The sequence below is a fragment of the Bombyx mandarina genome, chromosome 18 (genome assembly GCF_030267445.1).
Source record: "Bombyx mandarina strain Sakado chromosome 18, ASM3026744v2".
Taxonomy (NCBI): domain Eukaryota; kingdom Metazoa; phylum Arthropoda; class Insecta; order Lepidoptera; family Bombycidae; genus Bombyx; species Bombyx mandarina.
The window spans coordinates 6184381-6246172 of NC_143224.1; the positions used below are offsets into that span (position 1 = coordinate 6184381).

The 61792-nt window shown below is 35.5% G+C and overlaps 2 protein-coding genes and 1 long non-coding RNA gene across 3 annotated transcripts; 1 reads left to right on the forward strand and 2 right to left on the reverse strand.

The window, feature by feature from the left end:
- Nucleotides 1-36092: 36092 nt before the first annotated feature.
- LOC114239437 (uncharacterized) lies at nucleotides 36093-37980 on the reverse strand. The gene is made up of 2 exons (XM_028169628.2): nucleotides 37352-37980; nucleotides 36093-37262 (listed from the first exon to the last, which is right to left on the reverse strand). The coding sequence occupies exons 1-2, from the start codon at nucleotides 37672-37674 to the stop codon at nucleotides 37202-37204; spliced, it is 384 nt and encodes a 127-aa protein (XP_028025429.1). The 5' UTR covers nucleotides 37675-37980; the 3' UTR covers nucleotides 36093-37201.
- A 575-nt stretch (nucleotides 37981-38555) lies between these two features.
- Nucleotides 38556-60735, reverse strand: Grip163 (gamma-tubulin complex component 6). Its single transcript, XM_089734619.1, has 16 exons — nucleotides 60109-60735; nucleotides 59640-59841; nucleotides 55563-55756; nucleotides 53459-53597; nucleotides 52571-52717; nucleotides 51853-52064; nucleotides 50757-50949; nucleotides 50425-50557; nucleotides 49487-49709; nucleotides 48266-48497; nucleotides 47550-47742; nucleotides 45526-46627; nucleotides 44642-45449; nucleotides 43291-43514; nucleotides 42150-42487; nucleotides 38556-41196 (listed from the first exon to the last, which is right to left on the reverse strand). Exons 1-16 carry the CDS (start codon nucleotides 60502-60504, stop codon nucleotides 40968-40970), a joined length of 4965 nt encoding a protein of 1654 aa, XP_089590745.1. The 5' UTR covers nucleotides 60505-60735; the 3' UTR covers nucleotides 38556-40967.
- LOC114245899 (uncharacterized) lies at nucleotides 56891-58451 on the forward strand. Its single transcript, XR_003624802.2, has 2 exons — nucleotides 56891-57062; nucleotides 57348-58451. It is a non-coding gene; the product is annotated as an uncharacterized LOC114245899 (long non-coding RNA).
- Nucleotides 60736-61792: the final 1057 nt, after the last annotated feature.

A 61792-nucleotide genomic window follows, 5' to 3' on the forward strand; every position in this document is an offset into this window, starting at 1 on the left:
ATTTGGAATCTGTCATTCTTATATGATTACTCATTGGGTTTTCTCATTTTGGCGCCAATACATTGTACAATATTTTGCGATATTAAAATGGAGTGGGGTGATAAGGAGAACCGAATCGCTGTGATTGCATTACATAAAATAGGTATGGAGCCAAATGCAATTTTTAAAACTCTCCATACGCTTGGTATTAGTAAAATGTTTGTGTACCGGGCTATTCTTAGGTGCAATGAGACCTCCTCTGCTTGTGATAGAAAAAGATCTGGCCGTCCACGTAGTATTCGTACGAAAAAGGTGGTCAAAGCCGTAAGGGAAAGAATTCGAAGAAATCCTGTCCGAAAGCAAAAGATTTTATCTCGGGAGATGAAGATAGCACCTAGAACCATGTCGCGTATTTTAAAAGATGACTTAGGACTTGCAGCCTATAAGAGACGTACTGGTCAGTTCTTAACTGATAATTTAAAAGAGAATAGGGTGGTAAAATCGAAACAACTACTGAAGCGGTACGCAAAGGGAGGTCATAGAAAATTTTTGTTTACGGATGAGAATTTTTTTACAATTGAGCAACATTTTAACAAACAAAATGACCGTATTTATGCTCAAAGCTCTAAGGAAGCTTCCCAATTAGTCGACAGAGTGCAACGTGGGCACTATCCGACTTCAGTGATGGTTTGCTGGGGTATTAGCTATGAAGGAGTGACTTAGCCATACTTTTGTGAAAACGGTATCAAAACATCGGCACAAGTGAATCAAGATACCATTCTTGGGAAGGTAGTGAAGCCCCTTAACAACACCATGTTCAATAATCAAGAATGGTCCTTCCAGCAAGACTCAGCGCCAGGTCATAAAGCTCGGTCTACGCAGTCTTGGTTGGAAACGAACGTTTCGGACTTCATCAGAGCTGAAGACTGGCCGTCATCTAGTCCCGATCTTAATCCGCTGGATTATGATTTATGGTCAGTGTTAGAGAGTACGGCTTGCTCTAAACGCAATGATAATTTGGAGTCCCTAAAACAATCCGTACGATTGGCAGTGAAAATTTTTCCCATGGAAAGTGTGCGTGCTTCTATTGATAACTGGCCTCAACGTTTAAAGGACTGTATTGCAACCAATGGAGACCACTTCGAATAAGCTTTTTATACTTTAAATTGTTTTATATTTATGTATTAAACTAACCACTGTAAAAGTAATAAATGTTAGTTGCAATAGATTTTTTTTTCCTTTGTCTCAGTATTTATGGCAAGACTAGGTAGTTACAACGGCTGCCCCACCCTTCGAACCGAAACGCATTACTGCTTCACGGCAGAAATAGGCAGGGTGGTGGTACCCATCCGCGCGGATTGACACAAGAGGTCCCTACCACCAGAAAATACATTATGTGGCATCACTACATAGTATAAAACAAAGTCGCTTTCTCTATCTCTATATCCCTATGTATGCTTAAATGTTTAAAACTACGCAACGGATTTTGATGCGGTTTTTTTAATAGATAGAGTGATTAAAGAGGAAGGTTAATATGTATGATAACATCCATTAAATAGTGGAGAAATCAATAATAAATTAGAGTTTCCGAAGCAAAGCGAGGGCGGGCCGCTAGTTGTAAATAATTATAATGAAATCGATAAAGGACACAACGGATACAGTTATTTTTCAACCATATTTTTCATCGATACAAAAGACGTAAAGATAAAATACAGGAAAACCTTATCACTTAGATACTTAGTAAGAAGAAAAATATCTGGAAAAAACCGGTTTACACTAAGCCATCAATCAAGTTCAAACAATCGATCCTAGTATTTTTTTATTATACAAAACTCCATCTTGCTTCAGAGTACTTACTACTTTAAAGCACTTACAGTATCAGATAATAAATTCTGACACGGAACAAATACTTTAGTTAAATGAAGCCGCAAATCGAATTATTAGCATTCGGAATAAACTTGTTAATTCCGTTGTTGATTATACAACAACTAGACCGGTGCGCTGGCACGTTCGCAGCACGTGGAAGGCAAGGTCACTGGAAGTTAACAAATTTTATAAGACCCACCGAACTTAAGACATCATTATATTTGTGGTATCTAATTACATAGGTTAAAGCTTTGGGATATGTTTTTATTATTATTTTTTTAATTTATAAAATACAGTACAAACGTCAATAATTTTGAATACGTTTTGAACTAAAGGTTAAGACGCCCGGTGTACTCGTAACTATCGAGCAATGCGACAATGCCGGTGATAAAATCCCGTAGACAGGTACCAACTTTACTAATAAAATATACACTTAATTCGTGTTCACGAATGACATCTACATTAAAAAAGTTATATCGTGTAATAAAAAATCAAACTCGCATTAATTGCTACACAATTGAGTTCTCGAACTCAAAGGCGGTATTCGCGTTGTATTCCCGATTCACTAGCGATGCTTTTAGGTACGTCAAGCATCGGTCACCATTCTCGTCGAATTCGTCTGCTGGCGACGAAGGGTTCGGCGAGAAATTGACCCATAGACACAGCCCACTCAATTTCTCGCCGAATCTTCTCAGTGGGTCGCGTTTCCTATCCGGTGGTAGATTCTGCGAAGCACTGCTCTTGCTAGGGCCAGTGTTAGCAACGTCATCAGGTTAGAGCCTCGTGAGCTCACCTACTCGCTCGGTTACGCTGGCCAAGCCTTTAAAAACGACTAGCTTAGGTAAGAAAAAAAAAAGTAATATGGGCTTCGGTAACCATTTTAAATAACGTAGGCCGTGAACTTAAACAAAAGGCTACGCAATTAAACAAAAAAGCATCATAGAAAAACAGTGACTTCGTTAAAAATTTGCATTTGAAAAATAATATTATTATCATCCGTCGTTACTTGTCGTTTCCTGATGACTTCATTGAACTGTGGCTGATTTTGACTGGGTAGTTTCGTAATCAACAAAACTTTTTTAGGTCATACCTATTGTTAGTTTCATTCAAACATCTGGTAATTCTGTAAACGAAACGACTTCGTACTATAAAACTTACGTGAAAATTTTGTGCTTTTGATATCCAAATATCAATTAACAAACTACTATTTCAATGGATTTCGCAAAAGAGGCCTACAGAAGTTAAAAATCTTTTTTGCCGTGCGATTGTATGTCATTTATCCAGTGACTAAGCCTCGAGCATGTCCGAGTTGTCGACACAAAAAAATACATCAAATTGATAATGCCTGCTGTACCTACCTAAGATTTGATAAGTAAATGTAACTCATAGTTATCGAAGATAAACTGTGGTTGGACGTGAGTCAGAATATAATCAGACCTGCAAATATTTAAACTGACGTGATTAATTACGGTAGGTCGTTAAGCCAACATGGGTAGGTGTAATCTATCGTTCAACCACCACTTTAATGTACTGGTCCCAAAACTGATGCGGACGGCGGGCGCACTGTCCTGTCCTCTATCCAAGTCTGCAGGAGGGAGCCACACCCGCGTTGCCACCAGTGCGGAGACTCGGACGACGACTCTCAGCACGCACTTGAAGTTTGCCCACGTTGGGAGCACCTGCGGCGAGATCTCGTCACGATGTTGGAGCGGAACCACTCCTTGCGGGCTGTCGTCGCCCGTGTGGTAGAGAACTGTAATTCGTGGGAGGCCATGGCTGGGTCTTGCGACTTGGTCATAGCACTCCGTGAGGCGGAGGAGCGTGAAAGGGGGTAGGATCCCCCTTCGGCTCCTCAATGCAGAAGGCGGGCTGGGCGACGCTGGGCTTCCGTAGGGGCCGGATCAAGTGCCGGATGCTGATGTATATGTGCCGTTCCGGAGTCAAGCGTGGAACAGCCGCTGTACAATACAAATGAGGCTTCGACCTTCTCAAGATGAGTGACGGCATTCACGTTATGATTTTTATCAGCTTTCGCTAACCACTACACACCAGGTGGGACATGAGTTACTTGCAATAAATACATATTTTCGCTTCGATTAGGGCATAGAGTATTGTCAGCTTACGACACCCTGTATATGATATTGTTTAAAAACTTGTATCAGCATTATATTCATGTCATTAGTCTTATTTAGATGTGCCGAACTTCATCGTTGAGATCGTTCCAAACGTTCGCAATAAAATTTGTGTAGGACTTAAAAATAAACTCGATCTTTGTTATCAACTAAAACAGCGCACAATAAACGACCGACTAATTTAATAAGACCTCAGAATATATTTTAGAAACACCAATGCAAAGCCCTCATTATTCTGGTAAAGATATTGTGACGTACATAACGATGGTCAGATTCTACAAGACTGAGCCAGTTTCAATGTTTTAAATTGACACTAAGGTTGTTACGCTTCCCCGTTTAGGTTGGTATCATAAAACAAAATGATTATTCAGTAGGGACAACTGGAGCACGATCTTGGCATGAAACTCTTCCGGCCACATTCCTGTAGTTTTGAAACGTGATAATTCGAGTTTTGCAAATAGAATCACCTAATATTATTATTACGAAAATCGTATTGGAATAACTAGATGATGAGTTTTTTTTTTATAACGCCATCTTGTTGTGTCTTTAAAGCGGTTAGTTGCCCTCAATTAAGAAAAATAGTACTATTATTCGCCAATAGATTTCGGGAAGAGTTGATTATTGAAAACACGAATTAAACAACATTTTCTGAAAATAAATCGTAGCTAGATCGATTTATCGCCCCCGAAAGCCCCTGTATACTAAATTTTATGGAAATCGTTGGAGCCGTTTCCGAGATTCAGATTATATACATATATATTAATATACAAGAATTGTTCGTTTAAAGGTATAAGATAATTTTCAGTTCTATTTTTAAACGTACCAGATGAATTTAATATATACATTATCACAGTACATATTATAGTTTAACTAACACCGTCGGTATGTTCTAGTACATTTGTGTTGCCCATCAAAATTAGATGGTAGAAACTTGATTTTATGGATCAGCCACTTATCGGGGCAGCCGTTGTAACTATACTGACTGAGGCCTTAGAACTTATATCTCAAGGTTGGTGGCGTATTTACGTTATAGATGTCTACGGGCTCCAGTAACCACCAGTAAAACTAGGTGGGCTGTGAGTCCGTCCACCCATCTAAGCAACAAAAATAAATAAATAAAAAGATTTTATGGAATTTTTATACCTCGAACGACTAAGTCATTTTAAAATATCTGGTCACACAGGTCACAGTGAAATATTAAAAGTGAATCGATAGACTGATAACCTTTAGTGGGTATGAATTATTTGAAGACTCCAAGCGGTTAATTGGGGCAAGGACTGTCATCGACACAGCGATGCAGGGCGGTCGATAGCGACAGTGGAAGGCTACAACGCTTCAAGGAAGGAAACTTAGTGTGATTTTTTATGCCTTCTATTTTCATTATTAAATTGATTCACTCTTTCGCATTATTGTGGAAAAGAATACGTTTTTTATTCTAATACTAGCTGACTCGGCAGACTTCGTAGTGCCTCAATGGATAAATACAAGAATTTCTATAAAATAAACTTAAAACAAAAAAAAAACAAAAACAAAATTGTTATTTTTATTTAATTCCAAGCAATTACATATTTATCTCCTTTTAAACCTTCTCTAGACTTCCACAAATAATTCAAGACCAAAATTAGCCAAATCCGTACAGCCGTTCTCGAGTTTTAGCGAGACTAACGAAGAGCAATTCATTTATGTATATATAGAAGATATATAGATAGCAAGCTACATACAGAGTTAAACAAAAATACTTTTACAAGAACCGTAAAAGTAATTACAATTATGTTTTTATATTGATAAGAAGAAGTTTTGTAATTACAGATAGATAAATATAAAAGGATGAGGTAATGTATTATTCTACGTAAGTATGCAGTTTCAAGTGTTGTGTCTTAAAATCTAAACAAGCGTAATATAACTAACTAGTTATGTTTCAATCTCACATTTATTCTATTTCAAATACTATTCCCGGCGAAATTAGATAGGCGATCGAGCTCACAAGTCTCCCAGTGTTGAATGCTTACTGGCGCTTATAGAAATACCGCCACTCACCATGAAACATGCGAAATGAAAATCTCGACCTCGATCTCGAGAAAGTATGGACACATAATTTTATTCAGGAATATTTCATTTAAAGAACGCCATAACTTTTCTCGTGATTTCTTTCTACAGCCATATCGAACAATAATGACCAACTTCAAAAGAACCCTGTCGATATTGCAGAATTATTATTACTGGCAAAACGGCATTTTGTGTAGTTGTGGGCGGACGGAAGTTTACGACGCCAAATATATTTTTACACGTGCCGAAATTTTTCATTATCAATCGGGCTTATTTTTAATTTTATGCCTCTATTTTTGATTAAAAATAATCTAATTTCTGAGAATTTATATATAGAACTAGCTGACCCGGCAGACTTCGTAGTTTTTGTAAACAACTTTGAGTTGAGATACCAACCAACCACTCCACTTGTGACCACTTAACAAGTACACCGTATGCTATCTATGTAACATATTCCCATCTGCATACATGGCAATAAAAAAGATGAAACAGAGTGGGAAATGAAAATATTAATATCAAAATTTAAACCTTTCAGCAAACAGGCTTTCACCGGTAGATTGATTATTTAAATGAGTACTAATTCTTTTAACTCATTATTTTATTGGACTCTATGTAGCCGATAGAACAAAACTACAGAATGTTAAATTACTACTATTCCATTAATTAAAAAAAATCTATCAACTAATGATTATAAATGATAGATACAGAGCCTTTCCTTTTATTACAACTATATTTCCTTTAAATAAATAATTTTGTTTGCATATAAAAAATATCTAGCCCGCTGACTTTGATTCTATACTTCTGAGGACCGTGGCTCTCTTTGCAACCGACGGCAGAGTTTATGTTTGAAGATTTATTTATAAATATATAGTATGTACAAAAAAGTTTTTAAAATAGCATTTCCTTAGATAATCTAATGAAATTAATTTGTAAGCAAATACAATCGTGTCCTCCACAGATTGATCCGGATACACGTTCGTGAACGTCTTGTCGGCGAAAACACTGAGACTATTTTCGTTAAGGCACAATCAAAATCCAGAATCAAAACAAAAGTACCTAAATGCTTCGAGAACAGTCTATTGTTATCACGACTGTATTCATGTTCCAATTGTTGGCTGTACTTATTTCAACACTTTTTCGTACCCGCGTTTTCGTATTTAGTTTTTTCTTTTAATAATCCACTCGTAAATAATTTTTATATTGTCCATGAAAGTTCACAAAGTCGGTTCGTACATTGTTCGTTTTAATTTACATTTTACTGAAAGTACGAGTATTTGCTAACTAAAATGTTTAGTTAAAAACAACGCTATTATTAATTTACATTTGTTTTTTTTTTCAAGTATTACAACAGCAATCATTACAAAATGTAGTGCACAGCGACGGACGGAAGGATGTTTTTTACATAAGAATTTTATGCACAAATTCCTAACCATTATATTCGTGTATCAATTAATTAATTTAAACCAAGAGTTTTAAATTTTAGTCAATATTATTGACTATTTTGGATTTTAGGATATTTTAATTTCATAGAATATTCTAGAAACGCTGGTTGGATGTGGTAAAGGTGGATATGGAGGAGAATAACCTCACCCAGAAGGATGCCGAAAACTGGGCAAAGTGGAGGAGATTAAGTAGGAAAGCGGACCCTGGCACTAGACCGAGAAGACGCTAAGAAAACGAAGAATGCTTAGGATTTTGTTTACGTTTTGCGATGTTTCGAGAATGTTCTTGGACTCGCCATATACATAATTCAATGACCACTTGTTAAACACGCAAATTCCTGCACTGGATTTACTTGCCAAGCTCCTAAGTGGAGACGATGATTCGACTTTTCGTTGGCCGACAGCAAAAATAACAAATACTCGGTTAAGAGTTACTAAAATGTGGGATGTTTATGTTATAGGTTGTCTGCGACCTTGTTAGGGTTGTCTAGTTTTCGTTGTCTTATGAGTAGGTAAACGTATGAATATATTTGTTCGAATTACGTTATATCGCCTATCCGAAGTCTGTCCTGATGGCTATACATCTATACCTAGTCAGGTCATAAATTCTGTCACATGTTTAATGTAAAATAATTGAAACAAGTTTATTCATTATGTAACCATTCATATACCAAAATGAATTTAACAAAACATAGATTCTTATGACACTAAAGTTTATTCAAAATGACCTCCGTGATTTTAAATACAGGCCTTCAATCTGCGCGGCCAGTCGTCTATCGCAGCACGAACGAGGTCCATGTCAATATCGGCGGCTTGAGTGACTCCAAATTGAGATGAGGCTTTGAGCACGCCTTTTCCTCCAAGTGTTGCCATATCTTGTAATCTAACGGATTCAAATCTGGACTGGAGGAGGGTCAGTCTTCGTGCCGGATGAAGTCGATTTCACGCGCCGCCAGCCAGTCTTGTGTGCTCTTCGCCCTATGAGCTGGCGCCGAATCTTGTTGGAATACCCAGTGCCTGTTATTGAACATGGTATGAGAAACAGGTTCCACAAGGTTCGTCAGGACTGTATTTTGATACACAACTGCATTCGTTTTTAAACCTTTCTCACAAAAATGTACCTCTGTTAAGCCCCAATAAGAAACTCCCAACCATACCATGAGCGAGGATGGAAAATGACCTCGTTGGACACGCGGAATACGGTTGCTCGCTTCTTCACTACTGTGTGCGTACACCTTATCATTTTGTTTGTTGTAGCTCTCTTCTACGGTAAAAATTTTTTCATCCGAAAAAAGAATTTCCCGATATTTTTTTCCCGCGTACCGCTTCAACAAAGCGCGGCATCTCTTCAGTCTCAGGTCCATTAAACGAGCATTCAAACGATGTCCTGTTTTTCTTCGATATGCCCGAAGCCCTAAGTCTTCATTTAACACCCTTTTCACCGTGGTTCTGCTTAACCCCATCTGAAGGGCCAACAGTTTCTGCTTACGTTTGGGATTTCTTTGAATTCACGCCTTCACAGCTTTTATCACTGCTGGAGTCCTAACAGACCGAGGCCACCACTTCTTGACCTGTCATCTACACTAGAGTCTTCATTGTATCGTTTGATGGTACGATAAACGAATCTTTTGGTTATATTCAAATTTTTCAGTATGTTAAAAATTTGAATTGGCGCGTAACTGCAACGATGCAACGCAATAACTGCAACACAGTCTTCTTTAAGCGTCCACACCATATTTAAAAATGAGTAAAATTCTAAAAGTATACATTTTTATTTTCATGAACAATTCGAAATTCGAATTCAATAAACTTTTTTTTTGGCCAGCATTCTAAAAGAAAAGTTTTTACCGTGTGACAATACTTATGACCTGACTAGTTATATTAATACGTGAAGCAAAAACGTTGTATCCCTTTTTACGAAAATTGCGCGGACGGAGGAGTATGAAATTTTCCACACTTATAGAGAATATAGAGAAGAAGTGCACAATGCTAATATTTTTTTAAAGTAATGCATAAAATATACATTAAATCAATAAAGAAAACATTACACACACTACATATCATGTATTTGACGCACACACGCATGCATACTATTTATTGTGAAACTTTTGTTCTTGACGTTTGTTGTCAAATTGAGAATAGATTAAATATTGTTTGTCTTTGTTAATATTTTTTATAGTGTAGTCTTGGCGAAATTTGTAATTATAGTGGGAGTATAAAATACAATCTTAATAGTGTACAAACTTACAATTCCAATTAATTATAGTCGAAAATTAATTGAAATTATAAGTTTGTACACTATTATGATTGTATTTTATACTTCTATAATCACAAATTTCGCCAAGGCTACACTATAAAAAAATATTAATAAAGACAAACAATATTTAATCTATTCTCAATTTGACCACAGACGTCAAGAACAAAAGCTTGACAATAAATAGTATGTATGCGTGTGTGCGTCAAATACATGGTATGTAGTGTGTGTAATGTTTTCTTTATTGATTTAATGTATATTTTATGCATTACTTTAAAAAAATATTAGCATTGTGCACTTCTTCTCTATATTCTCTATAAGTGTGGAAAATTTCATACTCCTCCGTCCGCGCAATTTTCGTAAAAAGGGATACAAAGTTTTTGCTTCACGTATTAATATATGTATAGATATGGCACATACACCAAAATAACATTTTTTACAATTTTTGTCTGTCTATCTGTTTGGTCTGGAACGGCTGGACCGATTTTGACGGGACTTTCACTGATAGGTAGCTGATGATATAAGGAGTAACTTAGGCTACTTTTTTTAGACTATCTTCGCCTCGCGGCTTCACCCGCGGTACGACAATAAACGTGGGTAACATCGCGGGACTCAGCTATCAATCAATAATAAAATATAATGTTTCCGAAGCGAAGCGAGGGTGGGTCGCTAGTTAGATATATATTTTAGCACTCTGCCTATAACTGTCGTGAGGCAATCATGCATACCGATTCTGGCGGTAGAATAGAAAATTTTCCAAAAAAATTAATATTCCACCGATTGAGGTTGGAAGCGATTTTGAGATAATAGAGCTAAAATGCCTGGCTCTTCATGCAGTCTAGCTAGTCAGTACAGTTGCTAAGGCCCTTAACTGTTCCGTAGTAAGGCGAAAGTACTAACATCGGACTCCTTCTATTATGAGACATGTGGTCTAGGTATTAATTGTTTAGGACAAACTTGTTATGTCTTATTAAAACTTATTATTAAAAATGAAACACTTGACTTCAGGGTCTGAATCAGGGGTCAAAGGAAACCACACCTACCCACATATTTGTAGATTGTTTATTAAATTTATTTTATTTAGACATGCCAAAAATTACTTTTACTTTTTATCTATACATCGATAAGTACATTTTTACAAATTCACATTTGATATGTAAAATTGATAACATACGCGTGATTATTATCTCTTCTTGGAAGATGTTTCGAGCAGCTTTATCTTAAAAGGAGTTAACATGTACAAAGTTCAGGTGTTTCCTACATACAAAGTGGGTAACAAAATATTGTAGCCAAGCCAAAGCTTTTCGATCCAATAACAAAGTCATCTCGCCAACAAAGAAATAAATACACTTTTATGAGTTTATGCGAAGGACACAAAACATTTCCTTGGCTACCTAAAAGGTTTAGCCTTGGCCGACTTTTCAAGGAGTAAATACAATGTTGTTGTGACGCATTTCACTATTCTTCTTTTTATGAAAAATGATAATATGGAGTGAAAAGAAATGAAGATGATTAATTTGAGACATTAATTAACTGGGATGAAATTAAATAAAATGAGATGACATGGGACGAAATATAATCTCAGTAAAATGGTGATCATTTTGTCATGGTGGTCAGTGGCGGACTTTTTGGAGGATCCCGAGAAGCTACGTCTAGCGGCTTTGTTTCATTTTCCGACTTTTGTGCACTTTCACAAATATTAAACAGTTAATAAACCACCGTTATTACACATTTAAACCTGAAGAAACACTAAATAGACAAAATAAAACAAATCACACAACTTCACTCCTCGCGTTCCCGCCAAAAAGTTCCATTTCACTAGAGTGCGCAAAATTATTGCCTACCTTTTTTTAAAACAATTTACATTGTACAGTAGCATTATTTCGTTGTGCATTTGAAGATATTAAATAGATGCCACCAACGTGCCTATTGCCACGAGGTAGGTAATTTATTATTTTTTACTTTCAGGGGGCTATTCTGGCTTCACCATGAATGGAGCGCGAACTGACATAACTTGCGAACTGACCTAGCAAGAGCAGTGCTTCGCTGAATCTACTGCCGGATCGGAATTGCCACGCGCTAATAAGATCCGACGAGAAACTCAGTGGGTTAAATTGCTTTTCGAACTCCTCCTCGCATCTGATGAGACGACCAGTTAAGCGTGAATCGATTTTTTTTTTTTTCCCTACCTATGCTGATAGCCTTGAGAGAGTAATTCAGCTTCACCCTAACGTGTGTAGGTGAGCTCACGGGGCTCAAATCGGAGTGTTGCTAACACTGACTCTAGCAAAAGCAGTGCTTCGCAGAATCTACCACCGGATCGGAAACGCGACCCACTGAGAAGATCCGGCGAGAAACTCAGTGGGCTGTATCTATGGGCTAATTCGCTCGTCAAGCCCTTCGTCGCATGCGACGGGTTCGACGAAAGTGAATCTATGATGCTATCTGTTTTAACGCGCAGTATAGCAGTCATTGCAATACAAAAGGCCTTTTGAAATCCGCAGTGGGATTCCCCTTGTGATTTTATGAGCTCAGGTACACAGAACACTAAAAAACAACCAAAAAAATTTGCGGGCATTCATTCACAATGACAACATTTAACATTAGAATTAACTTAAATAGAGGATAGTTACCTATACTGAAATCAAAAACCAATTTTGCAAAAAGGAGTAACTGTTTTTGCTTGCATATTCCGTTATATACTTCCGTTATATATCATGCTGGCGTTGAACCGAAATTATCAAAGAAGACCCCTAAATCTTATTATAAACAGCATTTACCTTGACCTGGTGGCCTGATTTGTCACCTTGTTTGGATCAATATACCTAACAAGGAGACTCAATGTAAAAGTTTTAATAATATTCCGTACATATAACTAAAATAATCAAACTATAATTGGATAAGTGGATAAATGTAGATTTTGTTTATAACAAGCGGAAGTATTTTCAGTAGGTGAAATTATAGAGACAAGTTTGGGCTTTTCATTTTTGACTATTTTCAAGTTACTATAGTTTATATACATTAATGTCATTTTATCAATTATTGATCTGAACACAAACTGATTGCTTCGTAATGAAACAAATGTGTATATTAACACTCTTAAAACCAAAATCGATTAAAATCAGACAGCTGTGCCAGCAGTATATGCTTGTATTATATACATATGTATATTAGAAATTCATCTTAAAATCCTGCTAGTTCTAATCTAATTATTATAATATGTATTGATTTTGCAATATTTAGTATTTTATTTTTGTATTAAGATGTATTTGATATATGAATATGTATTCGAAAAAGTACAAGGCCGGATCTTTTGCCGAATCTCCTAAGCGTTGAAACTGTACTAATCCGAATGTTTAGTAAAGTCATTACGACTCAAAAGCGCCTGTAAAAGCCTATTCGAATAAACGATTTGATTTATGTTATCGATTCTTTTAACTCGTTCTTTACAGTCTTTTCCAGTGGAACACCTATTGTAATTCTTAACTAACTTCTCGATGGAAGAAACTTGAAATTTAGAACATAACTTACAATCGAATGATGACAATCTTATGACATTCTTATGAATGATGACATTAAAACATTATAGAATTATTTATTTATCTAAACGTTAACAAAATACTCGTATACCATTATATCTGACAAATTAAATCATTATTTATTAACAAACCAAGTAGGTACCTCAATTTTTTTAACTTACAAATCAGCCTAGATAATCTAAAATGAAATTTAAGAAGGCTTCATTTTATTTTCGATTTTTGCTTTTTAAAAAAGAAAACTGCTAGGCTTTGCAAAGAAATTCATTGATTCGGAACTCTAAGCTATAATGATAACATTGATAAAAAAAATCGATAAATTCACACATGACACATGATTATCGTTGGCTTGCGTAATATTTCCGCAAATTGATATGAAACGATTAGCTGCGTTAAAACTTTAATATCAAATTAGGATACCTTAAATTCTTGGATCATAGATAAAACTCTATCGATAGTTAAATTTTTGTAGATATTAAGTGGGGTATTGATAATTTTATTGCGCAGTTCTCTAGAAATTTATTACATATTATAATTAAAACGTAAACGATCCCTGTTCCAGACAATAATTCCCTCTATGCTTTTGAAACCAGAATCACATACGTTACAAGAATAATTACGATCAGACCTGGAATACCAAAAATCTTTAACAAAGATCCTAGCCCATTAGCCACTAGGCCAACGAGTCGAGATTCAGTCATTCTTTTACAAAAAACCGTCCAAAACCTTAAATTCCTAGAGCCTCATAATAGGCACGGATTTACAAATTTTAAGTGTTGCTAACACTGGCTCTAGCAAGAGCAGTGCTTCGCAGAATCTACCGCCGGATCGGAAACATAACCCACTGAGAAGATCCAGCGAGAAACTTAGTGGGCTTTGTCTATGGGTTAATTTACTCGTCGAGCCCTTCGTCGCTAGCGACGGGTTCGACGAGGATGGTGACCGGTGCTTGAGGTACCTAAAAGCACCGTTAATGGATCGGGAGTATCCGTAATGACATGTTTGGGGACGACATTGACTGTTTACCATTCGATCAACAGGATGTATGTATCGTTGCCCCGATGCCTGAGTCGGATATTAAAGTCGCCGCATACGATAACCGTAGCTGCTCTTGTTCAAACTCTTATCATGTAAGCCAGCCCTATGAATACAAAATAACAATGACAAGTTTTCTTCGCTGATTCACGTTTTATAAATAGGTGAATTACAAAGATATAACTTCAGTGATTTATCTTAATAATCCTACCATTACTGACTTTACGTGTGTGTTCCTAAGAATAACACTATCATTTAGCAAACATTTATGTGAGGTAAAATTATGGCCGTCTACATATTTATGATGACCTTATTTGAGTTTGTAATCTTTTTACTCTGTTATCTTAAAACACAATAATGACTGCTCACTCACAACTCACTCATGTATGAGTCAAAGTTATGTATATTGTAATGCATTCGTATACTGTATTCCTAACATTAAAATAATTGTTAGATATTTTAAGCTGTCATTGTTTCTTCTAACACAGTTTTGACATAAATGACAATCATCAATGATTAATACAATATAATATAATACAAAAATCAATGATTAGGATGAGGGATAGGAAGGAGGAGGAATACATTTAAAAAATTGTTAAAATAGAAATTATATTTTCGGGAAATGATACCGAAAAAATAGAGTTAATTTCGAGAAATTAGCCTCGAGACTTTTGAGATTGTGGTAGAGAAATAATTAATTCGAAGATCTTCTTCGAGTCGAAGGAGAATGAACGACAAGCATAATTTATGTTGATTAAATTTACCAAATCATTAGTTAGCTATGACTTTTTTTTAATCCCCATCTAGACTCTAGCCACCTAGACTCTACAGACCAACATTATAATCATCAGTTTTCGTCCTTATAATGCTGCATGCGTCCTAAAAGAGCATATAATTGTCTATATAAATCGTTTGAACTTAAGGGATGAGAAACCCTTTATACAGTAAAAAAATAAATTCTATAAACGTGACATGTCAAGTATTATTTGACAATGATTTAAAACTTAAACTCTTTTACGTTTTAAAAAAATAGTATGTCTACATTATATTAATAACAAAATATTAACTTATAAATCCTATTTTCAGTATCGTTGCATTCTCTTTACCGACTATGTTTGTTCGACAGGTTCATTCCCGATCCTGCGGAAAGAATGGAAAGCAGTCGACGTCGCCCAAAACACGTCATCTCGGATCCACCCGATCCACTAACGGAGCTTCAAGCACCGGTCACCGTTCTCGTCGAACCCGTCGCGTGCGACGAAGGGCTCGACGAGTAAATTAACTCTCAGACACAGCCCACTGAGTTTCTCGCCGGATCTTCTCAGTGGGTCGCGTTTCCGATCCGGTGGTAGATTCTGCGAAGCACGGCTCTTGCTAGGGTTCGTTTTAGCAACGTCGTCAGATTTGAGCCCCGTGAGCTCACCTACTGGTTAAGGTTCCGCTGGAATAGCCTCTCTAGGCTACCAGCATAGGTAGGAAAAAAAAATCGACAGGTTATAGTTTTACAGAATTCCTCTTTCCAATTGACTGTTGTATTTCACGATGATAAACATTTATTTTCTGATATGGATATCGTCATATTTCATAGACTTTTATTATGAAACGCTATTACACGTTCAGTAAATAAATAGACACACACACACCTGTATTATGTCAATTTATGAGTTTATTAAATTATTTTTATTATGACATTTAATAACATTATAAATGACTACAGATTACCTAATCTTCTTATTATGTTATAAATTTTATAATGCTTCATAGAAATGTTCTTTGTTATTGGCCTAAATAGTTCAAAGTCTGTCTGTTGTTGATAGCTTACGTAATTTACGTCGACGAGTTGGAATTACATTGGAATTCCTTTAATTCTTAACAGATTTAATGAAAGCATTTAGGCAGTTTTGTTTTTTAATTTGTATGAAATTGTTATTAACTAAGTTAACAACTTCTAAAAAAACTAAATTGCGCAGCTATCTATGACAGAAGCTGTGAGGACGCTTTAGATTCGGTAAACCTAAGGTCCAACAGTTGTGAGCGAGTAACAAACTTGTTGATTCTTGTTTAATGAATTCCCGTGAATCTAATTCAATATTATTTTATTCTAGTACCAGACATAATGAAGAACAAAATAATTCAATAGGTTCTTCTTCTCAGTCGTTCACTCCTGGCGGAGTGGTCGTGGTTACGTAAGTCTTAATGTTTCGTTGCGGCTTTTGAGAGACTTCTCCATCTTTCTCTATTTGTGGCGGTACGTGTACACTCAGTAAGGGAACACTTCGTAGATAAATTAACCAAGTCTGTCCACCTTGTGGATGATCGGCCGCGAGAGCGTTGACCGTCTACTCTTCCTTGAACCACTAAACGTTCATAATAGGTACGTTTGAAGTAAAACTCGGATATCATTTTTCTTTGTCCTCTTCAAACTAACTATAATTGGTATAAATTAATTTGTACCGGTGTCACAAAATAGAAGAAGTTTGGCAAATATTGCACAAAAAATTGTTACGTGAAAATTTTGCGTATATGAGTCGTCGATTATCAAAGGTGGCAATCTGTGCATTTGGACAAAAAAAATTTATTGATATGTCAATTCAGATTGATTTGAATATAATCGTCTCCTTCAAAGAATACGGTTCAAAACCTGCATTAAATAAAGGTTAATAGTTAACCTGTTATTTATCTAAGATGTCGTTCCGAAGAGTTTTGTGACTGCCAATGGAATACAAAGTCAATAATTCGTTTTTCTGATTTACCAATCATTGTCCAAAAGTCAGATTGCCGGCTTTGATAATAGTCGACTCATATACAAGTTCAGAACTGTAACATTTATACGTAGTCTACAACATTTCAGATCAAAGAGAATCGAGAATGATTTTAGTTCAATTAAAACTCGTCGACTGTGTACGACGCGACGTGTGTATTTCCGAATTCAAGAACGTATCTGTAGCAATAGTGGATAGTGGCACTAACATCTATACTTATATATAAATCTACAGTGGTTTTTACGGATGTTCCGTTATAACTACTGAACCATGCATCCGATTGACTTGAAACTTGGTATCCATATAGAAAATACATGTACTTAATGGATAGGCTAATATTTATATGAGTGTTGGACTTCCTAATAGTAATGACAATAAGTAATAATGTCAACTTTAAATGCCCAGCGAAGCGGGCGAGTACGGCTAGTATTAACATAAACCAAGCAGCGACAGTGGCACTAACATACATATTAACATAAACCAATATTTTCCGCATTGAATGGGTAACGCTGCGCTGAGGCTATTTTGTATTCCGTTCTGGCTTCTGACATATTCAATCGTCAGATATCCCCAAACATTACTACGGAAAAGTTTTGGATTCGGATACATTAGCATTACACAACTGGAATAAGATTTTAACAAAATAACATTTTTCCATTAAGTTTTTGTTTTTGTACATAGATGTTAATTTTCTAAAACGGATCTTTAATTATCGCTTGACTAGGTGAACGACCACATGGCTCACCTGGTGTTAAGTGGTTACCGGAGTCAATAGACATAACAAAACAGATGCCGCCACCCAAATTCACACTTAAGGTTTTCATGTTTCAATTATTATTGTATAGTTATTACGCTAATTACATTTTTTTTATTGCTTATATGGATGGACGAGCTCACAGCCCACCTGGTGTTATACGGGTTTGATTTTTATAACACGATTTCTAGTTAGAAATATTGGTTACTGCCTTCGGGAATTGATAACCGGGATAAACGCCATGTGATCGGAGGGAAAATGCTGCACATTCTTTCTTCTCAGTCGGATACTCTTGGCGGAGTGGTCGTGGTTGCGCTGACGATATATATGCAGAAGCAACCATTAGGTCGCCTATGCACCCGAGGACCGTCCTTTAGGCAATGCGCTTCCAGTTATGGCGGTTTCAAGCGTTTCGAGTACATTCGACCATAGTAGACTCAGTTGCCTTCATTATTAGGTCAGTCCAGCGGCTTGGTGATCGGCGGCCTGATCTCCTGCCTTCCACCCGGCCTTAGACTACCAGTCTTCTCCATCGAGCCCTCTGTTTCTGGAGATTTGACCAAACATTTTCACACATTCCTAGGACTACACATGTAACCAATCAATCAGTTCTCAACGATTTTTCACGATTCTTCAACGATTCTCAACTCAAATTCAGTATAAAGTCTAGTCTTCCAAACATATGCCCGCAGATTGTATTTGGCCTATTTCGAAACAGCTCGTAATTCTGATGATAGGCAACCAAAAGCTAACCGTCACCGGAAAATAGAGGGCAGGATGCTGCTCCCAGCAGCGCTCTCGCTGGGGCGGTAATTGCTGAGAGTCGGAATCGATCGAGAAACATCATGCGGAATAAACTGATACCCTGATAGGTCTCGATCTCGCACTAAAATTTCTAATTTTTTCAACCCTGTCGGCGGCTTACCTTTTCTTTCAGAATAAATAGCTTGCCGAACACTCGTAAGCGCGTGGGAGCGTATAGGAAAGCGATTATCGCATTTTATTTTTTATTTCGGGCAGATTTAAACATTATCGTGTTTGTTTACGATTAATCAATTGAAAATTTTTAATATAATCTCCGAGGATATTATAGAGATCAAATTTAGGAAGCGACTATGCATCTATTTCAAAACAAACCCGCCAGTGTCTTTTAGCGACAACTATTACAAACATCAAAGGGGACTTTAAAAAGGAATTTCCAATTAGGTATATATGACGTTTACCAGGAATGATTGGTTAAGACTGGTTATGAATCCAACAATATAATGAATCATACGTAACGCAGTACACATGGAGGATCACGAGTGGAAAACTTAACCGCGAACCCTCCATTGATTAGTCATTTTGGTCTTGTTAAAATAAGTCACAATACCAGTGACATTGTCATGTCTCCACTGATTAATTTCAATCCAGCTCCTGTTGCCGCAAACTGCCGCACAAGGACGACATTTAAGGGTACACTTATATTCTTCTAGGATGAAACATAAATTAGAGCAATAAGGAACACCTTTAGGGTTTATAAATTAAACACCGATAAAGCCAAAGTTGACTGCACACAAGTGATGCTTATTTAAGATTTTTTCGAGAAAAAACTGGTCTAACAGTTCCTGTTGTAAGTTACACAATGTTTTAAACTGTAATATTTATTTATTTATTTGGGAAACAAACAGTACAATACAAACATATAATATTTAAAAAAAAATATAGCTAAAACAGTAACCAAATATGTTTCCACAATCAAAATCACATATAAGTAGAAAGTGAACAAGAAGAGAAATTTAGAAATTTAAATTACAAAAAAACAAAAGCAACACAATACGCACATATTATTTTATACATTAACTTACACTATAAAACTATAATACTTATCGGGCTAAATCACCTTATAAATATTATAAAATAGCTTTTCTATATGCTACAAGTGACAAGCAAAATATGTCAGCATTATAGAACTTAGCATCATACAACTACAATATCAAAGTAAGCTCGAAATAATGTTATAATATTTACCTCTTAAGAAAGCTGAAACTCATTTTAGTGCATAAACACTTACGTATCACCGCTAAATGATACGCTCAGTCACTTGTCACGAGACTAATTTATTTTCCGTTACCCACGATCTATTAGTGTTCTCACGCTGATTTGCTTTGTTCCATATAAAACGTGTTAACTAAATTATTTAGTATCTTATTTTTAATCTAATTGTATACCAACTGTATTGACGTGTTCAAAGTGACGGGTAAATCCGGGTAATGTTAAATATGTGACGTCAACAGGCCACTAAGTCTTTATAAATCCCAATTTATCACACTCGGGTATTACTTTGGTTTTAATATTTAATTTTACCGTGGAAGGACATACGAACTTGTGGGCCTATTTCTGCTGATAGAGTTATACAATGTGAATGCTACCTTGTACCTTGAGGCCTTAATTCGAAGTTCGCACATCATAAGGTCTAAATTTTTGACACTACAAATTAGATTCCTTCTCCGTCGTTTGACTGCAATAATTTTGTTATCTACAACTGTAAACATACATGACACTTATCTCAACTCTTGAAGTGGTTCAACAGACCACGACCTTTCTAAACATTGGCCATTCTAGAATATGCCATATTTATCGTGGCCAAGGAACGTGAGGATTTCCATGGTGTGTCAGTTAATCCCTGCTCATCGGAAAACAGATATTAAAAATTTTATTATGCATATTTTATTGATACAAAAGTATTGCAGTCTGTGCTATTTAAGTTATGTGCTGAAATAGAGTATACAAACCTGGTTCAAATTAGTATTTGCAATTAATTAGTACAAGACGTTAACATCTGCAATGAACTAGTGGAACAAATATTAATAGCTCCGGCATCGAAGTACTTAGTAGGTAGGTAGATATGAAGTATGCCATTCGTCCGAATGTTGGTAGCCTCCAAAACGTTAATTAGTTTATGCAGCGAAGCATTCGTTGCCGGAAATCTACTCGGTATTTATTCACAAAAACTACAGCTGAAAGGAAAATGTAAGAAAATGGAAACATTTCGGAAAATAACGAATGATAGAACGCGCGGTCGGGAAAAATCTGACCAGAACGCGCGGTCGGGAAAAATCTGACCAGATAAGCCTGGGGGGCTTGTCGAGTCCGTAAATATCTCAAAGGGAATACTGTCGAGGTCTACATGATTACTTCGCAACCAAAAAAGCAGACTGGTAAAAATACTCGATAAAGTAAGGTTTACAGGTTCAAGAGATAAAAAAATTGGCAATACAAACGCAGCTACAATTCTGTGCAACTCGTCGTTTTATAAGTTTTAATTAGCGTTTAATGCATAGTTATATAACAAAACCTAAAGAAAAAAAATCGGTTGTCTGTAAAGTCTGTTTACTGACGACAGTTGAACGTGACAACGTCATAAGAAAATACTGATGGAGTAGTTTCATTTTTCAAAAGAAAATTAAAATTTTATTTGTTTGATAGATATTTTGTATGGACAATAGACACCACATTCACTTTACACTGAACTTCATACTTGACGAAAACATGTAAATAAATGTATTATTGTATAGTAGCTGTCCACGCGGATGCATCGCTCACTCAAGTAGGAGAGAGACAGATGTCGAACGCTGCCGAACGCGGAGGCCGATTGTGCCTCTTTGTCGCTCGTAGTGCGCTCTCGCTTGCACTTCAAGCCTTAAATGGAACGCCTCAATGAGTCTTGTTTTTTCGTGCGTGCAGCCGGCTCCATCGAATTATAAGACGTTGTCACGCCAAAAAGTCTAAGTTTTTAGATATACTTGGAACTACATAGATCAGTTTTTTTAACATGTTGACCAATTTAAACGAATAAGCAATATCAATTACTGGTGGTAGGACCTCTTGTGAGTCCGCATGGGTAGTTACCACCGCCCCGCCTATTTCTGCCGTGAAGCAGTGATGCGTTTCGGTTTGAAGGGTGGGGCAGCCGCTGTAAATTATACTGAGACCTTAGAACTTATATCTCAAGGTGTGTGGCGCATTTACGTTGTAGATGTCTATGGGTTCCAGTAACCACTTAACGCCAGGTGGGCTGTGAGCTTGTCCACACATCTAGGCAATAAAAAAAAATCTCTCACCCAAATGAATTTTCGTCGAGAGTCATTTTTAAGCCTGTCATATTACTTTAACTAGCGGTAGGCAGCGGCATGGCTCTGCCCCTAGCATTGCTGGAGTCCATGGGCAACGGTAACCACACAACATCAGGTGGGCCGTATGCTCGTCTGCCTACAAGGGTAATAAAAAGAAAAAAAGAAAAAAAACTAACTAACTAAGTTGGAAGGGGACTCTCCACTTTCATGCGTTTCGGTTTGAAGGGTGGGGCAGCCGTTGTAACTATACTGAGACCTTAGAACTTGTATCTCGAGGTGGGTGGCGCATTTACGTTGTAGATGTCTATGGGCTCCAGTAACCACTTAACACCAGGTGGGCTGTGAGCTCGTCCACCCATCTAAGCAATAAAAAAAATGGCTATAGAAGCGCATATCGTAGCTGTTTGATATAAATATAAAATAAAACATCATTATGAATTGTAACATAATTTGTGACGAGCAGTTTGTTAATCGTTCTCAATAAATATCAGTTACAAAATCCAATTTGCATAATTTTTTTCCGGTAATTCATAATATATATTTTACAAACTTTCCTTCCGAGGTTGAATTTTATTATTTTGAAGAGACATTTGTGAAACTTTCAGAACTAAATGGCAGTATAGTCAGTCTATTAGATTTCAAACATGGTAGAAAGTTATTTGAACAATTGGAGAATTCATAAGAACAAATCGGTAAAATAAAAGTAAAACTATAAATCAATACAATACTTAATTTTTGTATTTTCAATCGAACTAGGAAAATAATTTGTCTTTCATCCTTGAATATTTAGGTCAGCCGATTGTATTCTATTTGTATTTTCGTATTATCGTAACATGCGTGAGAAAAATATCTACATATGAACAGAACTGACCTACATGATCAATCAACCGAAACTCAAAGAAATATTGCATAACGATTTCAAATCAATTATTATAGTTATTAAACAGGATGAATTGTGAGAATGTAAATTAGTCAATTAACTGATTATTTTTATTGCATAAATTGGTGAACAAGCTTCACATCTCTCCTATTTGTAAATCATTACAGGGTCCCGTAGACACCCACCTTGAAATTTGGGTTATATTGACGCAATTGTATGTGTATTGATTACGTAAATAAAAAAATATGGGGGTTTGATTTTTATGACACGATGTCATTTCTTGAATTTGGAAGCCATTCGTGAACATAATATGACAATTACGTATGTGTTTCATGAGATATAATTGGTACCCGCTTACAGAATTAGGACACCGTTGCATCGCTTGATAAGAATACACCGGGCTTTTAGGACCTTTAGGCCACGACGACTTCTTATATATTTATATAAAATAAGGCTATGTAAAAAAACTATGCGATCCATCTCACCAACCCGCACAAATCCAGGCAGCTTAGGTTGCGAAATCCGTGGTCGTCTGAAGTGTTCTCTATCGTTAGAAGTTTGGTAGATCCTTAAATCTTTGACCACTGAAGTCGAATGCCGGTGCAAGTGTTGCGTTGCTCTAAAGAAAGCATTCCGGTGGCTTCAGTTAAACTGCGCCGAGTTAAGATGAAAACACCTAAATCTACCCCCGATGTCTGTAATATTCACGGGAAAAAGATCAGTGGGTGTAGCTTAGTATGATTTAATTAATTTATTTCTCAAGGCCGCTATTTCAAACAGGCAAGCTGGTTAACTTTGTACAAGAATGAACAATGCAGTGGGCTGTAAACTATATAACTCACCACAAATACACTGTCAAACCCGAACACTTGCGACCGTAGTTCGCATTGTTTTAATATAATTTACAACAGTTTTAAACACACTTTAGGATATTCGACCTCGCTCTTCGTGGCCTTGTTATTAATATCAATGCGTTTGTTATTATTATTATTATTTTTCCCTACCTCTTCGCTGGCAGCCTAAGGGATTATTCCAGCTACACACAAACAGAGGGGTAGGTAAGTTCATGGGCTCAACCTAAAAAAATCTAACATTAGCTCTTGCAAGAGCAGTTCTTTGCGGAATCTACCACTGGATCGTAATCATGACCCACTGGGAAAATCCAGTGAAAAACTCAGTGGGCTAATTTAATTGTTATTTAACGAAATCTTGAATTTTTTTTTTTACCTTGGGCATGATCCGCTTTATGCAAAAATATCAAAGCATTTCGTATTTTTTTAGGATCTCGACTGCAAATTTTACGTCAACTAATTAAACTGGTAGCATTAGTTAGGTGGATAAAAATTTTTTTTTTTCTTAAAGAAGAAATATCGTCTATTGGTCTTAAACAAAAATAATGGAAATATGTTCACAAACAGAAGGGAGAGTGGTACTGAATTGTTTTAGTTTTGTCATTTATATGTGGATTCAATAAACGTCATCTTAAAAAATCAGAGCGAAAATTATAATAGTTAGGTACATTGTACATATTACAATATAAATCCATTAATAAAGTAAAATTGATTTATCCAACTTTAATCGCCAAGTATGTTATCAAAACATATTTTGTAAAAGACAAAAAAAATACAATTTACATATTTTGATATAATGATTGTTGAAACCAGAAAACATAAAAGATACCTCACCTCGCCTTTCAAGGCTATCAGCATAGGTAGGAAAAAAAAAAGTGGTTTGAATACCCCTCGTATTCCAAGTCACACAGCAACGTCATACTACATAATACTGTACGCCAGGATCATAGGGAGTAGTAATATACACATTTTAATTCCATTTATTTGTAGTCTTTCAAAATAGACGACTTAACCACAATTATGATGAGTGATCACCGACCTTTGTGAACATCAGTAGCACCAGGTACTCAGCTGATTGGCATACACTGATTGATATAGTTCTTCTTCCTATTCGTACACTCTTGACAGAGTGGTCGTGGTCATGCATCAGTCGGATCCTGCGATACCGATACTCTCGCGATGCGACTCCATGTGGCACGGTGTTTCGGTGTTTTTAGATATTCGATTGATATAGTTACACATCACTAAAACAATTACGAGGACCCCAGCAATTTATTATAATGCACAAAAATGTACAAATTCTGAGCACTAAATTCTAAATGGCGTGCACCTTTTACTGGTGTTAGGACCTCTTGTGAGTCCGCGCGGGTAGGTACCACCTACCTGCCTATTTCTGACGTGAAGCAGTAATGCGTTTCGGTTTGAAGGGTGGGGCAGCCGTTGTAACTATACTGAGACCTTAGAACTTATATCTCAAGGTGGGTGGCGACCCACTCTAACCGGCGCCATCTAGGCGGGCTTCGGACAGTCTGCCGACCGAGAGGGCTGGTGGTTGTGGCGCCGACGACCGCGAGTCCGGCGTCCCGAGGGGGAGGGTGATGGGAGAGATGTGCTCCGCACTAAACGCTTCACTTTCCCCCTTTTGCCTTGTCATGAGTTCTGTCTTCTGCGAGGTTAGGACGTTGGTTGTTGAGCGACAGGAGGTCTTAGTCAGTTCGACTCTGACATACCCCGCCCAGTATCCCCAGAAAAGGGCGGAAGTCCGGCGATTTCCTCCTGACCAAAAAAAAAAAAAAGGTGGGTAGCGCATTTACGTTGTAGATGTCTATGGGCTCCAGTAATCACTTAACACTAGGTGGGCTGTGAGCTCGTCCACCCATCTAAGCAATAAAAAAAAAGCATAGAGCTGTTTTCTTAATATCGAATGAAATAGTTACCTCAAATACCTAAAACGACTCTTACCACAAAAATTATTTTATTGGAAGAATACCGGCTATTTCCATTTGAATAGATGCTAAAACGAGCGTTATTTAGAACTATTTTATCGTTATAATTGTTACTGAGCCATTTTCATAAACCAGTTACAGCTTTGTCACCGGTTTGGATAGATTATGAACGTGGCAAAGATAATGTATCCTATTGTAATGATTTGTTTTTCAGATCTATCAACGATACTTCTTTTAAATCGCCCAAATATACCTTACATAATACCATTTAGTGTACATGATATACACATACAAATGTATAGACATCACATATCTGTTTGTTCAAGACAAGGATATCATATTCAATGACGTACAAAAGGACGAAAATAGATTATTGTTCTCTGTTCTTTGGTTTCAGTTTACCTATATAATGTTGATGTTATTATTGTGCTCCTTTTAGGTTACGTTGTTAAATATTTTACTTGTGTAGAATATAAAATAGTGAAAAAAATACATAATATGTATTTACTGATATGAAATTCGGTGGAAGTTTGTTTTTATTTTTCACATTCAGGTGCACAGAAACAAGTTTCAAATAATAACAATAAATAATAGTTTATAAAAACTAAAAAATACGCTTTTATAGAAAATCCAACTAAAAAATAGATGTTACAAATATTTTATGAACAGATATGAGTAGAAGGGTTATTTTGATAATATCCTGAAAAGCACCCCACGCTTTGTTACAATTTTAAGTTTTTTAAACTATTATTTATTTTTCATTTTTTAGTTGAATTTCCTTTTTTTTTAAATTATGAATTGTCATCTGTCCTTAATAAGTATGCCATGTAATTTCGAGTTAATCTGACGTTTTGAAAGGGGTCAAAATCATGTTCAAAGATTCCGTTACATACTAACATACCTACATCTGAAGCTAATAAAAGCTTATTAAAAAAGAAAAATATTTTGTAAAAACGTTTATAACAGAGTCTTATAATATAGGAGAGGATATAGGATATATAGCTCATTGAATATAAAAAGTAAGGTAGACGTAAAAATAAATTGTTTATTTTGCATATTCTTTATTTTTTGTTAAATAATGACAATTTTACTATACTATGGTAATGAATAAAGTACTTACTCTATAGACTTGACCACAGCACGTGCTTTTAACATACACGTGTAGATGTTTATCTCCCTTGACGTTGTCAATGCATAAAGAGACACTGAAATTCTGATATTAATAACAATCTTGAAGGTTGTGGTTAAAAATAGATCAGTCACCGCGGTGTATTCTATTTCTAAGTACATTTTTATTAAAAATATATTTTCTATTCTATTTCTATTTCTAAGCATATTTTTATTAAAAACTAGCTGACCCGGCAGACTTCGTAGTGCCTCAATCGATAAAATTAGAAGACCTAAACTTAGTCTAGATAAACTTAAAACAAACAAAAGGAATCCGTCCGACGGGTGACGGGAGACACATCAAAGAGAAATCAAAATTGTTATTTTTATTTAATTCCCTGCATTTTCATATTTGTCTATCTTTTAAACCTTTTCTAGACTTCCACAAATAATTCAAGACCAAAATTAGCCAAATCAGTCCAGCCGTTCTCGAGTTTTAGCGAGACTAACGAACAGCAATTCATTTTTATATATATAGATATACTTAGTTACAGATAGTATCTCTACCGATGCGGTTTCTTGTTTTTCGCATAGGAAAGGAAGTCGTTAGAAGTGCAGCTTCTGAAAGCAATTTTTCAAACTCGTAATTACACAAAGGAACATTTTTAAATTTATTAATTTTACAACTATTTACAATACATACACATTTACCCATTTTATTCTATTTTAAATGTACCTATAAATTATTTCGCAGTATACCACCATCAAACTTTCCTGTTTGTATGTAAACAAAACACGACAACAGATTAATTTCTTGTTCTGTTACAAGACGTAATAGATTAATTTCAAATTATTTCGAAAACTAATCAAAATTGTTTTAAATCAATAACAGATATATATGCGGCTTAATTTTATCCATGAAGTCTCTTAAGAACATTTTCATCTATGATTTACCATTTCTTAACAAAACAGTTTTTTTACGTTCCTGAAAAGTTCGAGTTTTTCACTTGCGACCTTTTTCCACGAATGGTGCGATCTCTTTACGAAAAAAAATCTTCAGAAATGCTATATAAGTTTTCTTGACATTTAGCTTAACACGAAAACTACCTTTTGTATCGTTAGAGAGGCACAAACAATCGGACTCAGTGACTGTAACATCCGTCTAACCGATTATTACTGGATTTTATTGTCAACAGCCAATACTACGGCTCAATAACTCATCTGATTTGAATGTTACAGCAAATAATGAATTCGATGAAGTAGTGGCGTATATAAAAACTTTACCTTGTGGCGTCACAGATTAAAAAGAGTTTTAATATCAAATTTGAATTTTGAAATGGAATCTGTCAAATCGCGCTATTTATCAATGCGATTACCAATAACATTTTCATTTAAATCTCAAACTTAATAAGTATACAGGTTACTTGAAGTACTTCCTTAGGAAATTAAGTATTGAAAAACTACTTTGTCAAGTCCAAGCTACAAAATGGACAACCGACTTAAAAACGTGATTGTTATTATTATGCTGTAAAATGTTTTATAAGAAATATGCTCCAAAAAACTATAATCATGTCTTCAATAATATTCTGTGGGTAAAATATAAAGTAACGAAGGTTGAAGCAAACACATTTTTCCGACAAAACCATTTGGATTTTAACAGTTTTTATCGATGATTCTACTCGTCTCAATGATAAAATACTTTACACGGGCATTCAAGATTCAAATGAAGACTTATTGAAAGAACTGAATAGTTGCTGCAATGAATTCAAAACTTCACGTAGACAATGCTTAGAGAATTTACTGTAACATATTCAGACAGGTTATTAACTAGAACGTAATTTATTTATTCTTTTCAAATTATTTTAAATTACTTCTAAAGGAAAATGCCAAAAAATACCGTGGTTTTTGTGAAAGTTTTTGAGTCCGCACAAGTAGATACTACCACCCTACCTATTTTTGCCGTGAAGCAGTAATGCGTTTCGGTTTGAAGGGTGGGGCAGCCGTCTTAACTATACTGAGACCTTAGAACTTATATCTCAAGGTGGGTGGCGCATTTACGTCGTAGATGTCTATGGGCTCCAGTAACCACTTAACCCCAGGTGGGCTGTGAGCTCGTCTACCCACCTAAGCCATAAATAAATAAAACTGATTATTAAATTTGCCAAAAGATTTCATCTAGGATATGACAAGCCTTTTCTGGAAACACTACATCTTGAGGTCAACTTCTACGCCCCATCGCCTTCAGGGTCCCAATTTCGGAAACTTACGAGAAGATAGAGCTAGACAAATTTTGTTTTCTCTGAAAATACCTGTGCTCTCGTAATTCTCGCGGCTAGAACGTCTTGGACTTGCTGTGTGTAGACGAAATTCTAATTCGGGTGATTATTGCAGAGTAGCCTACCTAATTGTTGGACTAAAAGCGTACTCTCCACATTCCCCGCATTGATGTTACGACCAGTTAGATATTTCGTGTAATTTTGTATCACGATTATATTATTAATTTTGACATTTTATCATAATAATCTATATACCTAGTCAGGTCATAAATTTTGTCACATGTTTAATGTAAAATAATTGAAACAAGTTTATTCATTATGTAACCATTCATATACCAAAATGAACTTAACAAAACATAGATTCTTATGACACTAAAGTTTATTCAAAATGACCTCCGTGATTTTGAATACAGGCCTTCAATCTGCGCGGCCAGTCGTCTATCGCAGCACGAACGAGGTCCATGTCAATATCGGCGGCTGCCTTAATCAAGGATGTCTTGAGTGACTCCAAATTGGGATGAGGCTTTGAGCACGCCTTTTCCTCCAAGTGTTGCCATATCTTGTAATCTAACGGATTCAAATCTGGACTGGAGGAGGGCCAGTCTTCGTGCCGGATGAAGTCGATTTCACGCGCCGCCAGCCAGTCTTGTGTGCTCTTCGCTCTATGAGCTGGCGCCGAATCTTGTTGGAATACCCAGTGCCTGTTATTGAACATGGTATGAGAAACAGGTCCCACAAGGTTCGTCAGGACTGTATTTTGATACACAACTGCATTCATTTTTACACCTTTCTCACAAAAATGTACCTCTGTTAAGCCCCAATAAGAAACTCCCAACCATACCATGAGCGAGGATGGAAAATGACCTCGTTGGACACGCGGAATACGTTTGCTCGCTTCTTCACTACTGTGTGCGTACACCTTATCATTTTGTTTGTTGTAGCTCTCTTCTACGGTAAAAAATTTTTCATCCGAAAAAAGAATTTCCCGATATTTTTTTCCCGCGTACCGCTTCAACAAAGCGCGGCGTCTCTTCAGTCTCAGGTCCATTAGACGAGCATTCAAACGATGTCCTGTTTTTTTTCGATATGCCCGAAGCCCTAAGTCTTCATTTAACACCCTTTTCACCGTGGTTCTGCTTAACCCCATCTGAAGGGCCAAAAGTTTCTGCTTACGTTTGGGATTTCTTTGAATTCGCGCCTTCACAGCTTTTATCACTGCTGGAGTCCTAACAGACCGAGGGCGACCACTTCTTGACCTGTCATCTACACTAGAGTCTTCATTGTATCGTTTGATGGTACGATAAACGAATCTTTTGGTTATATTCAAATTTTTCAGTATGTTAAAAATTTGAATTGGCGCGTAACCGCAACGATGCAACGCAATAACTGCAACACGGTCTTCTTTAAGCGTCCACTCCATATTTAAAAATGAGTAAAATTCTAAAAGTATACATTTTTATTTTCATGAACAATTCGAAATTCGAATTCAATAAACTTATTTGTGGCCAGCATTCTAAAAGAAAAGTTTTTACTGTGTGACAATACTTATGACCTGACTAAGTAGTTATATAAAAATGAATTGCTGTTCGTTAGTCTCGCTAATACTCGAGAACGGCTGGACCGATTTGGCTAATTTTGGTCTTGAATTATTCGTGAAAGTCCAGAGAAGGTTTAAAAGGTGAATAAATATGAAAATGCTCGGAATTATACAATAACAAACAATTTTGTTTTTCTTTTGATGTGTCCCCCGTAGGACGGATTCCTTTTTCTGTTTTAAGTTTATTTTATACAAAAGTATAAAATAAATAATTAATTAATGATTGAGGCACTACGAAGTCTGCCGGGTTAGCTAGTTTATTACTAAAGTTTCGCGGGCCATCCGTTACTGACGAAATGTTTAGTGAATGTAAAAACAGCATGTACTTAATAAGCGGGTATGAAAAAAAAAACATTTTTTATGAAACCTGAAAAACATTCGCTAACGACCACTCCTGAATGTGTCATGTAATGTGACACAATTAATCGCATTATTAAACACTAGCGGCCCGCCCCGGCTTCGCTTGGGAAGTAGCGCTCGCTATGTAAAGAATTTTAGGTAATTTTTTTACACATTGGGTTACATTATTGAAGTTTCAGTAAGGATCCCTCATTTTTTTTAAAATAAAATAAATATAGCCTATGTCACCCGGGGATAGCATAGCTTTCCAACAATGGAAGATTTTTTTAAATCGGTTCAGTAGTTTCGGAGCCTATTCAATACAAACAAACAAACAAATCTTTTCTCTTTATAATATTAGTATAGATATAGATTTGGAACATTAGTATTAAGCTTTAAAAAATATATCGGACAGATAAACGCGATTTGTGATTTTGTTTTATAGTATGTACGTTAAATATAGTAGACTTTTTTTACTACTTATCGCCTATCTTTTAGTGTGACATTTTCCCAAAATTGTCATACAGAAAGGGTTGTTCAATGATACAAAGCCATTTGTTTTAGGTACGTGTCTTCGCGGGTTTGTTTGACCATTTAGCGGCTGTCTAACAGGTTTGATACTTTAATTACATAATATTAATACAACATAATAACATATGATTAAATTACACTATACATATACTTTAAATTAATTATTAAAATAATATAAGTCCGTATTGTTCATTAAACATCATTACATATCATTACTTTTTATTTATGAGTCCAACTAGTTTGACTTCTAAATATTAGTGCCCCAAATCACAAATGTGTTGAGAAAATAAATACCGGTGCGCCTCACTTGGAGTAGCTATTTCACGTTCAATCTAAAGTCTTAATTTAGGTCTCCACTGACGTAACGATCGTATCGTGTAATACGTCGTAATAATGTAAGCAAACAGTTTAATTTGTAAAGTATTTTCGGAGGCTCCAATACATTGATCGATCGGGAGACGTAATTCTATTACTGCCAATGAAGTATTCAATAAAATAGCTACATAATTCTGGAGATGGGATGTGGTTGTATAGTACGTTCAAAATCGAAAATTATTTAATTCTAAGTCTATGTGTACTTCAAACTTCAGACTTGTTCTTTCTCGTTTTCAATTTTTGGGCAAAAATGAAAGCTACTGTTCACCGCGGAAAAACATTCTTTTCAATGGCACCCAGGTTCCAAGATTTTCAAATCATGAACACTACTACACGGAAGGCTATGCATAATTAAAAGTAATTGTACAATTTGAACTCGCCTTATTTTGTCACTATATTATTGTGATGTTTCGAATACTTTTCAGTTTTCGTTGTCACGGGCGAGTTCGGAAATAATATAAATATTAAAGAAATACAATAAAACAAATACAAACAAATAATATATATACAATAAAAATATAGTATGAATATAATAATATAGTATTTGTGCTTGTGAAACATTGAAGATCGTCAGTGTTATTGGAGTATTTATTCGTTACTATCCTAATGGGACAACTTTTGAATGTAGGTCTACATTCTCAGAGCAGCTTTACAACAGTTCCGCTAACGTCTAAAGGACGATGCTAAAAGGATTACGCTAACTCGATTTAAAGTTTCTAACCGACGCAGCGCCGAGAAACCTTGGAAATTGCAATATATGTATGTACAAGAGTGATAATCTATGAACTACTGTACATTGTTACACCTATATTGTACTTTTACGACTACGATGGTTAATCGTTATTGCGTTTAATTCCAAAAAGTCAAAAATAAACTATAGTATCATTGCATTTCGTCGTAACTTTAATATTAATATGGTAACAAAAAAAAGGGTGCGTGTACTTATGTACGCGCGTAAGAAGTAACACTTTATTTTTATTAAATTTATTTCTTTTTATATTAAATAATTAATAATAAATATTTAACGTTAATAATTTAAAAAATGAATGCTAATAATACTTTTTTTTACTAGTGTACATGCGCGAAAGTTCACCTGCGGCTATATTCAGAATCGCCAAGTTACGTCGGTCGTATTGTAATGAGCGATTTAGTGGGCAACTTCATTTCTGTTAATTTTGTGTCACGGTGCGCGCGCATCGTAAAATTTCACTCTCATCAATTTTTCATAACGCGCCTAAAGAAGTATAACTTCAAAAATTCTGCAACATTACTTAAATGCTGGTTGATAAAAAGAACACCTGAAAAAAACATTAAATTATGGAATTTGTATCTTAATTATCGTATCAATAAAGCGATTAATCATTCGCAAAATTTCCGATGAAAAACCTCGAGGCGTGTGTCACGGAAATTTCCTATTATTCTTTCTCTTGATAAATTACTATCAGTGCATTCTGGGTTACATGACGCGGTTGGCAGATCGATTGCTGATATGCTCACGTATTGTAAACGTTATCAGTTTATCAACTATGACGAGTTTAATTACGTTGTTAAAACTATTATACTTTTACGATTTAATCTTGCGTTTTCTTTATTTATCATTACATCAAGACCCTAATACTAAAAGTAATAAATAGTTCGTGCGTGAAATGAAACGTAACAACCAAGAAATATTTTTTATAGAAAAACACGACAGTAGTTAGCATAAAATTCAAATGCCGACGTACTAAATCTTAGTCGCCTGTAACCACGAAAACTGCAAAATATTGGGTACGCCGAAAATAATATCGAGGATTGAAACGCTGTTTGGCTTTAGCGACATTTTTGCAGCTTTACAGAGCAGCCATTTAAAGTATAAAATTTGGAAAAAAATATCATAACAAAAAAACTCGTTCAGGTATGTGAATGGAGTAAACTTAATTGAAGTTCAATTAGAAACATCGAACTGTCGATGCTAATACCAAATAAAACGCACGTTTAATTACAAAGATAAATGTCACGTATTAAGCGAAATTCGCTTAAACCAAATACCCTGTCACCCCTCGATGTAATAACAATAAAAACTCGGGATTAAACTAAGTTATTTTCAATTATTTCTCTACGAATCGTTTTTTTTTCCTACCTAAGCTGATAGCCTTGAGAGACTATTTCAGCGGAACCTTAACTAGTAGGTGAGCTCACAGGGCTCAAACCTGACGACGTTGCTAACACGAACCCAAGCAAGAGCCGTGCTTCGCAGAATCTACTACCGGATCGAAAACCCGACCCACTGAGAAGATCCGGCGAGAAACTCAGTGGGCTGTGTCTGAGAGTTAATTTACTCGTCGAGCCCTTCGTCGCAAGCGACGGGTTCGACGAGAACGGTGACCGGTGCTTGAGGTACCTAAAAGCACCGTTAGTGGATCGGGAGGATCCAAAATGACGTGTTTGGGGCGACGTCGTCGACTGCTTTCCATTTTTTCCGCAGGATCGGGAATGTACGAATCGCGAAAACCGATTAAAATATAGGTAATACTTGTTTACATTGATTTAGTTTACAGCACTTTATGTCTTTATCAGCGACAAAGGCGTTTTAACATTCAAGCTGAAAGATAAGTAGTTTTATGTGGAAAATGTGTCATGTGTGATATATCTTCTTTCTTTTATACTCGTAGATAGGTTAGAAAATGTATCGTCGTGCCACATGAAATTGCTATAGATAGGTTAGAAAATGTGTCGTCGTCCCAAATGAAATTGCTGTCTTATAGATAGAACCGGAGAAACTCGACCCTCGGTAACGATTTTCGACATTTCCAAGGACACATTTTGGTATTCATATAGTTTAAAAAAAACTGTTAAAATTAAGTCGATAATTATTTAATATCTTAAAAACACTTAAATACCACGTGAGTTCTATGCTTTAGTAATTAGAAAATACGATAAACGCATACTAACCAGTACTCAAAGCATATTTTTGATTGCGTAAAAGAGGGAAAGACTCAACTAGTGAGTGTTACGATGTTACCGGAGTACCTAGACCTAACAACGTGAACGCTAACACCGTTAAGTCTAGGTTATAAAAGAAACCAAGCACTTTTAAAAAACATTAAATCTAATACGGTTGGCGAATCATTATATATTATAATTTTTGGTAGTTTTATTCATAATCTAGCATTTTATACTATTTATTATAACCACTAATTGTTAGGCGAATTTTATTAAACAAGATCTATCCTAGGAATTAGGATATAACTATACTGAGACCTTAGAACTCATATCTCAAGGTGGGTGGCGTATTTACGTTGTAGATGTCTATGGGCTCCAGTAACCAATTAACACCAGGTGGGCTGTGAGCTCGTCCACCCATCTAAGCAATAAAAAAAATATTCCAACTTAAAGTAGTCTACATTGAAGAATACAGTTCAAATTGATGTGCCGTGTTGCACAGCGTCACACAAAGTACACGGTAGGTACAACCAAGAACGTTCTGGAAAGGCGAACCCCTCTATTGATCGAACTCGCCTCTACAGTGTAGTTGAGTAGCATCAAGCATGACGCACGCTGCATACAAACCTCAGTAAAGTAATATACCTATAAAAATTAGTTTACACATAGTATTTTATTTTTTATTCGTTAAACTCTATTCGTAATTTTGAAGTAGGTACCTAAATGAAATTCGCGTTCTGTATATTTAGGTTATTTGTCAATCTGTTAATTGTCTTCCACAGTAATAAGAATTTATGATTAAATAAGTATTTTAATGACACAATCACACGAAAATGTTTTAGAAATCCGTCAAACGCAAAATCCGACCTTCCTTTTTTTTTTTTTTAACGCTGGCGAATCCATTTACGGATACCCGGTCGAGGGGGGACCTTCCGACTACCTATTTAAATTAGATCGATTGTAATTAACATAACAACCAAACAGCTCGCTAATCAATGGTCGTATTCATGTATAGGTTAATTTAATTGGAAATTTACCTAATAAGTGTATCAACCTTATTTGCACGTCGTCTGCCGAGAGTTTTGCAGTAATAATGAATCTTGATAAGTATAGGTTTGATCAATGACGGTTGTTCTATCTCATCTGAATTTAAATGTACTGAATAGTCGAATTATTTTTGTACCAACGCCAATCCAACACGTGGTCGCGGACGAATACTTGGCTGCAATCGTAGAAATAATTTAACTATAAATAAGACAAGTTCAAAGCCAAACTCGCTCAATATTAATTTTTTAAGTATCTTCAAAAACAACGTGAGTTCCAGTGACCTTGAATAAAACAGATGTGTCAGTTTTAAGCCATTTATTAAATATTATTACGATGTACATACAATCAGATCTTGGGAACTATGCTGCGTTTACATTCATAAAATAGAGACAGTTGTATTTACAAACGAATCCAAAAACTTATGTACAAACATCAGACGTAGACAATGACATGTAGTATACAAATGTAACAGAATTACATTACAGCACGACATTAAAATTTTGATAGAATTATTTATTATTTTAAAACATTATATGGCAGTCCAATTCAGGAATTTTAGAAAACAATTCTCTTATTTAAAAAATCGAACCTACGGCATCTCACAGATGTCACCATAAAAATTTAGACAATATTTCACTAAATATTTCAGTTAAACTGACAGATTTAAACTTCAACAAGGCTGGTTCCTGAACTTTAATTTAAAAACTTATACAAATCAAACAAAAACTGTTATACCGTTTTCACTGAACCGAGTCCGAACCCTGTTCAATCTAAATCATGCCTACCGCAAATATCGACAGTTTATTCATGTATATTAATTTATAAATTACTTAATACTTCACTTATTTAGTAAGTATGTATTAGATAAATATACCACTATTTCATACAAAATCATTTGTTTCATAAGTCAGCTACTAAATTTCTTGGCTTAATGGTGAATTTTGGTAACAAATCTTTGCATCTTTTTTTAATTATATTCAACAAATAATTTATATTTTTACGACGTAAAATAATTACTGAACGAACTTACGCATAACAAATCACAGATACCCCTCGCGAACTGCCATAAACTCTAAACGACCTTCGAAACGATGTCACACAATAAAACTTCAAGTCAAAGGCCTAACTAAACTAAACGCAGTCTTAAAATTCATACAACATACAGTCCTGTTACAATCTAATACTGAAAACCTGGTACGATAAAGACAGACATGCAGCAATCAAAGCAAGCAAACCGAAGTGTGACGGAAATTCCTGAAACTATCGTATTGATTTATTCAGACGGTAGGGTTTCCAGTTCACAACACGATAGGCGGTTAGTGAGCACATTCAATGGTCTACTCAACTCGGAATTCACTATCGGGAACATATCACAGATAGTGTGGCGGCGCTGGCGCGACGGTTCACCGTCACAGGTAGGGCACGCAAGCTCCGCACCGCGAGTGTCGCTCCGGTGACTCTGCGCGCGCCCTGCACACAATCACGCGTTAACTCATGAGCTCCTCTCTTCACGCCGCGACTCCGAGCGCCCAAGCGCCCGCTTCAACTTCTCCACCAACCTGCTGTGGAACTTCTCCTCGCGCGCTCCTCCCGGCGGACTACCCGAACCCTTGCTGGGGCTGTCTGGCGCCGCACGCAGCGAGACTCGCGAGTGAGGCGCGCGACAGTACGACAACGAGCGCATCGCCGGAGCGCTGCGGTGAGGACTGAGCCCTGCCGATCGTGGTGACAACGCCGGGCCTTCGGACCGTGACTCCGATATTTTCCGCACCCTGCCTCCCACGTTGAACCCCGCCTTCTCCGCCGATTCTGAGGCTCGACGGGACCTTTGAGAGTTGTATATGTCCCAATCGTTCTTCACTACTGGCATCATGAACGCCATCTCGGCGAAGGTGGCGGTGACTCTTTTGTTGGAACGTTTTTAGAGAAATTGCCTCCGCTGAGACGAAACAAAATATGTTCGCGTAAATTAGCTTTACGATCAATAATGATTTTAATTTTCTTTTTCACTGAATGCCTATATTTCAGGAAAATTTCAGGTTTCTGTAGAAATTTATAGGTCAAACTTGAGTTTTCTTGGATTAAGCAAATATTACTGTGTAAGCTGCGGCTTTCACTTCAATGTCACATTCACTGAACCGCTTAGGCTATATGTTCACCCTAGGACGAATTACAGTAGAATGAGGTATTCGTGAAAAGACACCCTGAATATAAAGAAAATAGTGGCGCTACTGTCGATGCGGTTATAAAAGGAAACTGCCGGGTAATAGTCCCACTAGATAATACCAGATAATAGATTCCCTGTTGTTTTTAATGAATTGTAGCAGACATACCAAGCCGACAAAAATATCATAAGGTTGATTATTAAAATAAATTCTGTGACGACTTATATATATTTACAGTAAAACGTAAAATGGTAGTGATTAGTTTAGTCTGTCTATCCGACACTAGATGTCTGTGTTAATAGTAAGTACAATCACCAAAAGATGGCGCTAAGAAACCTCAAAATAAATTGTTTTGAAACATTCACCCATAATTCCTTAGTCCCAGTCATAAAGACGACACGACTTTTTTAAATATAATTTACACGGATTCATATCCTGGTTTTCATTTTCATGAGATCTCAACATCTCGACTATAATAAATTTATAAGAAAGAATTACTAATTGTAAAGTTAAATTCTAATTTAAAAAAAAACTTATTGGTTAATTGAAACATGACTTTGCAGAATAGGTATCTAGAAATGTAAAAAAGAAAACAATCTTTTATATTTTAATACTTTATTCAAGCAGAATTAATGGCAATAATAGCTTAATTTCAATAAAAACATAAATTAAAAACTATCACAAGATTGGTGGGAACGGATCAGATTCATTCATCGACAATTATTTTGAACTAAATTAATAAAATTTGTACCATGTCAATTTGTAAAGTTGTATAATATTTTGTTATATTTTTATTTGTGTAAATACACATGATTTCGTAAAAAATATATTTTTATTTTAGTTTGTACACCTTATTATTTTGATAAACTAAAAAATTAAATGTTTTTGCACCGTCTTTGCATTAAGCAAAGCAAAACCTAGAAATAAATAGCATTAGAACCTACAAAACTTAAATGATTTTTATTAGTGTAATATGTAATGTATATTAATTTAGTATTCGCTTGTTTCAGTAAAAGTTTGTTTTACGTTCGACTTTTTTTTTTACTTATGAAAGAATAATAGAATTCGTATGACATATTTATGTCACTCACGCCACAAAGTAATGCGTACAATTTACTGCATTTTTGCTTTTACTGCCTATCTGAAATGCCAATTATTTAACTTGACACAAAATAACAATTAGAACAACACTATTCATGATGTAAACAAGGTGTATTTAGCATTCATACTTACTAATAACATATATTTTTGTCAACTCATAAAAGCAACAAAACCATATAACAATCTAAACAATAACAACGAAAGTTTTCGAAATTTATATCTTCTATGGAATTAAATATAATCTTATTTTCAATCTTCTTGAGACGATCGTTAACTGAAAAGCTCTTCACAAACAAGTAACAACTGAACTCTATATAATACATAAAAATGCATCTGTTATACTATTATCGCTACTGAAGTGTTAACGTTATTATAAATAATCAATATTTTAGATAAAAAAAAGCTACACGCTATAATGAAAACACGTTTTGAGTTAAAGCATTTTCTAAACTCATATATTTTTTTAAAGTTATACTTATTGTTTTGTTAAAATTGTTGTTTTTTTTCAAGTTTACTTTTGAAATCTTGAACCGAAACACGGCAGAGCACCTACTAACTACATGCTCTTTTTTGTTTTATCAACTAATTTAACTAATTAAAACTAACATTATATAAGATTCATAGCAACACCAAGTTTTTTTTAAGAATTAAAGCAAAACTGTAATAATCTATTTGCAACCAAAGTTTGGTTTGTTTGGTGGCAAAGTTATATTAGATCTAACTCAATTATTATATAGAGAGCACGCCACCACATTACATTACTAACTCATAAAATAATATCACCAAAAAAGTCTAAATTTTACACGAGAAATAGTCTCTCGGGTTTTTAGACGTCCTACCTTTATCTGCCGCGAAGAAATCATGCGTTCCAGTTCGAAATATACTGTCGTTATAAAATTGAGAATTGGACTTCATATCTCAAGGGAATTAATTAGTGGCATTTACTATATAGACGTTCTCATATCCTGTCTCTGGTAACCATTTAAGATTAAACATACCATAACGGGTCAAATGACCCATTTTGAACTTTTACATTGAAAATGCACGTATCATCTGCTTTGGCACATTTGATTTCATGACTTTTTCTTACCAATTAATCTACAATTATTATACTAATATTTTTTTTTGGTATTGTTTTGTTTATTTTGAGTAATACTTGTCGCATACCGCTATCTACCCGCTATGGTTGAAATAGATACCAGTAAGTGTTGGTATGATCAGTGTTAATATCAGGTGCATCGTGTGACTTACCATTAATTACATGGTCGCTCACAGAGGGGTTCATCAGAAGGCATACCTAAGTCACCTAAAGGCCAATATAGAAGAAGGCTAGAGTTTCCCTTCGAAATCCAATCAGGAAGAGATTCGCAAGAGAACCAAGGTCACCATAATAGCCCGAAGGATTTCAAGAAGTGGCAGTCGGCACGCTACTTGTAAAACAGATGCACCACGGATAGGCCTGCCACGAATTGATTGACCGTTATGGTGAAGCCTGGGGAATGTCTGTATCTAGGAGTCAACGTCAACGGACTGATGACGATGATGCTGAAGAATCGTGAAGTCGTCGAGTGGTCCAGGACCAACATAAAAGCTTTCAACCCAACCAGAGACTCCTCGACAAGCTATCAACGCGTTTAACAAGGACATGTCAAGAGTTGTCTGTCAGTTTGGAATATACATTTTTCTTATAAATTAAATACAAAAAACACAGTCTTTTTGAGAATCAACAGTCTTGTTGTGCTTTTGAGAAAACTCTAATCTTGTGCCTTGACCCGAACAACGTCCTGTTTTTTTATGTAGGTTTATTACAACAGTATTCAGAGCGATAATGAGCCTTCACTTTTTAGTCATAGGGTGCGTTTTGCTAAATCACATTAGTGTGGGTAGATTCGTTAATAACCAAAATGCCCTACGTGGACTGAACTGTCGTGTTATTGGGCTTATCAGAGTTGTAATATCCGTTCAGGTTGGTCATAATGAGTAGTTCCACGAGGTGCCTTTGATACCCGCACTCCATTAACTTGGTGACCACTTTGTGAAGGTATTTCGCTAGTTTTTCGAACAAATGGAACAATTCTTCGAGCTGTACGAAACTGGAGTGCGTGAAATATGCGTTCGAGTTGTTTTCCTGCCATTCCCTGAAAGAAGTACGGTTCACATTGTAAGAAGTTGTATGTTAAAAGCAAATAAAATTGTTTGACAAGGCTGTTTGAAACGTAGACCTTTGCCTTAAGCTCCTTATGATCAACCATTAAGATTGTCTTTTGAAGGACTTTTGGATGTCGTTAATTTTTTATTCTTTAATTTCCTGTTTCTTCATATTTAAACGTGTAATCAACAGAGGATTACCACGCGTCCAATACTCAAAAAAGCGTACAATTGCAAAATAAGAGAATAAAACCTTCTGACATGGTTGCGAAGTAAATTAACTTCTAGTGAATTCTCACTAATTTAAATAGCAGGATTACCGAAGATAATCCATCAATTGTCTACCAACCTCTCATTTAAATTAATGGGTAAACATTATTTCAAATCGACGCTAACAATCTAATAGGTACTAAAGTTTAATTTAGTTTTAACAAACGTTTTTATTACGTGTTAAAAGATTCGGAACCGTCCTATAACAGTGCGCTTAGTGCGAGTTTTTTAACGTTCTCGATAGCGTAAAAGTTAGCTCATATTTGTATGGAATAGGATCGTTTGCGTACGTTTGCCGCTAGGGGCGCTGTTCCAACTGCATACAAAATTGGGTTAACTTTTACGCTATCGAGAACGTTAAGAAACTCGCACCAGGCACACAGAACACAAGATATTTTACAGAAGCTATCAGCAATCTACAAGTATCATATCCGTTCCGAACAAGGAAGATCTGTGGAAGATCATTCGTCATTATATGTACAGATCAAAACGTAAAATCACTACACAATTATATTAAAAAACATGTAACCATACTTGAGACTTTAGAACTTATATCTCAAGGTGGGTGGCGCATTTACATTGTGGATGTCTATGGGCTCCAGTAACCACTTAACACCAGGTGGGCTGTCAGCTCGCCAACCCATCTAAGCAATGAAAAAAAAAAAAAACTCACCCCGCCTTCAATACTCTGCTAAACTTCAGGATCACCGTAAACATGTCGTTCAACAACTTCATTACGGGCGTCGATCTGTTGTTCAGCAGACATCTGAACAAAACTTTTTTTATGTAAACGACATGACATTCGTATAGGTCGTCTAGAGTTCTCGCTTTCTTCAAATCATTCTCGAATTCGGTCCACGAGGACAAGATGCACGTCGCCACGATGTAGTTGTCAAGCGCGCGGACCATGGACGCCATTATGTGCCGATAAATTTGTATAGAGATGTACTGAGGCGAACGCAACAGCCTCCGGGAGTGCTCACGCGAAAGTTTCACGGCCAATTTCAGATTCTGTAACCGACAACGGGCATTGTTACACGCGCTAACAATTAATGAGTAATTCCAATGTTTTTTTGTTTTCTACCTAAGCTGATAGATAGCCTTGAGCGTAACCTTAACTAGTAGGTGAGCTCACGGGGCTCAAGCTGGAGTAATGCTAGCACTGACCCTAGCAAGAGCAGTGCTTCGCAGAATCTACCACCGGATCGGAAACTCCACCCACTGAGAAGATCCGGCGAGAAACTCAGTGGGCTGTGTCTGAGGGTTAATTCGCTCATCGAGCTCTTCATCGCAAGCGACGGCTTCGACAAGGGCGATGACCGGTAACCAATGGTCAGATTCACTCGTGCTATATAATAGATTTATACTATATAGCTGGGGCCGCGGCTGTTGTCTGCGCGGAATTTAATAAAACATTATTTTATAATAATTTTAGAATTTTTCTAAAATAGAAGTAGCCCAATTACTCCTTTGTACATCAGCTTCCGTCAAAATCAGTACAGTCGTTCCAGAGATTAGCCGGAACACACAGACAGACAAAAATTGTAAAAAAAGTTACTTTGGTATATGTACCGTATATACATTCATATGCATGTAGTAAAAAGCGGTTATTTTAATATCACAAACAGACACTTCAATTTTATTTATTTGTATAGACAATAACTTTTCTTACGTAATCTGTTACAATTTACTCTCCTTTAAATAAATAAAGATATAAATAGTAACAATCTAGAAATAATGACACGATTCACTTAGAAGTAAAAATAGGAGCATTTAAAAGTGATCTCTTTTAAATACACAACCATAAATGATACCTCAAAATCTTCTCCGAGCACCCAGGATATCCTCCTCATTTTGACCAAAAACTGGAAGACTTTGGCGTAGCGCAGCAATGCCTCTTGAGACAGGATGATGTTCAGTGGCCACGTGACCGTGTACGTCAAGGACAAGCATTGCAGTACATCGGGAGAGCTGTGTTGGAAACTTAGAGGAGATTCGGTTATTGTAAACGAAACATTCTCCGAGAATTTATGAATATCTGAAAGCAATTAAAAAAATAAATATAATTATTACGCCGGTAAAAGTAACGCCATCTATCGCTCAATAGCCGAATGAATAACGAAGATACTGGTAAAAATCGAGAAGTACAACGCCATCTGTTGTCAGATAGCAGAAACACACATCGAAGCTACTCGACTTGCCCAGTATGTACTGGATAAATCTAGGGATGTCGTATCGACAATAATCGGTAGAATTTCTATTTATCCCGGAGCCCAGCGCGTAACATTATAATTAAAGCTACTTTTCACTATTTCGAAAAGTACAAGGCATTCGAGTAAGCGTCGAAAATAATTTTATTAGAAAGAATAAAGCCTATTAATACATCCATTTTAATTATGTCTACGTGTCGCGTATACCGAAGAAAATATTCGAAATATTATTGTTATACTCTCGTCTAATTAACAACAAAATTTACATAACACTACAAGTGTGTCCGTGCATTTGTGCAATTTGTGTAAATTGTATGTATCGTAAATAAGCAGGGTATTTTTTTTTGCCCTGCAATCAACTTGCAATCGACTTATACACATTGATTGTACGCAAAATGTACTCCAAGTACATTTCGTTCACTTATCGAGCGATTTAAACAAAAACAAATATTTAGTGTGAAGGCGAAAGCCACATTGATATTTTTCTAAGTAGGAAAGATTACTGTTGGCCCAAAGGCATTTCCAATTTCATTAAGATAGATGGGCGAGCAAATTGCTCAGTCAGGATAGTTGGGATTACCTAACAGCTGACCGAACGTTTCCAAAGGAGACCTAACAGCTCAAGGGTAGCTGCTTCGAGAATGCATCTACTACTGGAATGGAATCGCGACCCGCTTAGAAGATCCGGCAAGAAACTCTGCGGGCTGATGTTTAAGTTAGGTTGCATGTCGAAACTTTTGTCGAGTTCGACGAGGACGGTTTCCGAGGTCCCTAATCGTTAGAGCTGAAGGCGTCTAATGTAAGAGATATTGGATCTGATGGATCCATAAGGACGTATCTATGGCATCGACGGTGACTCGCTCCTGCGTGGGCAAGATTCGGAGAGTAGTCAGGTCATATTGATATCATGAGATCGGTTATATGGAAGACAGAACAAACGAGCAACTCAACTTACGAGATATAGACGAACCGAGTGCCTTGTCCAAGATATTGTGTAACGTGGCAAAATTCAAAAGCTCCTGGGGATTTAACGTCTTCGATAATTTACTAAACAGATTGTGACATATGCTCCGAGAAAATTCACCGTCCATCAGAAAGAAGTAATCCTTCAAACTCCTCAAATGCTCGTATATGTCCAGATTGACCAAGAAGTACGTCAAAATAGAATTATTAACGACTTCTAGCTGGTACGTTAGTGGCAACATTACAGAACGTTGCAAGCACGCTGTCAGTGTTGCTATGTTATCACATGATATGTTACTGGCGTCATTATGTTTGGCATCGGAGCGTGTCAAAAATATGTTCGAATATGGTTTTTTTTTTACTTCCTCCATTATAAGAGCAGGGTGGGTGTAGCTTGAGCTTTTCATTTCTAAATCCATTTTACTAGTGAAAGGATCTTTTGAATATTTCGTTAACTCTTTCACACCAAAAGGATCAAAATCATCGAGATCATAGGAACCATCGAGTATGTTGAAAAATGAATATTTGTTTTTGATACTTTCGACTTCGATATCCGTGCCTTTAGTCGGAGAGGTTTCGACAAATTCCTCAGGTTGTCCATCGCTAGTATTCTCCGGCCCAACAGACTCTTCATCTAGAACAGGGAAGTTAAACCCTTCTGAAGTAATAAATTCTTTGTCAACTTTGCATTTTATTCCAGTAGTTTCTAAGTCTTTTCCATCACTTCGGGGTGTGAAAACGTCGCCAGTCATCGGCCCTTCTGGCGGTATGTCCGCTGTGGTCGGTGTTTCTAAATCAAGCTGCAATTTAACAATCTCATATTCGATTATTCTGTTTACAATTAAAATTCACACTAAACTACAGTGAGATACTTACACGAGGAAATAGATCTCCGGGAGTCATAGATCCTAAATTAGGTGTAGAAACGTTTTGAACTTTAACCGTTTCAGTGTATGGTTTCAAATTCAATGTCAGGCCGGATCGTTTGGTGGCCTCACGTTTTGGACTGATCGATTTGTTCGCTTCCTGGTCCGATGTCAGCACCTTAGTTCTATTACGCAGGGCCTCCTCTTGAGCTACGTTTGCTGGTTCGCGTTTGTGAAATATTTCGGCCGGCAAATTATATTCAACGCCTAAAACTTTCTGCTTGTTTATCAGAGCTTCCCTTTGAGCGTCCGTTCTTGGTCCTGTATTAATAACTTTCTCATCTGGCTTCATTCCGAATTCGGTTCCGAGAACTTTTAATTTATTACGTTTCGCTTCAACGAAAGCGCGCGAATCATCTTGTATATTATTTTCTTCGTCCACAGTAATTACATTGATCAGTGGCGGATCATTCAATTGATTATTCTCGTTATCCGTTTGTCCGAATTCATGAGCCATAACTTTCTGTTTGTTCAAAAAGGCTTCCTGCCGTGACTTTAGATACTGCAAATTATTCTCGGCTAATTGATTTTCATCGTACTGATGTTTCCTTGCACTGTTTGAATTAATTTCGGAAACAACATTGCCTTGGGAATCAAATTCCTTTGTATTATCATCATTTTTGCTATCGTCCCGTTTCGTGACACCGAAAAAGCTCTTTGCAACGTTACAAATAGCGTTGAATACATCACTAGACGTTTGAGATTTCATTTTATTCTGAGTGAATTCAGTTGGTTGTGGACTTTCATCAATTTCTAGCATGGTCACTGAATTGGTGGATATAGACATTTTATCTTCGACATTCTTATCATCAACTTTACTTTCTATCTCGTCTTCGGATTTAGGGTCGAAGCTCTGTATTGACATCGCCATGATTTCTTCGTTCTTCTGATGCTCCAACTCTAATTTTTCTCGTTTTAAATTTCTCTCTTCGGTAGAGAGCAGCTGCATTCTGCTTTGATCTAATTGCAAACGTTTGATTTTCCATTCGGTGTGCATTTTACTTTTTTCAACCTCCATATTCAATTTCGAATAATACTCCATTATTTTGTCCCTGTTAATTGTTGATCACAATAAAATCTTCAACTAATCAAACCTCAATTATCATTATAAATAATATTTAGCAATAATTCGGAATGATTTTCTTTTTACATAGAACATTGGTAAACGAACTCGTGGCGCCAACTAATATTAATTAGTTACCGGAGCCTATAGACATCACAAAGTGGACACCTTCAGATATAAGATCGAAGTCTCATTTATAATGTACTTTATTACTACTTCGGGTCAGAAATAGGCAGAATAGTGGTAGCAACTCGCGTGAGGTTATAGCACGCCCTACAACTAGTTATTACACAAATTTTAAATGTTCACACTTCTAACGACTTCGCAGTTTTTATTTTTATTAGATGTTGTTATTCTTTCATCGTAAGTGGAAGGCTTTCGTTGACAAATGTTAGGTACAGTAGGCGCGCGAGTTCATGTCCATCCTGAGGAATGCGGTAGTGCTGTGACCTAGTTAATTATGCTAATGTCGATAATAACTACCAATTTAGTCAAAAGCTGTCAATTTGGTTTAATGTAACTTAAGGTAATTTTGCAATTTATGAAATAAAATAAATGTGATAAGTAATAACTTGTTTATTTCTAATATTCCAATTCAATCACTACTATCAAAATATGAAAAGACAACCGACAGATCAGAGTCGGAATCAGTATGTATCTTTTTTCAGGTTTTTTTCTACCTGAACTTGTTGGAAGCGGAGTAGTCATGGTTAAATAACACAATAGCGTTAGCGTAAATTTTCGATATCGATAAGCGCGCGTCACAACCGTCAAGGACAACACTCGACGTCAGAAAATTTTGCGGGGAGGCAGGCGAGGGTGGGGCGAGCTGTCCCCCGCGCGTCGCCTCTGGCCCCGATGGAGATGAACTCGCGCGCATACAGTACGTGCCTGGTATAAATTAGCCTTACCTTTCATCGTCTCTAAGTTTAGAATCTACCTCTTCAGCGGCCTTATCTGCTGCTACTTCTAATTCACTGAGTACTTTTTCCGGGCGTTGGGCTTTTCTTTTAGCAGCTTTCGCTTCAGCCATAGCTGCCTCGAGCACTCGGAGGGAATGTTGCTTTTCTGCTACTATCAACTGTGCTAGACGTTTTCGTTCAGCTAAAAATAATACATCCAAGGGAGTGGTAAGAGATACTGGTGGTAGGATCTCTTGTGAGTCCGCACGGCTAGGCACGGCACCCCGCCTATTTCTGCCGTGAAGCAGTATAATGCGTTTCGGTTTGAAGAGTGGGGTAGCCGTTGTAACTATACTGAGATCTTAGAACTTATATCTCAAGGTGGGTGGCGCATTTACCTTGTAGATGTCTATGGGCTCCAGTAACAACTTAACACCAGGTGGGCTGTGAGCTCGTCTACCCATCTAAGCAATTAAAAAAATTTAAAAAGTGTCGTTTCTAGATCCGAAAGATTAAATTATCATAGGCGATAAAATAAACGTTCAAATAAGTTGCTATTATGGGGATTCCGCAGTATGAAGCAAGGGTAGCTAAAGTAAATCACCTCACGACGCACAGAGCCAGAAATAGGCAGCGCCGACTATAGAAACGAATTTTGTACACCCTGTATACTACAAACATCAAAAAAATTCAAACGTCAATAAAAACCTGCTCAGCCGACTTACCAACGATTTTCTCCATGGTTTCGGCTTGTTTCAGAGAAGCCATCTCGGTAAACGCTTTCCTTTCAGCGTCTCTCTTTAGCATGATCTGTTCGAAGGTAACCGGGTCTCCGCATACGAACAGACACCTAGTGCGGTATACGTCCAACATTTGCTGTTGGCGTTCTAGTTCTTCGAAGTTCGCGCAAGTTCTAACAGTGGGGTGATCTGACGATATTAACAGTATCAGTGGATCCTGAAAAACACCATACAATGATGTTTTTTTTATTTGACATTCATTTACCAAATGAAAAATTTCGATTATTTTGCTATTACATAAATAAAGCCAAGACAAAACAGTTGACTATCATTTTCTCCACAATTTCTCAGGTCATTTTTTTTTAAATGGCATCAAAAGCAAAACAGAACATTAACACATAAAATAAATCTAAATCTTGCAGTGTGAAATGATTACGGTTGATTTCGATCACTAGTCCTAATAAAAAAACTTTTCAAACTATAATTATAGCAGTCACATTTATTACAGAGATACGGGTATTCACCGACGACCTCTACGATTTGCATCTACTAGTATCAAAATTATCGGTCCGTAGTAATACTATAATTCATAAATACCTCAAAAAACTGAGAGACGTGATTTCTGACTCTGCGACTACATTGGCAAACTATCCTACTAAGAACATTGGAGAGTTGGTAGACACTAAAAGCTGTTTGTACAACCTATAAGATTGATTTAACCTCTTATTTTCTTCTATTGAGATTTTTTTATTGCTTACAGTATTAGCTCTCTGCCCACCTGGTGCTAATTAATTACCAGAGCCCATAGACAACGTAATTACCGCCATCCATCTTGAGATAAGCGATAAGCTGGTAGTACCTACCCGTACGAACTCACATTACGTTCTATCATCAGTAAGTGAAAGTGATACGACTTGTTTCTATTTTTGTGCTGGAACTTTCTATCAAGCTACCTGCATTGATTTTAGTATCATAAAAAAACAAAAGAATGGATGACAGCATGCCTAAACATAATCTGTAAGTGCTATTAAGAATGACTGATAAAATTACTGTCCACCATTTACTAACCAGTATTGTCTTCGGTTTTGGCCAGACTTGGACATAATTAAAACTAATTTTTCGGTTTAATTTCGTATTTTTTTTTTTATAATTTTCCGTGCCTTAGTGCTATTTGGTTGTAAAGTCAAAATATTCAATCGCACTTACATTAGGATTGCACAATTTCAATAGTCTCAGAGATTTTCCGCACAGCAATATAAACTTTGCTAAGGGCCTTAGGAATTCCGGCACGGCTATACTTTGCGTTATGTGAAAACCTTTATCCCAATACCTCTTTGACTGACAATTGACGTACTGAGAGTCTTTTCGTATGAAGAATTCAGTATGCCTGTCGTCTAATTCGCCTTCAAATATGAATTTCTCTATGAATCTGAAAAACATGTTAATGAAATTTCATTACATGGGCAAGACTCGCTATCTTAAGACATGAGGTTTTGGGACGTTAACATCAGAAGGAAGATCTTCCACCGGCTGAAATTATTGGCAGACCGACAGTCTAAATATTCAGGACTTGCCTTATATACAAACTTATCTTGAAAATGTCGTTAACGAGATTCAGGCATCTGTCAAATATCTTATGTTACACACACACACACTACAAGGTCGAATTATTAATTGGTCTTGGATGACGGATGTTCTTTTTTATCTAGTAAGAAGCAGGACGATGACCCCAAACTAATAATACCAGTAAAACTAATAAAAGGCATAGTTCTGTATTTTTTTATTAACTAAACCTTTTTATTGAGCTCTTTTAAAGTTGATAGTATTATCTATACTAATATCTACAGTGGTTTTTACAGATGTTCCATTCCACTGAACCATGCATCCGATAGACTTGAAAAATGGTATTCATGTAGAAAATAAATGGCCAGCGAAGCGGACGGGTACAGCTAGTTATCTTATATTGCTCGAGCAAAAGGTGAACGAACGGCTGAACATGAATGAATGAACATGAACGAATGACTGAAAATGAATGAATAAATGAGCATTAACGGCCTTTGGTTCTTCTGTATGCACGTAAGATGGTCTAAAACTAAATTTAGGTTTCGGTTTTTATTATTTTCGAAATAACTTTAGAGACGTACTTGAAGTAAACTTTGCATATCGCGAACAGCGAATCGAACATTGTCGTTGCAGTTTTCTTGTGGGTCACCAGCGATATTTCGTTGAACAAATAAGACATTAGTTCTGCTCCATGAGGTAATGTGGCCTTAGGATCTTAAAAAAATAACCAAAATATCATACTCAAAATTGAATTAAACGTAATCTTAAAATTACTAAGCCTCTTTATTATTAAAAATATACCACTAAATGCTGCGATGATTTTTAAAATAAACAACATACCTACTAAATGTTGTTAAATATAAATCATTGTATTTAAATTCTTTAATTATTTTTTCTATACTATAAAACACACCTGAATCAATGAGTTTGTATATAGAAACAATGGTTTCTATTTCGTATTTCAACGGCTCAACGTGATATGAGATTTGCAGTAATGTCGGCATACAATTTATGTCTTCGGAGCCACTCTTCTGACAGTCCTCGTAGATTTGCGTGGCAATCAATCTGAATTCTAATAAATATCGCCTTATGACTTCCCTGGCTGCCTGTAATATGTGAATACATTATCAAACGAATGTCTTATCTGTATATATAAAAATGAATTGCTGTTCGTTAGTCTCGCTTAAACTCGAGAACGGCTAGATAAATATAAAAATGCTCAGAATGAAATAAAAATAACAATCTTGTTTTTTCTTAGATGTATCCCTCGTCGGACAGATTCCTTTTGTTTGTTTTAAGTTTGTTTTATACAAAAGCTTAGGTCTTTTATTTATCGATTGTGGCACTACGAAGTCTGCCGGGCCAGCTAGTAAATAAGTAAATAAATAAATAAAAGAATCATCAACGCAACAAGAGAATTGCCTTATCTATAGGCACCACTGAACTAACTGAACATTGTCGCGTGCCACACATCTTCATCTAAAAAAAACAATTATTGAAATAACACGAAATTGTCAACTTCAATTCAATTGGACAGATTCGTGACTAAAATAAAAAGATTTAAAAAATTCAACAATTATCAGTACATGCAGAGTTTTTTAGTTTTTTTATTGCTTAGTTGGGTGTGGACGAGCACGCAGCCCACCTGGTATTAAGTGGTTACCGTAGCCCATAGACATGTACAACGTAAATGCCGCCACCCACCTTGAGATATGAGTTCTAAGATCTCAGTTTTTACACTACAACAGCTTCCCCACCCTTCAAGCCGAGACATATTACTGCTTCACGGCAGAAATAGGCAGGTTGGTAGTAGCTACCCGTGCGGACTCACAAGACGTCCTACCACTAGTAAAGATTTTTGAGATTTTTGTCTCTATAATAAATTTTTACCCTTACACACCTTTTGATAAATATCACCCTGCATATATGAATGCAATAAAACATACCAACTTCAGTTTAAATTAAGAACTGTTTTCAAATTTATAATATTATTTGTAAACTTTCCCAACCTCGTAAACCAATCCTTTACTGTGAAAATGATCTCCAAGCGTTTGATTAAATGCGAATTTATACAACCTCCTGTAATAAGTTCCGACTAATATTAAATCTGAGACATATCTCTTGATATGTTCCTTTGATATCCCTTCTAACACAAGATTGTGCTTCATATAAAAACAATTTGACTCCTCGCTAAATGGAAACGAAGTCGTTTCGATGCCAACTGAAACAAAAATTAAAGTGCACAGTTTATAATTAAATTATTTTATTTATTTCATTCAATTATCTATCTGTTTGTTTGACTCTGGTCAGGCGCTAACTACTATACTACTGATTTAGTCTTTTCATCGAAATTAATTCAAAATTATTGTTACGCCGGTAAAAGTAATGCCATCTATCGCCGAATATCCGAATGAATGTCGAAGGTACTAGGTAAAATCGAGAAGTACAACGCCATCTATTGTCACATAGCGAAACACACATCGAAGCTACTCGACTTGTCCAGAATGTACTCGATAAATCTAGGGATGTCGTAGTAGTCAGTTAATAATCGGAACTACTCGAAGAGAAACAGCGAACGGATCACCTAAAGCGAAGCGGAACAAGTGAATTGAGAATTTTAAAGTGTTCATTAAGTGTTTTAAGTGTTCTAAGTGTAAATACAGTTTATTTCGGTAGAATTTTTCCACTTCCCCTTCATCCACTCATGTCTACAATTGTTAAACTTACTGATTAAATACATGATGTGTCTAATGAACTGTTTCTCTGTTATAATATCGAGATCAGACATCATTCCACAGTATGTTTGATGCCATAGTCCTATTTCTCGCTTAGAAGATGCTATTAATTGTCTCTCAGTTATAGGTGGTAATTTTGCTGAAATACGTAGATGTAAATAATTAATTTAATTAATAATATCGATTATATTGATTAAGCATTATTATGATTAAATTTTAGAATTAAGTATTAATTTCATTATATATTCTTTTCATTAAATATTAATTTATAAATTTTAATTAATATTTACAATTAAATTTAAATTCAAAGTGTGCAAACACTTTTCAATTTTTTATGCTGAGTATGTTAGGTAGGGCCTTATCTACTGCAGCCGTGAAGCAGTAATACGTTTGGGTTTGAAATGTGGGGCAGCCATTGTACTGTAAAAACTGAGACCTTAAAACTCATATCACAAGAGGGGTAGCGGTATTTACATTGTTGATGTCTATGGGCCCGGTAGTACTTAAAATTCCCATCGATTTCTTCTCTATATTTTCTGCTCCTAAGTTCCTCTAGCTCTTAACTATCCGTCCCCCTCTATTTTAATTGAATATTCGTTAATTTGTCAATGATATTTCTTGTTTAAGGATCGCAAATAGTTACACGCAACGCACGGTTTGTTGTGCGAACTGATTTAAGAAATTATTATTCCGATTTAGTGATGGGCACAAGAAAGCGTGACTTGCCAGTCAATATTCTTTAGTAATTTCCGAAGGTCAGAAGGTTTGTGAGTGCATTGTGCATTGAACTACACGTAGTAAACCCTTGTTCTCAACCCGACACTTCACTGATTTTTTTCTTAATATGTAACTGCTAATAAATCTATTAAATCACACTCACATACAATATCCCAAATGGAATCAGGTATATGTTTATCAATTTGAGATGCAAGTTCCCATACGTCAATACATTCATCATTTACCTGAGCTCTGAACATCTCTTTGAGATCGTCTTTCGTGCTGTTACTTGCCAATGATATCTGAAATATATTTATTTTAAAGCTGTTTTCACTATTCATAATTATAACTACTTTTACGAATTAATCTCGCGTTTTTTATTGTCATTATATTTTTATTATTTCTAACGCTTCGGATACTTTAGTTTCCGTGGGCACGGTCGGCCGTCACAATAGTCACCTAAAGGTAGTTTTTTAATGACCTGCGAAAACCGAAAATAAATATCTATATTTTGACTATCGTTACTCTTGAAAAAAGAAACCTTTCTGTTCAAAGATAAATTAGTCACGTTATAATAAACCCTTTATTACATAGTAAAAAGGACTATATCTATGATTGAGTAATATAATAATTAATTTCTTCGGTAATTCAAGTAGGGATGGCCCTTATTGGGCAATGTGAGGAAATCGAGAAAATCAAATTTAATGATCTTAATAATTTTAAGAAACGGTTTAATTTTGTTTTTCACACAAATATGGACGATCTAGTTTAATTTCTAAATTAATTTATTTATATGTATCGCGTTCATCTATCAACTTTTCCAGGTGGTAGGACGTGTTGTAAGCCCGAACGGGTTACTACCACCATATCTATTTTTGTCGTAAAGCAGAAATTATTTCAGATTTAAGGGGTGAGACAGCCGTTATTCAAAACAAAATTAAAACAATTGAGAATTCGACATCATATCTCAAGGTGGGCGGAGTCGTGATGCTCGTTATATTTTTTAAGCTATTGCATAGCTTTTATCGCGGTCTTTGAGCGCGGCGACTGAATCAAGAAATTCCGTAACGAAAATAACATGACACCCGCACTACGCCTACTATGTAGCTCGCGTTCAACACATTCACACGTTGCGCTTGTAAATAAGCGCGCAGCGTGACGTCGCACTGCCGTATGCACATCATGAAAAGTCTGCCCATCTCTCCCTCGCGAGGTCTAGATTATGAGTGTGAAGGGGACAGTTAATGTTTTGCTTTTGTTAATGTTTATAAATATAGCGTGGTCTTATTTTATTGTTGTTTTAATATTAAATTATTATTGTCGATTTATAATTGCATAAGTTGATAAAAAATGCTATGCAATAGCTTTACCGCGGCAGTCTCCGAGTGCCACGCGTGTTTTTTTTTATTGCTTAGATGGGTGGACGAGCTTACAGCCCACCTCGTGTTAAATTGTTACTGGAGCCCATAGACATCTACAAGGCAAATGCGCCACCTACCTTGAGATCTAAGTTCTATGGTCTCAGTACAGTTACAACGGCTCCCCCACCCTTCAAACCGCATTACTGCTTCACTGCAGAAATAGGCCGGGTGGTGGTACCTACGGACTCACAAGAGGTCCTACCACCAGTCTACGAATTTCAGTAACTACATAACACCAAGTGCGCCGTGAGTTTTTTAACTGATCTTACACAATATAAAAAAAAACGCAATCACGTTTATTTTAATGTTATGCTAGAGATTAACAACTACCCTCTGTCTTCCTTTTTGGAGAACTGTTTGGGTACGTGTATGTAAGTCCCGTAGGTATATAATTTCATTTCACATAAGTTTAGTTAGTATGGTGTATATACTACAAATATATTTAAAACAATTTTAGAGAAGATTATATAAGTGAATAGGCGATAGGTTACCTTTACCTTAGTTATAGGCCTCTACAGTTTACATTACAATCAAATTACTAAAAGAAAATAATAATATTATTTTCTTGTAATGTTGTATAAGTACATAGTTTCAGTTTCACGAACAGTACGATTACAACATTTTACAATAAAACTCATTTTACAATTTCCTTCATGAGCTGTTACCTGTTATCAATAGAGGTATTCTAAATAAATTTCACTATTTCTGACTGCACTATATTAGTCACCATCACTCAGTAAATAAAGATAAATGCAGATTTTTCTTGTGTCTTGGTCAATTAATATTTAAAATATCTAATTTTTAAATGTACGCTAAAATTATGAAAAAACCATTCCATATTTGTACCTTTACATCAGCATGTTCAGAAGATGGTATTGTTAAATCCCTTGGTGTCCTCAATCTTGGTAAATTAAATATGTTATTTTCAGAGTATGGGGACATATGAGTTGATGTCATAGAAGCTAAAGACATTGGACTAAGGAATGTCTTTAAGTCTGAATCTTTTCTTTTGTGAGATCGTTGTGTAGAATCTAAAAGCACTAAAAAGTATACCCATTTAACAATAATGCAACACTTATTTATCAAACTAGTATTATTAAATACTATTTATATTCTCATAACTAACTCATTTTTATTTAGTAATGTTTCTGTAAACGTAAATAAAATATGTACGTTTTTAATATGATCATCCCAATGTTACTGTTTCAAAGTAATATTGAGGATTGAAAGGCTATTCGGTTTAACCAACATTTCGCTTAATAGGTGACATTTATTATTTAAATTGAAGAATTGTTTTATTTGGTATTTAGTCCAGGAGGAATCGGCGCATGAGTACCGAAAACTATTACACCTCCATTTTTTTATGTGATCCTCTTCAAATTGTCCTACTGATAATATAAATGGATGTTGCCATGGGGCAACCCCGGGCCATATTGTTTAAACCGAAATTGTTTAAACAATTGCAAGGAATTGTTATTTTTCAACCGGACAAATTTTTGTTATATTCTCCTATGTTCATCAGGGACAATATCGGCTTCTAATGGAAAAAGAATTTTTCAAATCGGTCCCGTAGTTTCGGGGCCTATTCGAAACAAACAAACAAACAAACAAATCTTTCCTCTTTATAATATAAATTTATAATATTAGTATAGATTAAATTTTCTACAATTTGTTTCGTATAATTTTTTTTCTGAAATCAATTTTTCTAAGTTATTTAAGCATAAATCGGAACATGTAATTGAAATTACTTTTTTATAAGTTTATGTTATTTTTTTTATGGGTGATTAAACAAAATTTGGGTAACTCAATGTCATCAGCCAATATATACAAAGTCTTATTATATTTTATTGAAATACCAATTTATTTTAAAACAACGAAACGTCCTTTATTTGGTCACCCAATTTCACTTCTTTATTTTAAATACAAGTTAGTAAAAAAACCAGATTAATACTTAAAACGTCAGTCCTTTGGCATGTCACAATCCCAAAACTAACAATCAAGTGACTATCCATTAAATATTATCATTGATTTAAGAAAACTTACTTATTTACTACAATCTGTGATGTACATAGTATTATATACTACAACTTTCATAATGCAATGTTCTCCATTTTATTTAAAAAAAAAAAAGAAACTTTGTGTTCGTTTCATTCGTCAGTCCGTTGTGTGTTCTTTAAAATTTGAAAATCTCGCCAAATATCACCGAGTCAAGGTCAAATCCCTGTTTAAGCTTTAATGAAGTTAGTGTCGGACCGCACAATTTGACGGTCGCCATAACTGTATCAGTGCTTGGGTTGTGTTTGTCGTCTACACACGTGCGAAGCCAGTCAAAACTTCAGTCCTGTGGTGAGTCGTTATTTTCTTGTTAATGTGAAGTTTATTTTCATTTATACATAGTTAACTATGATTTGTTAAAATGTAGTTTGTTGATATTCGAAATTACCAAAAAAAACATTAGTTCTGATTATAACCTCCAATTATGCCTTTTTCGTCAGTCCGTTGGCGTCAGTCCTTTGTTAGGTATCGCGTTAGAGGACTGACGTGTCTCCAAAGTACTGTTTTTTTATGTTGTTTTAGAGCGCATTTATCTTAATTGCTACCATGTATAAGCATTTCTATTTTATATTTCAGTTTAAAACATCATGCGGCACGCTAAAAGACTAGGGAAGAAATATTTATAAAAAAGAGAGAATCCGGAAAGGCTCGCTTGCCCAAAATTAAAAGTGATCCTATTAAATTACTGGAATAAAAAAAAATAAAAAAAATTAGTACTTAAGGAAAAAAGAGAAAGGACAAAGAAAAAATGTTAAAGACATGACACCACGAGAGCAACGAATAAGTAGAAAAAAAATGGAAAAAATATTCATATAATTACAGGCAAAGAAAACCGCTATTGAAACCAACCACTAATAATTTTATATGCCAGAATACTCCTCCACCAACTGACGACAAAATACGACCCATAGTTAATCAAGCAATCAGACCTGTTATTAACGAAGACCACAGTGCAAAAGAAGCCAAAAGGAGAAGTGAAAGACAGAGAAAATCTTGAAACAGGGAAATAAAAAAGATGAAGGCTATAGTTTCAAAGCTTAAAGCTAAACTAAATATTCAGCGTCAAAAATGTACGAGTCAAAAAACAGCTAAATTACTATTACTAAAAAAGTAATAAAATCTATTAAAAAAACGCCAAAGACCGGAATTGAAGACATGAGAGACAAATATCTCATAAATAAAACAAAATATAATTATACAGCGGTCTGCTCTTCGGTTGATGATGAAGACGGTGAAGTAAGAGTAACTTTTCTCAAAATTTGTAATCACAATGGCACTCTGTGGAAAACAAAATGGATGAAAAAGATGTATCAGATGTTCCCGTGGATCAAATAATAATAAAAAATACCCGTACCAAACCTCATTACAAAAGGGATGAGGGTTTTTTACCAATTTAAGGAATGAAATGATGTTTTCGAAAATATACATGTTTCCATTGTTTGTTGATTACTTGAAATTTTAAGTAAAAGTAGTAAAAGCTAAGTGAATAACGTTACGTTAAATGTCAAATGGCTGTATTGAAAATTGAGATAGTATTTTCTCCCAGTATTACATATAATATTAATAATTATTTTTAATTGTTACTAAGTGATTATAATACTTAAAAAACATGTGCCATTATTATTAAAAATAAGAGATTTGTACTAATTTTTATTAAATTTCATTATAATTCTTACAAAATTGTGTATTTTATCAGTACTATGTTAGCCCCGTCAGTCCCCTTGCAGTCAAATTCAGAAAATTTTAAATGTCTCACAATCTATTTAAAAAAGTGACTGGCCCGATTTGGAAGAAGATAATCATTAGATTAGCCATCATATACACCCGAATTTGTAATAATTTGATTTAATAACTATAGTAAACAAAATATCCTCAATAGTTACCCAACTTTTGTATAATCACCCTTATGTTAAAACAGAAAATAATTACATTAAATAATGGCCGATGCAGCGCATGAGTCGGAGAGAGACGGCGATACTTAAAGGTAAGCGACGCATACTTGTGAGTGCGCGGAATCAAAAATTAAAAAACAGGTATAAACAATGAATTTTTTTAAGATCTCTATTCACAATATTATTAACTATTGTATGAAGAATTAAGAAAAAAATATTATTCATATATATATTTTTTTAATATCTTTTCATGGGTCGAAAGTACCCAAATTTGAAATTTTTCAAACCTTAAACATTCATATCTTTAAAAATATTAACTTTATCGTAAAAAGTCAAAGGGCCTTTTTTATTTGTATTTCAATAAAGAATATAACAAAAATTTGTCCGATTGAAAAATAACAATTCCTTGCAATTGTTTAAACAATTCCGGTTTAAACAATATGGCCCGGGGTTGCCCCATGGCAACATGCATTTATATTATCAGTAGGGCAATTTGAAGAGGATCACATAAAAAAATTGAGGTGGAATAGTTTTCGGTACTCATGCGCCGATTCCTCCTGGACTAATTAGCATCAACAATTCAATGTTTTTAATTGAACTTCATAAAAAAAAATGTATTTATAGGCAGACGACCATACCACCCCTACCTGAGAGTGGTTACTGTCGCCCATGGACTTCAGCAATGCCAGGGGCAGAGTCAAGCCGCTGCCTACCTGCTTAAGTTTAGCCTATTCTAATAGCTCTAGAAGTTTTTATGTTACGATATTTCTTTGGAAATTATAAACTTTAAGTAATTTAAAGTTTATAATTTCAGTTTGTAATCTCCTGTAAAGTTCTCCCGTAATCTTGCAAAAATGTCGGTTATACCAAATAACCTGTCACCTAGTTTTCTTTTGTGTTGTGATGCTGCTACTACTACTACTATAAGTGAGATAGTATACGATAAAAAACTACTATAAGAGTAAAATCTACATACGTGATCCAGAGTCAAAACTTTCTACAGTATACTCTGTACAATTTTGTGATTTCTGACTATCCAGATTTGATCCTTGATGTTTCAAGGAGAATGGCAGCTGAAACACATGTGACGGATAGTATGCGTACGGTTGGGTTGAGCTAAATGGTTGACGACAAGGCTTTGGTAACATTTCATCTAACAATCCAAATGAAAATGGTTTCTGAAAAAAACAAATAAAAAGTCTTAGTTATAAATGTAGTCCGACTATCTTGGCTTTCAACAGATAAAAAGATACACTCTGCAGTCAAGCTTTCTTTCTAGGGTTAACAGTATTAACAGTACTGCTAATAGACATCCTGGAGAAGCTGGATCATGAACTGGCCTATCTGTTAATGTTTAATGTTATTTTATTGAATATTATTGAAACGTATTGCATGGACGAAAACATTAACAGGAAAAATTGTTAGAGTACACACATTATACTTACATGATACATTACAGTTGATTGATCCTCTTGGGTACAGTCACTAAGCGAAATTAAAAACCTTAGCACATTATGAACATCATCTTCACAGTCACCAAAATCAGTGGACTTCAATTCTTGAATAACTTTACTAAGTTCTGCAACTCGTTTATACTCTGTGATGTTTCTAGTACTTTGCTGATAAATGAAGAGTTGAGAAAGTAAGCCAATCATTGGGTTAAGCTTTTTCGTTGGATATTCCTTGGTTGATTTTTTCAATATTATTTCATAAGCGTGAGATCTCATTTTCGTGTAAAGTATTTTCTGTGAAATTCTACTGTGAGTGTAGCACTTCGAAGCGGTTCTACTGCACAAATTTGTAAGGAGACCATATACCCCATCATTATCCGAATAAGCCATGACTACGTCTTCGCTAGAAGTAATAGTGTTCTGTGGACTACGTGCTATTTTGTTTTGATTTCTTTAGTGCACAATGCATTTAGTTTAGTTAGCATACAACTAAAATATATAGGTATGTACCTATTTGTTGTAGTTGTGAATGTTTCCTAAATATACTGTAAGTTATATAAATTCTGATGTTTTTGTGGTATACATTAATTAAATCAGAGTTTAAATAATAAATTTAAATAAATACTTAAAGACTGTGACAGTTAAAGTCTCAAGTACCGTATATTAAGTGTATAATCTATGGTTAAAGTAGTAGTTTAAGTGTATAATCTATGGTAGTAGTTCTCAACATAGATTATACACTTAAATTGTAATATAATTGGGAGTGGCTCAATGAATTTGGCCCCCCTTTTTTTGGTTTTGGTTTTTTTTTTTTTTTACTTATTTATTCGTTAATGTTCGAATGTAAAAAATTTTTGTTCGTCTTTTATTTATTTATAATTAATTAGACAAATGATCACCCTTAAGTGGGCCCCCTTTACTAGATATCTTTATTTTTATCACTCAGATTAGTTAATTTGGATCAATTATTGTTTGTTCGACAATTATTGGTGATTGTTCGATCATAAAAACAATTAAATTACCAATTATTAAATATTTCCAGCTGACTGACAAAACCGGCACCGCGGCGCGGCGCATGCGCAATGTAGGCGTGAAGTGATGTTTGCATTCATTGCATTACATTCGAACATTACCGAACAAACGACGAACAATTAAATAAAAAAAAAAAAATCCGAAAATCAAAAAAAAGAGAGGCCAAATTCATTGTTAAGTGTATAATCTATTTAGTTTTATTTTCCAAACGGACAGGCAAAGGTATCATACCATACAGCCTAATCTCTTTTATATATTTTTTATAAAATATAATATGAAATGAAATAAAGTTGATTAATATGAAACATGGCATAAAATGAAATGAAATGAAGATGATTAATTTGAGACATTTATCAACTGAAATGAAATGAAATGAGATGATTTAGTGTTTCTTCAAGTTTAAATGTGTAATAACGGTGGTTTATTAACTGCCTAATATCTGTGAAAGTGCACAAATGTGGGAAAATAAAAAAAAGTCGGTGGACGTAACTTCTCGGGATTCTTCAAAAAGTCCACTGAAAAAGTCTCAGTAAATGTCCACCATTTTACTGAGATTATATTTCATCCCATATCATCTCATCTAATTTCATTTAACTTCATCCCAGTTGATTAATGTCTCAAATTAATCATCTTCATTTCATTTTAT

Coding starts and splice junctions, on each gene's coding strand:
- LOC114239437 (XM_028169628.2), bottom strand. CDS start 37,674: ATGGCGTTCATGATGCCAGTAGTGAAGAACGATTGGGACATATACAAC. Junction 37,263..37,351: donor GAGGAGAAGTTCCACAGCAG/GTTGGTGGAGAA, acceptor GATTGTGTGCAG/GGCGCGCGCAGAGTCACCGG.
- Grip163 (XM_089734619.1), bottom strand. CDS start 60,504: ATGGCTTATTCGGATAATGATGGGGTATATGGTCTCCTTACAAATTTG. Junction 49,710..50,424: donor ATATGCAAAGTTTACTTCAA/GTACGTCTCTAA, acceptor CATGTTTTTCAG/ATTCATAGAGAAATTCATAT. Junction 41,197..42,149: donor AGCAGAGTATTGAAGGCGGG/GTGAGTTTTTTT, acceptor TACTTCTTTCAG/GGAATGGCAGGAAAACAACT.